Here is a 62,818-nt window from a genome sequence, read left to right as displayed (position 1 = left end):
AAACCCTCTACAAATCCTCTTTCTAGAACCTCTGCTCCAGACTTTTTAAGGCAGTAACCCCCAAACGGGATGACACATATGGAAGAAAGGAAGCTTTCTGCATGTCCATTTCCTGATCTGAACCCCATGATTACTGCCCCTTTGGATATAGTAGCCAGAACTTCCCTTATCATAGCTTCATACTGTGCATTTTGCTTGCTTCTCACCTTCACTAGGACCTGCTCTCCCTGAGGATAGAATACAACCCTACCTTTCTTACTGTCATTGCAGTGCCTGCATCTGTACATGTTTGCTGAATGCTGACCGAATTTTCTTGGCTTTAGAGCTAAGTATGTGAGAATTAAATGGGATTTTCTTTAATTGATCCAGAAACTGCTTAGCCAGCATGTGTATTATGTTTAACATTTGCTTCCACTGGAAAAAGAAAAAGAAGGCCATTACTGGGCATCAGTCATGTGTGCCTTGACACCTTTTAAATGTTTCATTTAATCATCTCAATAACCCTGCAAAGTAGGTGTATTATACCATTTTTACCAGTGAAGTACATGAGATTTGAAAGTTATGTAACCTGCCCCAGGCTGGTGAAATGCCTACACCACAACTGCAATTTATCTGATGTTAAAGTTTTTTGAAATACGACAGGCTCGCGTTTGAGAACTGCCTTATGTATAGTTAAGAGACCACATTTTGACTTATTTGGACTTTGCTGTGTCTTTAGAATTTTAGAGCCACTGGGAACTGAAATGTCTTTTGATCCATAAAGATAAAATCATCCTTGAAACCATTTTGAGGAAAGGTTGTATTATATGTTTATTGAAACTGACCAGAACTGAAATGTAGAATTTGAAATCTTCCAAGTAGGGCAGTAAGGAGCTACCAGCAATTTAAAAATGGAGTGTGATATAATAGCATGTTCTACAACTAAAGTTCTGGCAGCTGTGTGGACAATGAACAAAATAAGGGCTGGAGGCAAGAGAGCCACTCAGGAGGGGTAACCACAGGAGTTTAGGGGAGATCATGGCCTGAACCAAGATGATAACACAAGGGAGGGTGGCAAAGATGGGATGATTCAAGATGGATTGTGGACTTGACAGAACCTTGTAAAATGCAAGTGTGTATGGTGGAGAGTAGGGGTACAGGGATTGTTGTGTGGCATTCAACTGGGGAACAGTTAGGGAAAGAAAGAGAAAGAGGCCCCAAAAGAATCCAATGTTTCTAACTTGGGCACCTGATGAACTATTGATGCAATTAACCAAAATATGAAAAACAAGAGGTGCAAGAACAGGTTTGGGAGGAAGATAATGAGTTCAGTTTTTGAATTGTTGGACTTAGACATCAGAGGTATGGCAGTGAATGAGGTTGCTCACAAAAGCATGTAGTCAGGTTGGAGACTAAGGAACAAATAACACAATGAAAAGAGAAGAGAAAAAAGAGGAACATGCTAATGAAACTGAGAAGTGGCAAGAGACATGGGAAAAAAGGCTGGAGAAAGCAAGATAATAGGTGACTTTAGAAGACTGTTTCCTAGAAAGCAAGAATAGTGGGCAATGCCTGGAGGGTTGAAGACTCAAGATGTTATTTGGTAGGTAGAAGATAATCTTGGAATGGGATGAGGACAGTGGTGGGTGTATTATAGAAACACAGCCTGCCACAGTGGGATGAAGGAAGGAGAGATGGAGAAGGATTTAGAGAGGAAAACCAAGATTTGAGGGCTACTCACTTCATTTTCTCATTCCAGTAAGACTCAGAAAGAAAGACACTAAAGAACTATATGTACACAAATTCAAAGATTATAGATTTCCTCTGATATTCCTGATTTGACAGTCCAGATTTACTTTAAGGTTAACTTTATCAACTAAGTAGGCTTTCCTTAACACGTTTGTCTAATAGGAAAAATTCGAGAAGTGTAGCTTTTCGATTTGTTGTTAAGATTGGCCCTGTTTCTTTTTTTTTTTTCTTTTAAATTAAATTCTATCTATGTTGACATGAAAATCTTAATTCAACAGATTTAGCAGAAATAAGAGTTACCATTGGGAGTCCAGAACCTCCTCATGTTTTTGTTTAAAAATGTAGAGTCTTGTACTTCTGTTTCATCAGTCTGACCATTGTCGGGGCAATCTGAACTTTCAGTGGATATGTCTGCTCAAGTTATACCTAATTTGAGGGAAATTTTTTATCTTGTATGCTGAGGTGATAGTAGACAACTGCCTTATCTTTTCTGGCATGAACAACTGAAACCACTTGGATAGTTCATTATCAGTCTTCAGGAATCTAGGTTTCCCCCAATAATTTATATTCCTATTCCATCCAGTTCAAAGATAATTCTGTCATCATTATCTTCTGAAGCTTGGATTCTTTGTAGGATACTCACTTGGCATATACCTTGCAGAGAAAAATAAGGAAGTTGAAATCCTTCCTGAAATCACTGTTGAACAATTTATGCTTGAATGTAATTATAGATATGTTCACTTGCAAGAAGTTTCAGGAATAATTTTCTATAAGAACTTGGGATTGGACATAGATGCCTCAAGACTGCTGCGAGGGGAAGGCCACACAAGTGGGGCTCTGGAACTCTTACTTTGAAACCACAGCCACCCACTTTAATCCTTTCTATATAGTGGTTTGGAAAGAGGTGGTCTGTGTAAGACTTTGATTTGAAAGTAGGCTACTTAAAACCAAAATTAAACAGCAGTGTTTTTATGAAAGAGAAGGCTTTACCAGGCCCAGTGACTTGCCTGTGTTCACCTGGTTAATGACAGATATGCACCTGTAATTGCCCATGTGATCCTCTCCTCTTTGCCTGCATTGTGTCTCAAGGACTGACACAACACTTTGCTTGGCTGTAGCCACAGGGATGCTGTCCTTCCTGTTAACTCTTTCAAAGAGGAGGAGGTTATCTGCCCTTCTATTAATATTTAAGATGTTTAAATAGTGATTTCTTTATTTCTGAGGTAAGTACAGTCCTTCATGAGATAGTATTTCCAATCTAATATAACAGTGAGACATTTTCCTCTAGGGCTTAAGTTCATTCTCTGTGATCCTATATTTGGTAGAAAAGGATAATGTTCACTTGCCATCTCCCACAAAATATTCTTTATATAGTTTGAGAGTGTTTATTAAGACTCCATTCTGTCTTTTATTCTTCAAGCTATAAAACATCAGTGTTTTGAATGTGTAACCCATGATTTGTCTCTGTCTGTCTTCCTTATATAGCAAATAGATTCTGCACTTTAATTGGCTCTAAGTCAGATTTTTTTTGTAAGTGTGGTGAAGATGACCACTCATTTTCACCAAGTCATCTCTAACTTAAGTGTATGGTGGTTTTGGCTGAGGAGTAGAACCAACCAGTAGTTTTTGCTATTCTTAGCAGAATTTTATTATATTCTTCAGATTGGCATTCATCAGGTGGTTATTAACGAGTGTCATGACTACATCTGCATTTCCATGTTTAAACTGCTTTACAAAGAGCTTTCTGCTGAAAGCTAAAAATCCCATACCCACTGAAAAATCAACAATTAGTTTTTGAGAGGAAGAATCATCCCTGATTTATCTTTATTTCCCAAAGTGCTAAGTATTGTGTTTTTTTTATACAGCGTAAACAATAAATGGATGAATGAGTGAAATGTCATAATACTTCTGCATGTCCATATAGAGTAGTGAATTCTTGATCATTTGTTTATTCAGTGCCTTCCTTCAAATTCTTGTGTACTTAGTCCATTTAATGTTGCTATAACAGAATGCCTGAGACTGAGTAATTTATAAAGAAAAGAGGAGGTTTAGTTGGCTCATGGTTCTGGTGGCTAGAAAGTCCAAGAGCATGGCACCAACATCTGCTTGGCTTCAGCTGAGCACCATGTGCTGTGTCACAACATGGTGGAAAAGCAGATAGGCAAATGGTGTGTGCAGAGACCCAACACAAGGCAACCTCACTTTATAACAACCTGCTCTTGTGGTAACTAATTCAGTCCTGCTAGAGTGAGAACTTACTCCCATGAAACTGCATTCATTCCTTCATGAGGGCAGATCCTTCATGACCCAAACACCTGTTAAAGGTAACACTTTCCAGCACTACCACATTGGTAATTACATTTTAACATGAGTTTTGGTGGCGACAAATCACATCCACACCATAGTACGTACTATCCTAATATTTCTCAGAATATTGCTACTTGTTTTAAGCTTGTTTTATGGGTAAAAAACCTTAGGCAGAAAGCTTTATGAATTGCCCAGTTGGTTCCTGGATTAGGTTTAGCTGCCAAGTTAAAATGGAAAATTGGTAGGTCTTTTCCTGGAAAGTAAAACAGGTTTAGGAAGAATTGTAACAGGTAAGTCTAAGTTTTTTTGTGATTAGGAAACAACGCTGAAATACCGGTCTCATAAATTCATATTAAAATCTATTTGTTGCTTCCTCAGAACAAAATATGTAAATTACAGAGAAATTCAGGTTTGCACAGACTTAGTACACTGTAAAAACTTGAAACATTTGGTTTAGAAAATAAGTTCTCTGCAATTTAGGATTTGTAGTGTAGTATAGTGATAGCAATGGGAATAATTATACCTTTTGTCCAAGAGGTTATTGTTTGGGGGCTTATGAGCTGATGTTATTTTGAAGAAGTCATGGACTGTATGTAGCTCAGAATGTGTCAATAGGGACACTCTTGGTATCTTAGGGCGTAATTCCTTACAGGTGACATCGTTCTGCATTTTGCAGCATGTATAGCAGCTATGCCTTTAACACTAAATCTTCATGTGGCATTTGGGCAAGCAAAATACCTTGCCGAACTTCACATGCCCACTAGGGAGTGGTACCAGTCCTAGATGGATGCCACTGGAGGCTAAATTATGTGTCTGTGAACCACTTGAAGTTATTCAGAAAATATGCCAAGTATTAGGAGTAGGTTTTTAAAAGTATGGTGGTCCTTTTCAAATGAATGATTTAAATCACTGTACTTTATTCCTGGGCAGTGAATAAATGGTGTGGCCTGTAAGTTAGACTCAATGGTACAGTGGGCATAAACCTAAGCTTATCCATGGCCAACCAATTTAAAGTATTAATATGAAGAAAAACATGTAATGACAATAAGATTTTCCTTATTTTAGCAGAAAAATAATAAACTCGGTGCTATTTATATAAATGAAAGTTTTACCAACCCAAGGAAGAAAGAATGAAGCTTCTAGTTTATCATGAAATGATTGGAGTATACCTAGTGAGCAGCCTCCCTCCTTTCATGGATAGACTTTCCTCCATGTGGGTGCCAGAGACACTGGATACCAGGTTTCATGTTTTGTTTTCAGGATCAGTTCAGTGATATGAGAATCAGCATAAACCAGACGCCTGGGAAGAGTCTTGACTTTGGGTTTACAATAAAATGGGATATTCCTGGGATCTTCGTAGCATCAGTTGAAGCAGGTAAATGATATATTTAGCTCTACTGAATTTTCTTCTCCTTTTTCATCTTTCATTGTGGGGTTGGGGACCACAGAAATTAGTGTATTTGATATAGGAGGAGAAAACCTGTGAAAAATGCAACCATAAGGCCAGAAAATACATCCTCTTCCTGAGATTATTGGGGTTCCAAATTCCATATTGTTTATTCTCCTTGAGTAATTAATTTTAGTTTTGAAGGTCTTAACTTTGTGATTTTGCAGATTTTGTCCATTTTGGACTTTATATTTGGAAATGCTAACAAACAGCACTTAAGTAAAGATTCAGAAAGAACTTTCCACGATCAGCCATGCTTTGTAGTAGATGTATATGTGCTATTTAATAAGTTGATTTTTTTTGAGTGTTCTAATATACTTATTGCCCATGAAGTCTTCAGGATGCTTCAGGACTTCTGTAAAAGGATTACCCCTCCCACGTTCAGGTCTATATCATGTCAAGCCCAGGAACTTTCTGCAAAACATTACAAGGCCTAAAATTAAAAAGAGGAGTTCCTTTATTTTTACTTTTATTTTTTATTTTTTACATATTTTAGCTATATAAAATTGCATGTTAACACCAGTTAGTTCTTTTACATCTTAAGATTGCCTTAATTAGATAATGGTATTTTAGTTATGGAGTAATTTTAAGCAGTTTTAAATAGCTGTGTTTTCTTCTGCTCCATTCCAGAATGTATCTGATTTGGAAGCTCAATTAAAATGCAGTATATTTCATATTTCAAATTTTAGAGTAACTTAAATTTTTTGTCCTTGGGAGGTTAATAGAGAAGTCTTATTGAATACATTAGTTTATCATTTTTCCTTTAATGAAGATTCAGTCTATAGAACTTCAAAAAACGCCTCTAATGCTTTGTATGTTGTACTCAGATATTTGATATTAAAAAAATAGTGACCCTTCTCCGCCTGAAAAAGAGAGAAATGGTTAATTAAAATTCAGAGTCATTTTTCTTAAGCTCAAAGCAGCAACTAATAGAACATGTGGGATTTTTTTCCCCAATTGGTTAATTTATTTTGTATTTTTAGGTAGCCCAGCAGAATTTTCTCAGCTACAAGTAGATGATGAAATTATTGCTATTAACAACACCAAGTTTTCATATAAGGATTCAAAAGAGTGGGGGGAAGCCATGGCTAAGGCTCAAGAAACTGGACACCTAGTGATGGATGTGAGGCGCTATGGAAAGGCTGGTGAGTTTGTGTTACCATCATGTCTGGCGTTTGGAATTGGGACCTGGCCCTTGGCAAGTGGTTCTAACAATTTGCTTCAATAACTTTTTGTTTTTTCACTTTACTTATGTTTTGGCATTAACGGTATTTTGTAGTTACATCGTGACAAATCTTGAACCCTACTCCTTTGAATATTCTGTCTGGACTTTTCACTAGCAAATTTACTGAATTCTACAGTATTTATTGACTGATTCATGTACTGGTTTGATTGAATGCAAATATCAATTGAAGACAAATGTATCTGCATCCAGGAGTTATTTATAATAATACTGCGTATTAAGAACAATGCTATGATTTAACTTTATCTGCAGCATCATAACCATGTTGGTATAAGAGAGAGAGCTTGGTAGGTCATATTCCTGTTTATTCTCAAAGAACTTTCAATGTGTATTCCATTAATGTGTTTCTTAATTATAGAGGCTAGATGGGAAAGGGCATTAAGCCTCCGCAGACCTACCAGCTTATGATATCAAAATAAAATATCTATCCTGGTTTTGGGAAAGATTCAGCAAATTTGCTAGTTTTTTCATTACTAACGTGATTTAACCCTTGTGTTTTGGGAAGGTGGTCTGTTGGTAAAAAGCCCTAAACTCTTGATTTATTTCACATACTGCCTGATTTGTTTGTCTTGTATATGTAGATTTTTTTTATATATGTGCATTCAATGACTTTATTCTTTCCACTTCAACATCTGTGTGTACTCATTTGATCTTCATGTGTCAATCAGACTGGGGCAAAGACCAACCTTCCCTGCCATTTATACGGCATAAAACCCTCAATCTCACCAGTATGGCTACCAAAATTATAGGTTCACCTGAGACAAAGTGGATTGATGCAACTTCTGGAATTTACAACTCAGAAAAATCTTCAAATCTATCTGTAACAACTGATTTCTCCGAAAGCCTTCAGAGTTCTGTGAGTATTTGGAGAAGTAGGAAGTACTGGTGTGGAGCAAAGCAGTTGTTAGAATTGTGTATGGAAGAAAATAATTTTTTTTGTTTGTACAATTTTGATACTACCTGTAAAATGTAAATGATTGAATAACGTAAATTATAGTAAAGAGATACAGTAAAATATATTTTTGAAAACCATAGGCATTCCTCATAGAGTAGTTGTGAGTTATATAATGGTAAAATCAAAAGATCCCATAATGTTGTTTTGCAGGTGTTTTCCACCAATCTTTCATTATTAGACCCACCTCTCAGATCTTTGTGAGCGTGAAGTAGCAATTACATAAAATTATAAACTATAACTTCTTTATGTGTTCCCTAGTCTTTACTGGCAAATAAATGTAATAGTTGGGTGTAATGGAAAACTTCATGAAGCGTTTTAGTTTTTGTGTAGGTGAATTTGGTGGGTAGACTTACATATGTGGTTAAGAGATAATCAGTTTCATTAATTTGATCAAAAATATAATGTAGAAAATTTTTTAAGTGTCAAAGCAATACTTTTTCCTATAGACTTTGAAGTAATGTGGTTTCTATTTATGATACAAATTGTTCATTTAAATTAATAATTAAATTTAAATTTCAACTAAATATTATGCACTTATACTCCTTAGATTGTGCTATTATCATCTCAAGGTAACTCCTTTTATTTAATAAGGAGATCTTACTATATTGTATAAGAAATGTTTAAATATTTGAGAATCCTATATGACAGTTTTGTGTACTCATAAATAGAAGCCAAATGGACTAATGATTATCTGGCTGATTTTATTTCTTGGAAAATTAACGATTGATTAAACTTAAAATCATCTATGCCTACAGCTGGTCATTAATTCTGCCACAAATATTGAAATATAATGAAAAATCTTAAGTTTCTACTACATGTAAAAGGCTGTAAGGAATGCATCAATATCCCGAGAAACTCATCTTGTTAAAATATATATTTCAGTAATGTGAAATGCATTATTTAAGTCCAAAGTCCAACTGGAGAGAATATTAACTAGCATTTTTACCCTTTCCAGAATATTGAATCCAAAGAAATCAATGGAATTCATGATGAAAGCAATGCTTTTGAATCAAAAGGTAAATATCACCATTATAACTTACGTTATACAGGAAAAGACACAGCACTCAAGTTCTGCTGTTATAAAAATTAATATCTGTGAGTGAAAGAAAAACTGATCTACTGCAAGTTGAAACTAAAAGGTTAGCACGCAGATCCAATTGCAGCCAGGTGGAAGGGCATTCAGTTCCCGTGCTGAATCGTTCAGGCACTGCAAACAAAACTTTGGCAGCATGTTCCGGAGCTTTGAGTGCCTGCATGCCTAAGTCAAATAAGAAAGACTGGTTCTTCCCGAGTCAGCTTTCTTGCTATGGTATGCTGGCAAAGGGAATCTTAGTTAAGCTTGGAACTATGAATGAAGTTTCCTTTCTTTCTTGTTGTGAAAGGCCAAGCTTAGAGGCAGTTAGCTGTAAGAGGGAAATGCCAGTGGCAATAAAGTCATTAGCAGATGTATCTATTTGTAATGAAAATGAAGGCAAAATATCTAGAGAAATTTTGGAGTTATCTCCATGTTTCTTCTTCTGCCCATCCAGAAATAATTTAGCTGCCATACATTGTGTGCTATTCCTTGGGCACAGAAAAATAAGAATAGATCCAGTCATGTAGGCAGGGGAAGAAACCCAAAGAAGATGAGACTTCTTCTACTGTGAACCTAGACTGCCGAGAATGGGACTGGGTTTTCACAGTGCTTTGGTGGCTTTAACTCTACATTTGACAGTTTATAATACATTATCTTAAAGCCAACCTAAATATATAAATTTCCCTTTCCTTATCAATTATTTAACTTTGTATTTCATTTCTGATAGATAGAAGTGACTATATTTTGTTTTCAGTTGCATCCTTTATCAAAGGAGTTTTTAAAGCAAACTTTGCTTTTTTTCTCCGTGATGTTACATGTAAAGCACTGGGTCCTATTCTGCAGTGAGTCAGGTGAGATAGCTGATCAGACATCTGGCTCTTCTATGGCTAGGGAACTGTACATGGGCCCTGTCATTGGAAGGTTTTGTTTAGATAAGTAAGCACTAACTAGTATCGAGTAATAATCATATGTAGATTTTATGCCATAGTCTTGTGACAGATCTGTGGGTGAAGTCAGAATGTTTTCTTTTTGTTTTCTTGGCAGAACTCCATTTGCTTTACTTAATATTAGTAGCTACCAGATCTTGAAAACTAGGTCAATAAATTCTAGTTAGAAGATGGTTGTAACTTTAGTGTTTGGTTTTCTTTGATCTTTCTTTGGGTGTCATTTTTTTTTTTTGTTTTCTTCCCCATTACTTTTAACTTCTTATTCATAAGTGTTGTGAAAACTGTTTGTTATAGACAGTTTTCCATGTAGTAGACAAGATTATGGATTGTTTAACCTAAGCAAAAAATATTAATTTCCTTTTCCCTAAAATGGTGTGATCTAGCATGGAAGATGATACTTTGGCTTTTCATAGCTGTGAAACTCTGATGCTATATGCTAAAGTTTATTAATAAAAATATTTGTTCCTTCTACTAATTTGAATGTAGTATAGGCTGCTAAAATTGTGTGTCCCTGTGCCTTGAGATAATCTATATTTTCTACGGCTATCAGTTTTGTGATCTTTTAAAATAATATTGCACAGATTGGAAAGCTATATCAAGTATCATTTGATTTACCAGTGGTGAGAAATAAAAATGAATGACATAGTGTTTATTTTTTTTTCAACTAGCATCTGAATCCATTTCTTTGAAAAACTTAAAAAGGCGATCACAATTTTTTGAACAAGGTAAACCACAAAGCTAACAATTCATGCACTTTCGTGGAATTGTTCTCCCTCTCCACTCTTCCTCACGGTCTGTGGTGCTGGGCACCGAGCCTCTTCAATTTGTCTGTCATTATGACCAAGCGACATAACCCATTTCCATTCTTTCCCTAGGGTCATTAGGCTTTTCTTACAGTTCATGGGTCTACCTCTGTGGTAATGGGTCTCTGTGTGTCCTTTGTATACCTCTATAAAGGTTTTACTTTTTTTTTTTTAAACTTTGTTAAAAAAAAAAAAAGGGATAGATGCTCTTAAACACACGCTTGTTTCCACTGGGTAACAGTAAGAAATGAGGAATTTCATTTAAGCCTTACTGCTTCCTACAAATTGCATAATATTAGATTACACCAACATGCAATTGGCCAAGTTTTTAAAAACTCTGACTTGTTTTTGGTTGTGGAAAACACTCTTAATAAAGAAGAGTTATTTTTGCTGTGGTATGGTGGCTTTGGAGTGTTGATTTGACTGCTCTGTTGACTTTGAAATAAATTCAAAGTAAATACATTTTGGTTGCATCTGAAAACGTGCATTTTGAGATTCTCCATGTTGGTGTACTTGGGCAGGGCCTCACAATGTGCTGTGCATGTGACATTTGCTCCTGTGCCACGTTTGCCTAATGCGCTGTCACATGAATGCTGTTCAAGCTCTGTTTTGCTACTAAGAACTTAAAAGTAATCGTCAACATTTGAGATACAATGGTCAAAGGATATCGTGCTGTTGCCATCTAAAATGTTACTGTTTCTTTTAAGGTTATTAACATGTTTACAAATGTGCCTTATAACACAGTGCTTACCGGGTTTGTGTATTTTGTGTTAATCACCTAATGTCCTTCCTTTGGATGAAGGTCTGTTTTTGACCATAAACAGAAATACCTTACCAACTATGCAAGTCTATTTATGTCAGTATCCTTAGTGTTTTTGATTTATATTTTAAAATAAAATTCCTATTTTTTCTATGGCTATTTAATTGAAACAGTATGATACTCCTTCCTAAAACTGGCTAAAATAAAGCAATTCCTCTTCCTTCTCTGTTCTAATTTTCTCCCATTTTTCTTCAACAGGCTATTCTAGGGAAGAAGATTTTTCTAGGTTTCAAAGCATTTTTCTGTAAAAAATTATATGTGAATAATTTATTTGACAGCTGAGGTTTTAAGAACGTTTAAAAGTACTGTATGAGAGTGTATTTTCTGAAGTTTTACTTTTAAAATAATCATTGTTCCATGTAAAGGTATACTTATGTAGGTCCCCTAAGAATAAAAAGAATAAGACTGTACCCATAAGTTTGCATAGGAAGTTTGAATACATGTGTTTCAAATAATAGGAGTAGAAAAAGGAAATGTTTCTTGAACATATTTGTTGCAGTGACTTGCTTATGAAAGTGGCTCATTAGTAAGAAGACTTGGAAAATGTGACTTGCACCTGTCATGTTGTAATTGAGTAGTGGCAAGTAAAAAATTGGGATTTGGTAGATGTTGTAACATTTGAAATTCCTTTTTTTTTTTTTTTTTTTTTTGCCTGTTAGGCAAAACTATGAGATGCTGTCCAATTTATTAGTAAAAGAACTCTGAAGTTTCTTCAGAACTGTCCATTGATCCTACTCTAATACCTACAGCTAGGGTTTATTTTGGCATCTATATCTTCCTTTTACTAACTTTGAATTTGAAACATGAGTAACAGATGGAACTGTTATACATGGAGAAAAAAGGATTTACTGACTATTGTTTAAAAAAACATTGCCACTTAGTATACTGGCATAGAGATAGCTAATGATAGAAGTTTCTGAAAGGAATTATTTCATAGAAATGAAGACTTATATTGTATATTTTTCTTCCTTGCCCATGTGCTGCAACACAGGAAGCTCTGATTCGGTGGTTCCTGATGTAAGTAGCATTCATTTGTCATTTTGAATAAGGCGAACTTGGTGGGACTGAATTAGTACACAGTAGCATGCTTACCATGATTTTAGGTTGCGTAAGAGTTTATCAGAGAGTTATACTTCCAAGTTGAAAAACTTATTTTAAAATTCAGAGCCAAGCCAGCTCTCCCTTGGTACAGTTTAAGCAAACTGTGATATGAATAATTTATGTGTGCAAAAGTGGTTCAGTAGATGACTTAATGAAGTTATGTTCTCTGTTTGCATCTCTTCTCTGATAACTGGTTAGCTTCCAGTTCCAACCATCAGTGCCCCGAGTCGCTGGGTGTGGGATCAAGAGGAGGAGCGGAAGCGGCAGGAGAGGTGGCAGAAGGAGCAGGACCGTCTACTGCAGGTAGCTCTGGCTCACGTGGATGGGTAGGAACTAGGTTGGATTTCACTGCTTTTCTCCAGTCTGTGTCAACCAGTATTGAGAAACTAATTTTAAACTCAACAGTTTCACAAAAACAAATGTTTTTGTCTGTAGTACATTTTTCATAAAACAATTACTTTTCCATTTTGAAGATTTCCAGAGTCATCCTTTAAAAATCATTATTTATTATCCCCCATGTGTGTTTTTGTAGAGTATGAAGGGCACTCACTTAGCGGGTGTGAAGTGCACGGACTTTGTGATGACTTGGTTCCCATAAACTGTTGCTAGGTCCATTGCACAGTAATTCAGCACCCCCTTACAGTTTGCTAGAGTCTTTAATGAATTACAGCCATGGTAAAGGGTGGATGGGGGTTTAATTCTCAGTGTCTACCTTTTTACCCCAGTGTCCACATTTTTAATTCAATATATGCTCTTTTCTACTATAGGGACTAAAATCTGATTGGCTTGTGAAAATAAAATCATGGTCTTTAAAGGTTTGAGGTTGAAGGTTTAGAGATCATAGAAGTGTTAATAAAGAAGATTCCTAATGTGAAGAGTTAATCTATTGGATTAATGTGTGTCATATTGTCTTATAGGAAAAATATCAACGTGAGCAGGAGAAACTGAGGGAAGAGTGGCAAAGGGCCAAACAGGAGGCAGAGAGAGAGAATTCCAAGTACTTGGATGAGGTAGTGTTAGAACATGCCTGTATAGGTTTTCTTCTCTTTACCTTGTTGGTGAGATTAGCTGAGAAGCAGGAGACACTTCATTTTTCTCCACCTTTGACCATATGTTCACCTGTGTAGCTCTTTGAAAAATACAGTGAGCTCTGATTTGTTAGAATTTTGCTTGGATGTTTCAGCCTTTCTCCTAGTTTTTGTAGCACATCATTAACAAATTATGTTAATAGAACTTCAGTGCATCTTCCTCTTCTAAGTTACATCTCAGTCACTCATGTGTAGCTTTTTTAGTGGTAGAACTCTTAACATGTTTTTTTGAGTGGAGTCCTGGGCCAACTATAGTTAGTGGCATCTAAAACTGAATATATATGTGTCTATATGAAATTACAGAAATAAACAGATTTAGATGGATTTCTTTTTTCACTGGTCACCTAGGAACTGATGGTCCTAAGCTCAAACAGCATGTCTGTGACCACACGGGAGCCCTCTCTTGCCACCTGGGAAGCTACCTGGAGTGAAGGGTCCAAGTCTTCAGACAGGGAAGGAACCCGAGCAGGAGAAGAGGACAGGAGACAGCCACAAGAGCAAGTTGTTCATGAGGACCAAGGAAAGAAGCTGCAGGATCAGCTTGTTATTGAGAGAGAGAGGAAACGGGAGCAAGAGCTTCAGGAAGAGCAAGAGCAGAAGTGGCTTCAGGCTGAGGCTGAGCAGCAGAAGCGCCCTGCGGAGGAGCAGAAGCACCAGGCAGAGATAGAGCGGGAAACGTCAGTCAGAATATACCAGTACAGGAGGTTTGTCCCCACAGCCAGAGGGCACAGAGGCTGCTAGAGTAGCTTGGCTCAGCTGTATCCATTCCCCACTTCAAAGGCACCCCCTTGCTCTTCCTGTTTCCTGCCACCCATTCTCCACACAAGTGAATACAAGCCACCAAAGAGAACCTTTAAATCATAAACCCTGCCATGTCATCTTGCTTCCCCACCCAGAACCCTCCAAGTCAATTGCTGTCACATCGGAACCCCATCCAGCTTCCTTGCCAAGGCCTAGAAGGCTGCCATGAGCTGCATTACCTTGTAGTACCTCCACTCTTCCCCTTACCCACTCTGTTCCAGCCACACTGGCCTCCTGTTTCTTCCTTGAAAATACCCAAGGACTTGTATATTTTCTAGTCTGTCTGCTTGGAGAAGTCATTGAATGTTTGTGTGTCTTGTGTTCTCATTTTCTTCTTGTCTCTGCACACACATCACCTCCTTGGACTTTCTGGAATACCCGAGTTAAAATACAGGCCCCTTCTCAGTCCTTCTCTCTGTGTACTCTTAACTTATTTTATATTATGCATTTATTTGTTTATCTGTTGGCCTGCCTGCTACAGTAAGATATAAGTGCTATAAAGTCAGCAAGTTTGTTTTGTGTACTTCTGTAGCCGGTTCTTGGAGTGGTACTGGAATATGGTGGGCACTTAATATGTATTTGTAGAATGAATGAGTGAATGAATGGCTTGCAAATGTCTGTTGGCAATAGGGGATCTATTTTCTGTGGTTATTCATTGAAATACCTTTGTATGTTTAGTTTTTAACCCAAAGACCATTTGCATAAAGAGGCTAGAATGACATTATTTTGATACCCTTTTCTTAAACTCAGGGAAGGGCTTAAAGTCTAATATTTTGACAACAAAATCATTTTCTATCTTTTAGGCCTGTTGATTCCTATGATATACCAAAGAGAGAAGAAGCATCTTCAGGTTTTCTTCCTAATGACAGGTATGCAGAGCATGTTATTGTAATTTAATTGATGATAATTGGCTTCATATAATATTCCAGGGCTTGCATCCATGATTTGTAGAACTATTTTAGCCCTTTGTCATTTGTAGGATATAAAGAGGAATTGCTGGTTGATCTTTGTATCAGTTAGCTTTGCTGTGTAACAACTACTTGTGAACTTAATGAATTAACTTATGATTTTGTGGGTCAGCATTTTAGGCTGATCTCAATTGGGCAGCCTTTTAGTTGACTGGGCTCGCTCATATATCTGCTACTTATTAACTAGGCATCTTGAGGTTTAAGTTGTCTAAAGTCACAGTCACAGGTCATGGAGAAGAGAAGAACACTACCTCTTTATGGCAGGAATCACATTGCAAGCGGAATGGACACGGCTGGGAAAGAACTAGGTCAATTTCCTGTAATCCAGCGTAATCTTCATTTTACAAAGGTTGTGAATAATGGCTTAACATTACTCCATACAGTCACAGATCATGGAGAAGAGAAGAACACTGCTTCTTTATGGCAGGAATCACATTGCAAGGGGAATGGGCATGGCTGGGAAAGAACTGTGTCCATTTTCTGTAATCCAATGTAATCTTCATTTTAAAAAGGTTATGAATAATGGCTTAACATTACTCCCAAAAGGGACATCTGAAATGGGAATAGTGACCTTTCTCTTAGGCAGTTTGGTTAGAACTACTGGTCAGTTTTGGGGAATGAAGATAAAATTCAAGATATCTGGAAAGTTACATGTATCTTAAAATTTCCTAAAATATTATTTTAATGTTTTAAAGTAATTTTTAAAATGTTTTGCAGTTTTGAAATCACTGAGGACTTCTGAACAGTCTGTCAAACAAATATCGAGGGGAAGGCCATTACCTTGTGTTTTCAGAGCTGAAATGTCTCCTTTTGTCTTATTTATTAGATATAAGGAAAGACTTGTATCTAAGCAGCCAGGATAACTGAACAGGGCTCAGAATAGAAGGGGAAAAGGAAAGGGACAAGCAGGTAGTAATGGGCTGACAATAAGCTAAAGGAAAATCTGGTGATAGATGACCTTATTTATAATCTCTCTGGGTAACTGTAAATCATTAAAATGTTTATCTCCTTTTAAAAGTTATGGATTGGCCGGGCGCGGTGGCTCAAGCCTGTAATCCCAGCACTTTGGGAGGCCGGGACGGGCGGATCACGAGGTCAGGAGATCAAGACCATCCTGGCTAACACGGTGAAACCCCGTCTCTACTAAAAAATACAAAAAATTAGCTGGGTGAGGTGGCGGGCGCCTGTAGTCCCAGCTACTTGGGAGGCTGAGGCAGGAGAATAGCGTAAACCCGGGAGGCGGAGATTGCAGTGAGCTGAGATCCAGCCACTGCACTCCAGCCTGGGCCACAGAGCGAGACTCCGTCTCAAAAAATAAAAAATAAAAAATAAAAAAAGTTATGGATTTACTTATGTATTTACAAAAGCTTTATTTATATAGCTCATGACCTTGGGGAAAAGAATTAAAATGCAGAGAAAGGAAACTTAAGGAAGCCGGGAAAATATGAATACCTGCAGGCAGTCCAGATAAAGCATGCCCTAGAGGCATCGAGGAGTGTGGCTAGATATCCGGTAATAAATGTTTTCTTCTATGTAGATATAAGTGAAATTATTCACAAGTGCAGCTGTCTACCACTTATGATACATTATGTATTATAGATTATTGGATTTATACATATGTAATATGTACATATACGTACATAAGTGTAATATTACATCTTATTTTATAATGTATATTATACATTGTTATTACTACTATTCTCTTTTTCATTTCTTTTGTTTTTGAGACGGAGTCTTACGCTGTCACACAGGCTGGAGTGCAGTGATGCAATCTCAGCTCAATGCAACCTCTGTCTCCTGGGTTCACGTGATTCTCCCACTTCAGCCTCCCAAGTAACCAAGACTACAGGCGCCCGCCACCATGTCCAGCTAGTTTTTGTATTTTTGTAGAGATGAGGTTTCACCATGTTGGCCAGGCTGGCTTCAAACTCCTAACCTCAAGTGATTCACCTGTCTCAGCCTCCCAAAGTGCTGGGATTACAGGAGCGAGCCACCATGCCCAGCTACCACTATTATTTTCAAAGTTCAGTGTGTCTAGCAGAATGGGAATGAGATTAGCATGTGTTGATTTATACACCTAAGTTTTATTGGTACAAAGTTAAGGCATTTCCAGAAGTTGACTGTGCTGTATGCTTTGGTACCTCTTTGGAACACTAAGATGGCATTTGGTAAATTAATGTTCCACAGTAGTCAGTGGCACCCTAATGCCCAAGAAGTTGACATTATAACCCTGGGCAGTGTGCAGGAGGTGGGACGGACTGACTGTAGGTGATCTGATGGCAGATGCTTTGTAAGCCTGGTAAGATTGAGATCTGGACCAGGGCGAACATTGACAACAATTGATCAATAAATTATAGTCTTCATCATCATACAAACTGGAGAAGTACTGTCAGGTGTTTGTATCTATTTCTAGCATTTCACTTTTCTCTTTTTTAGGGATGTCAAGGTTTTCTGTGAGTTTGTGAAAGATGAAAAATTTCTTGGTTTAAAAGGAATTGCTCTCAGCAGACATACAAAGTAAATCAACTGCTGTAAAAAGCAATATCTTTGGTGTTTTTACTTCATAAATATAAAGAGGTTATTAGTGAGACATATTTAATATATTGTGTTCTGTGTTTTAGGAATAAATCCAGATCTACTACTGAACTGGATGATTACTCCACAAATAAAAATGGTAAATGTGATTTTTCCCCCCAAACTCCTTCTTCACAGTTGCTTATTTGTGCTATCATGTTAGGAGAAGTATTTTTAAGGTCAAGATATTTCAGATTCATTAAGACTATTTAATTAAAATACTTAGTATTTTAACCTCTGTATATAAAAACAGCAAAACATCTATCTTGTGTTTATTTTTGGCTTTATTTTATAGTGAAAAAATACTGGGAGATTAAAATGGTTTCTAAATTGCTAATGAAATATGTGGGAATTTTGCAAAGCGATGCTGATGCAGCTGTGTATAGTAGATTTTATTTTGCAGCTAAAGAAATGGTACAGAAAAGATTTCTACGAAATACTGGAGGACTTAAAAATTGCATACTAATTTGATTTATGCATGTAAATGCCAAAATATCAAAAAATCAAAAATTATGACTTCATTAATTATGCAAAAACAATTTGGACTTGACATTGTTAGTATTATAAAATATGTTTCTGAAGAATGCATATAGCAGAAATTATGTCACTATGAAAAAAAACCCTAAGTGGTAATTACCATTTTAAGCAGGGTTTGCATATCAGGATTTGTGTAAGCAGGTGGCTGGTCATCTACATGAATGAATGAAGGTCCAGGTGGGGCTGAGGTCAACATGCCCATCAAGGTGGATAGCCACTGCCCAGCTCCAGCCTATCATTGCCATGCTAGAGAAAGCAAGCCTCTGATTGCCTACTCTTCCTGTTGTAACAGAAAAGTAAAAAAAAAAAAAAAAAAAAAAATTGTTTTCATGTGTTATCTTTTATGTGCTGACAAGAGATCTTTTTAAAAAACTAAAATACCCTGTGAGCAAAACAACCTATCTACAGGCCAAATAGCCTGGTGGCAGCTAGTTTGTGACCTCTGGTTAAAGCTTATAGAACTTACAGTTTTTATTGGAATTCACAGTTCTATGATTATCCCTTTCTTTGAGCAGTTAAGACCTTCGTTATCTGGTTCTAGTTTAACTTTCCAGCCAATTTTGCTATTTTTCCCTTAAGGAGTCTTTAACTATAACCACATTATCATCTTTCTCAGTTCCCAATTTATCACAAACTTTCTGATCTGGTTCCTCGGGTCTTACCTTTCCCTATTTGTATTTTCCATTTCTTCTCCCCTGAACTTGCCTTTAGCCACCATTAAAATTATAGTTTAAGTACTTCGGTATTCCATGAAATATTTTTAACCTGCAGTGATTATATTATCTCTCCTGAACGTAAACACAAGACCTTTCAGTAACCAAAACTGTGAATCTCCAGAATAATCTTGTTAATATTTGTGGCTTGTGTTATTAATCGGATTATTTTGTATGTGTGTTTTCCCCCCTTCATTAACTCATTGCAAGCTCTTGGATAGCAGGAGTGGAAGTTATTAAATATTTGATTTAAAAACTTGCTTATACCAAAACAACATTTTAAAAAGAGGCCAGGCGCAGTGGCTCACGTCTGTAATCCCAGCCAGCCTGACCAACATGGTGAAACCCTGACTCTACTAAAAATACAAAAATTAGCCATGCGTGGTGACACATGCCTGTAGTCCTAACTACTCAGGAGGCTGAGGCAGGAGAATCGCTTGAACCCGGGAGGCAGAGGTTGCAGTGAGCTGAGATCATGCCACTGCATTCCAGCCTGGGCAGCAGAGCAGACGCTGTCAAAAAGAAAAAAAAAAAAAAAAAAAAAAAGCAACGTTTATTTAAAGTCTGACCCAATTGATAAGCTTTGCTTTGTATGTACACAAATGTAAATATAGTTGTATAAGAAACCTTTGGTCTTGCTCATTTTTACTGGAAGATGAACCAAGGCATAGACAGACAATACATTTTGAAAGAATGGCAGTAGCAATAAATGTGGAGAAAGAAAGAAAATAAATCATTAGATGAGATTTCCGAATCCAGATTAAGGCGGGAATGATATGTCAAAGTTATGGGTGTTTTACCCCAATCAGAAACTAATCGCCAAATCCAAGAGACAAAGTCCTTAGGATAAAACCTGACTGACTTGTCACGAATAAATTCAACATTCAAATTATAGTTCTGTCAGTTTCTTAGAGTAGAAGCAAGTCTAATAACATTTATAGACGATTATTTGAATTGCTTGAGTATTTTTCCTGTTCACAAAAGCCATTTCGATGATTGAATGTGCTCATATTCTTACAATTTTGGTTGTAACTTATAGCGTGCACACTCGGGTCATGTTAGGCAGAGACATGTGCATTTATGTCCTCTCTCCCCAGGGGAGTATACATTTATTGAGAGAAGAAAACTCCATTTCCTTTTAGAGTTGTTACAGCAAGCGTTTGAGCATGTTCTTGATTGATTTAATTTAGGAAAGGATGAGTGGAAGAAAAACTATTTCTACATGAGCACTTTGTAACTGAGTAATACTGAAACCAGTACTGATTGTTGCCTTTTTGGACGGCCTTTTTCGTTTTCCCAAGTGCCTTTTCTGGTGTGGCTGTGACTGTGGAACTGGACTTTCTGGAATAGGAGGCAGTTACTTTATGTTCTCATGAAGTACCCTCATTGAGAATTGACAATGTTAGCACACGTGCACAAAGCCACATTTTAAGCTGCACTGCCATGGCGATTTATCCAGTCACTTTAAAATTATTTATTTATTTATTTATTGAGGCTGCAATTTCAAATACACTTTATTTCTTTGTTACATCAACTCCATCTCTCTCTCTCCGTCATTTTGTATTTGTATTTTTTGTTTAAAAATTTTTTTATTTCCATAGGTTTTTGGGGGAACAGGTGGTATTTGGTTACACGAGTAAGTTCTTTAGTGGTGATTTATGAGATTTTGGTACACCTATCTCTCGAGAAGTATACACTGAGCTGAATTTGTCGTCTTTTATCCCTCACCCCCTTCCCATCCTTTCCCACTGAGTCCACAAAATCCATTTTTATTTTTTATTTATTTTTTTTGAGACAGAGTCTCACTCTCTTGCCCAGGCTGGAGTGCAGTGGTGTGAACTCGGCTCACTGCAAGCTCTGCCTCCCAGGTTCACACCATTCTGCTGCCTCAGCCTCCCGAGTAACTGGGACTACAGGCGCCCGCCACCATGCCCGGCTAATTTTTTGTATTTTTAATAGAGACGGGGTTTCACCATGTTAGCCAGGATGGTCTTGATCTCCCGACCTTGTGATCCACCTGCCTCAGCCTCCCAAAGTGCTAGGATTTCAAGCGTGAGCCACCGCATCTGGCCCATTGTGTCATTTTTATGCTTTTGCATCCTCATAGCCTAGCTCCCCCTTATAAGTGAGAACATATGACGTTTGGTTTTCCATTCCTGAGTTACTTCACTTAGAATAATTGTCTCCAATCTCATCCAGCTTGCTGCAAATGCCATTAATTCATTCCTTTTTATGGCTGCGTAGTATTCCATGTCATATATATATGTGTGTATATATGCCATATATATGTGTATATATATGTGTGTGTGTGTATATGTATACACACACACATTATTATATATATATATATATAACATTCTCTTTATCCAGTCATTGATTGATGGGCATTTGGGTTGGTTCCACATTTTTGCGTTGCGAATTGTGCTGCTATAAACATGGGTGAGCAAGTATCTTTTTCTTATAATGACATCTTTTCCTCCTGGGTGGATACCCAGTAGTGGGATTGCTGGATCAAATGGTAGATCTATTTATAGTTCTTTAAGGAAGCTACACACTATTTTCCATAGTGGTTGTACTACTTTACATTCCCACCAGCAGTTTAGGAGTGCTCCCTTTTTGCTGCATTCACACCATTGTCTATTATTTTTTGAGTTGTTGATTATGGCCATTCTTGCAGGAGTGAGGTGGTATCACATTATGGTTTTGATTTGCATTCCCCTGATCATTAGTGATGTCAATCATCACTGTCACTTTTAAAATGTGCTAATTCCAAAGCCTTTGATTTGTTTTAATTTAGGAAGCAATAAATATTTAGACCGAATTGGGAACACAACCTCTTCACAGAGGAGTTCCAAGAAAGAACAAGTACCATCAGGAGCAGAGTTGGAGAGGCAGCAAATCCTTCAGGAAATGAGGAAGAGAACACCCCTTCACAATGACAACAGCTGGATCCGACAGCGCAGTGCCAGTGTCAACAAAGAGCCTGTTAGTCTTCCTGGGATCATGAGAAGGTGCGAGACATCTTAGGAGTTGTTTTCTTGTCTTTACTGTGAGGCAGATATTTAATTTGTAGACATGCTGATGCTTTGGGCAGAAGAGATGAAAGGAACGTAGAGCGAATGCTCTGGGGCACTATTATGTGTTAGACAGCCAGTTGCTCAGTTTACATGACCTCATCTAATCTGAGGAAAACATATTGAGGTAGGGATAATAATTCCAGTGTTTTTTTTTTTTTTTTTTAATATGAGGAAACTTTGGCTCAAGCAGGAAAGACACTGACAGAATCACATGGTTAATAGGTTGCAAATCTGGACGGGGCGTTCTGAAGGGAGGTTCAGATGCTTAAATAATGCACATTGCTCTTAGAACTTTTTTGGCTGCTGAACTTCAACAAACAGAAGTTTCATATTTTTATATTTCTAATGAGATAATGATTAGATTGGAATCATGATAATTGGGTTCACAAAATGATAAACCTAATTTTTATAACTTTAAGGAGATAAAGATATAGATATTAATTGGAAATGAGTGCAGGAACATTTTAAAAGATGTATCTTGGGTAAATGAATGCAGCTGCTCTGATTCAGTATTTTCTTTTTTTTTTTTTTTTTGAGATGGAGTCTCGCTGTGTCACCCAGGCTGGAGTGCAGTGGCGCGATCTCGGCTCACTGCAAGCTCTGCCTCCCGGGTTCATGCCATTCTCCCACCTCAGCCTCCAAGTAGCTGGGACTACAGGCGCCTGCCACCACGCCCGGCTAATTTTTTGTATTTCTTTTTAGTAGAGACGGGGTTTCACCGTGTTAGCCAGGATGGTTTCGATCTCCTGACCTCGTGATTCGCCCGCCTCGGCCTCCCAAAGTGCTGGGATTACAGGCTTGAGCCACCGTGCCCGGCCTTGATTCAGTATTTTCTTAGCTGACAAACAGACTGGGGAATTTGTAACATATCACAGAGAAAGAGCTAATTATCTCAGTATATTAATAACTATAAAAATCAGAAAATTATCCCTACCAACTCTATAAAAAATAGATGTGTGCCTGTAATCCCAGCTACCTGGGAGGCTGAGGCAGGAGAATCACTGGAACCCATGAGGCAGAGGTTGCAGTGAGCCAAGATCACACCACTGCACTCCAGCCTGGATGACGGAGCAAGAGACTCTGTCTGAAAAAAATACATAAATAAAAGAAACAGACAAAGGGATATGAACAAGACAGTTCATGGTAAAAAGAAACACAAAGCCAATAAACGTAAAAGATCAACAGTAGTCCTAAAACAATAATGTGTCTCTTTTGTTCACTGGATTTGTAAAGAGTTAAAATTGATTAAATTTACTATTGACAATTGTATATGGAAATAGGAATTCTTCTTTCCATTTGGTTAGACAGGTTTTCAGTATGCATTAAGCAAAAGTTTATGTATCTGACCCTCTGAGCAATGTAGTTTCTAGCACTCTATCTTCTGGATATATTTGGATAAATATGCGAAGATATATTCAAGGATGTACACTTACACGTTATTCATTAATGGCAGAAGAAAACCAGTGTCTGCTAGTAAGGAGATACTCAGCAGTTATTCGATAAATAGTGGCATACTGATAAGATGGAACACTATATGACTATTGAAGAATGAAAGAAAAGTGTTGCTACATAATATGCCACCTCCAAATTTAGTGAGCTAAGACAATAACTCATAATCTCTCACAGTCCTGACGATTGACTGGGCAGTTATTTGCATGATATTGGCTGGGACACTTGAGCAGCTGTAGTCATTTACAGTAGGGACTGGTACGCCTTTATGCGTAAGGACCAGATAGTAAATAATTTAGGGTTTGCAGGTCACATAGATTTCTGTCACATATTCTTTTTTTTTTTTTTTAAAGACTCTTTGAAAATGTGAAAAATAGTCTCAGCTCGTGAGCTGTGTCTATCTTGGCAGTAGGCTGTAATTTGCTGTCCCTGTAGCTGTAGAGGCTTCATTGAGAGCTTAGCCAGAGCTACTAGTTGAGGGGCCTGTGTTCTGCATGTAGGCCTCTCCACACAGTTTTTTGGACTACCCCATGGCATGGGACCTGGATTCAAAGAGGAAAAGCTCGCACCAAGGCAATGCCTAATAAGCAAGTGCTTATCAAGCTGCCATGTGCATCGTGTTTGCTGATGCCCCATTGGCCAAATTAGTCATGTAACTAACCCCAGAGTCAGTGGGAGGAGACTACACAAGGGCGCGGATACCAAAAGGTATGGTTCACTGGAGGCCACTGAAGTACAGTCTATAATATGAGCAGAATAAGGATAGTTCTAAGATAATATATAATAAATGGAAATGAAGTTACTGAAAACTGTTGGGGAATAATCCATTTGTTTAAGACTGTTAAACACAAACACATTATGTATATAGACACATCTATACTTACATATGTAAATTTGTATGTATGTGTAAATATGTGCTTGCATATGTGAGAAAAGGTCTGGAACAACACACATTTAATGGTGGTTACCTCTGCGGGTTAGGGCAGGTGAGTCAGGAGAGAGGAAGGACTTTTCTTCTCCCTCAGGTGTGTTTCTCTGCAACTTCAGTCCTTCTCCTTATGATAATGTATCCTTTTTATAATGTTAACATTTAAAACAAAAATTTCAAGCTTGGGATAAGAAAAAGTTTTGAAAGCAATAAAATTAAATTTGATCAGGTAGACAAATTCTCATAATTTTGAGTTCATTTTTGTAGGTAGTACTAATGTTAGTACACGAATTTTAAGAGAGATTTTGCAAAAGTTGTATTTAAATCCATTTGGGAGCTAAATCTGATTTTAAAAGCATATGTACTTTAAGGGAAGTGACTGATAAATGCTTTTATAATGTGGACATTAAACAGCTGCTAAATTTAGGGATTCAGGTGCTACATAAATGAAATCTTCACAGGAGGCATGGTCTGGGTTGCTGTAGAGGACTTGGGTTTGAAAGCCAGTTCCACCACCGACTGGCTCTTCCTATGACAAGCTCACTTCTATGAGACTGAAAAAAAAACAGTATCGTGAAGATTCAATAATGTTAGTATTTTTGTGAAAGTATCTAACCTAATGCTTGTCATGTTTAAGCTCTTAAAACGTATTTCTTTGAATTTTTAAAAGACTTTATATTTGCTATGTCTAAACTGTTGAAGATTTAAAGGGTGTCAATCTTAGACTTAGTAGAGTATTAGCTCTTATTTTAAAAATATTTTTCTTACTATATTTCTTTCTTTGGTGGTTGGTATTTATTGTTTTACCTGAACCCCGAGTAAATAAAAATAAACGAAGGTGTTCTCACTTGAAAGTGGGAGCTAAACATTGAGTACATATGGACACAATGTAGGAAACAGTAGACACCAGGGCCAACTTGAGAGTGGAGGGTGGGATGTTGAGGATTGAAAAACCACCTCTCTAGTAGTCCGCGTATTACCTGGGTGATAAAATAATCTGTACACCAAACCACCATGACACTCAATTGACCCATGTAACAAACCTGCACATTTATCCCCTAAAGCTAAAATAAAAGTTGGAAAGAAAACAGATTAAAAAAAAGAAGGTTGATTGACTATGAAACATGATGCCACTGATGATGAAAATCAGTTTTACTTGTTAAAGGTAATTTTACAGGTGGTTCTCAACTTTCAGTGGTTTGACTTAAGATTTTTGACTTTACGATGATGTGAAAGTGATAAGCGTTTGTAGAAACTGTACCTTGAGGCCGGGCGCGGTGGCTCAAGCCTGTAATCCCAGCACTTTGGGAGGCCGAGACGGGCGGATCACGAGGTCAGGAGATCGAGACCATCCTGGCTAACACGGTGAAACCCCGTCTCTACTAAAAAATACAAAAAACTAGCCGGGCGAGGTGGCCGGCGCCTGTAGTCCCAGCTACTCGGGAGGCTGAGGCAGGAGAATGGCGTGAACCCGGGAGGCGGAGCTTGCAGTGAGCTGAGATCCGGCCACTGCACTCTAGCCTGGGCGACAGAGCGAGACTCCGTCTCAAAAAAAAAAAAGAAGCTGTACCTTGAGTACCCATATGACCAGTCTGTTGTTTACTTCCAGTACGGTATTCAGTAAATTGTATACTTGACACTTTATTGTAAAATGGGCTTTGTGTTCCTTGATTTTGCCCAACTGTAGGCTAAGGTAAGTGTTCTGAGCATGACTGAGGTGGATTAGGCTTGGTTACGACGTATGGGAGTTTAGGTGAAATAAAAGCATTTTTGACTTACAATATTTTCAACTTATGATGGGTTTATTGGGACATAACCCCATCATCATACATCAAGGAACATCTGTATATGTAGCTAGAATACTGAGATAATACCCACATACAAAATACATAAAATGGATTTTTAATGAATGGAATGATGAATTAACAGATTTCTAGTTGAACATATCACATTATTTTGACGAGTCTTTTTTGTGTTTCAGAGGCGAATCTTTAGATAACCTGGACTCCCCCCGGTCCAATTCTTGGAGACAGCCCCCTTGGCTCAATCAGCCCACAGGATTCTATGCCTCTTCCTCCGTGCAAGACTTTAGTCGCCCACCACCTCAGCTGGTGTCCACATCAAACCGTGCCTACATGCGGAACCCCTCCTCCAGCGTGCCCCCACCTTCAGCCGGCCCCGTGAAGACCTCCACCACAGGTGTGGCCACCACACAGTCCCCCACCCCGAGAAGCCATTCCCCTTCAACTTCACAGTCAGGCTCTCAGCTGCGTAGCAGGTGAGGCCCTTGCGGTTTCTCTTTCTTCTCTTAGTCTTGGGTATTTTTTCATTAAAATATCCCCCAAATCCTGTCCAAGTCTTCCAATGAAAAAGAAAAAGAAGCCCTTTCAAAGGTGTCAGATTTGGTATTCTAGTACGAAATCAGTGAAGACTTGCTTAATACCGTTCCATGCAACTCTAATAGCATTTCTGGATGTTTTGTGAAGCCACTGGAGACTGAAGGTGTCTACTTGTTGCCACCGTCTCATTTGCCTGTGCTTGTGGTCAGTGTCTTGGATGTAAGATGTACCTGAATACTTCTCGGTGTGGAATCATGAAAACATATAGCAGCTCACAAATGCTTCTCAAATTTCTGAGTGAAAGCAGTATTGTCAAATAGCTATTTTCATGACAGTGTCATACAAACTCAAGGAACTGAGTGTAAAAGAAGAGCATTACAGTGCTTTTCCGGGCGTGCTCCATCATCTGGGGGACTTCGAACCAGCTGGATTAAAAAAATGTGAAGTCGGATATATCTTGCTTTTGGGGTTTTTGATTGCCAAAATCATTGCTTGGGCGTTCTGTTTGCCCACATTTTGTTCAGGCTACATCAGCTGAATTTGCTAGGGCATATGGTGTGGGAAGTGTATATGTTATGATAGGGTGTTTTTTTTTTTTTTATATGGAGTGAAGCTCAGGTATCAGCCCTGCTTGGGTTTTTAGGTCTGGGTAGCTTCTCCACAGATCTCTCATGCCTCATGTAAGTACCTCGGGCAGTGCTGCTCTCCTCACCCCAAGAGAGTGTTGTTGGTATGTACTCCTTTCCATCACAAATGGAATACTTCCAAGTTGAAACGCATTGATTAATATTGAGACTTTTTAAAGCTATCAGATAAGAGACTTTCATAAGAAAACATGTTTTATATAAATCCAAAACAATTTTACATGTACCAGGCTATAAAGTATGTATCAATGAGTTTGAATTGAGAGAACAGAGGTGAAGATTTAGGGTAAATTTTGGTACCGTGGGGAGGTGCAGTCTATAGGATGAGAGGAAGCTAGAGGAGGGGGACCCATTTACTGACTGAGAGACCCATTCTGGGAGAGCAGAGGGATGGGCTGAGGACTTCTGTGACCTAAGAAGGTCCTGATCTAGGAGGTGCCCTCTTAAGCGCTGTGCTCATTCTGTGGGGGTGTAGAGGCGTGGAAGAATGGGTGCCGCCTTACCAACCGGGAGAGGAGAAAAGACCTGTATACAAAAGTGGAGTAGAAATCCTCCTTCCCTCTGTCCATGGCAGCTGTCAGGTACTTTTCGTTTCCTTCCCTGCAGAGATAATCCTCTAAGCCAGAGGCACAGTCAGGAAAGCACTGACGTTTCTCTGTAACTAGAAAACTGGGGGACCAAGAAAGAGGGTGAAAACTAAGGCTGAGAAAAATAGGTCACAGAGGACTTGCAAAGCCTCTCGAAGAAAGTTGGGGCCACCTTTTTGGTGTTCTGAGGGGGTAGGAGGACATGATCAACATTGTGTGCTTTGGTTTAACTGGCAAGAAGATGTAGGTGGAGGAGATGAGGGGCAGCTATGGCTGAGTACAGATGTGATTAAAGGAGGATAGTATCAGAAATTGCAGGATGGACTAATTACACTGAAATTGCTCATTTATGTGAATCGGTGTCAGGGGTCTCAGAGCTGCCATGGAGATGGTTCAAGGTTAGAGTATAATCAAGGCATTCTTTCGTTGGCTGGTAAAAAGTTATTCTCCCACAGATGTATGTATAGAACTTTTCTTAAATTATTATCAATGTTAATAGCAGAGTGTGACTTTTAAAGAAGAATCTTGAGCTGCCCAGGTGAAAGCCTCCATTCCATTCTTGTTCTGCATCTAGGTCAGTCAGTGGGAAGCGCATATGCTCCTACTGCAATAACATTCTGGGCAAAGGAGCCGCCATGATCATCGAGTCCCTGGGTCTTTGTTATCATTTGCATTGTTTTAAGGTGAGACTGAGACAAACAGCTTGCAGGCCTGTAAAGCTTTGCTTGGAGAGCGCATGGCTTCTTTGAGCCGCTGGGTGTAGATGTGCCACTAACAAGCTAGGTGCTGTATTCGTCAATCTGTGCTGCATTTGAATCACAAATTGCTTGCTCCCCCCTAGTTCTCAAATCTTGAACCTTGTTTTAAAACTTAAATCTGGAAAAATTTTGCATTTTCTATTTCTAATCTGTTAGAATTCTATAAATTTACAGTACGTAAGTTGCTTTCTCTAAGATGCTGTCAGAGGCATACTTGAAATATAATATATCAATAACCTACTAGTGTTGTTAAGGTCAGGGACACATGCAATTATCACAGGGTCTGAAAGCCCAGCTTTCAGTCGGAAGAACACGTAAGGAAAACCATTACCATTGTAGCTATTTTTATAATTGCACAGCCTGTTTATACCTGATAGGTTTTTGCACATAAGAAGGAACTAAGGCTTTAATTGTTTGATTTTGTAATCTCTGTCTCTAAAGACATATCTGTTTGATTCTTGAGCTTGCATTGGGCCAGAGAAAGATTCCGGTTGTTGATCCTGGAGGCCCACAGACCACAGCTTGTTTAAGCTTGTACATTGCTGGCTTAGGCTGCTCCTAGGCAGAGCAGAATGAGACAAGATAATTAGAGTTTGGGCACATAGAATCGAAATATCCAGCCTTGAAGTGAGGCGCTGTGTGGGAACACTTGCTAAACTAGTGCAGCAGGGACACTGGGAGCGGCCCACCCCAGGGTGGAGTGCCACGGCCCAGCCTTTATTCACTCTGGCCAGTTCTTTCGTGGGGGGCCTTACCTGCCATTCCTCTGGCGGGATAAAACTAAATTTCTTTAAGTCAATCAGCAAATGATTTCTATTTTGGGGGAGTATATTTAGACTGGTCATCTCGGCTCTTAATATTGGCTTTATGAATTCTTTAACATCTTATCTGGCGGGCTTGATTTTAATCTACTAATCATCTTTTAGCCTTTTTTTTTTTCTTTGCTGAAATGTATCTAAGAGCTTAGAATTAGCATTCTGCTCATTTCCGCCCCAGCCCCAGGAGTGCCCCAAGCTTTCTTGAGCTGACTGACTGTGGATGTTCTTTTTCTTTGTTCCCCAGTGTGTTGCCTGTGAGTGTGACCTCGGAGGCTCTTCCTCGGGAGCTGAAGTCAGAATCAGAAACCACCAGCTGTACTGCAACGACTGCTATCTCAGATTCAAATGTAAGAGAGCAAATCAGAGAGAAAATTTCTTGCCTTTTAAGGAGACCACGGGTTCCCATGCATTTCCCTGAACCTGCAGCCAGCTCCCCTCCAAGTTCACTGCCATAGGAGTCCAGGTTTCAAGAATTGTAGTGTGTTCCCCTCAAAGAGTGTGTATAGTGAATGGGCCACTGCTCAGGGTTCCAGCTACACAGGAGTGGGTTGTGAGGCCAAGGAATGGAGAGGAACAGAGTCCGAGAGTCAGGGTGGTGTCTTGTATCATCTGCCCAGGGTCCTCAGAGACCCTTAATGACTCAAGAAGACGAAGAAACCAAAACACTTCAATGAATTTTCTATTTAGGCTATAATATGTTTTTCTTGACTAAAGATTGGTCTCTCATCAACTTACTTGTATTATTTGACAATGGGCTTTGATTATGTGATTTAGAATATGACCAACTTTAAAAAATATTGTTCTATGTAATACAAAATAAGTCAGTTTGTGCTTTATGTTAATATATAATATGTCAATATATAATTTTAAAAGGAAAGTATTAACTATGGTGTTTCAGTGTCATTTTTGGAAAAGAGTTTTTCAAAAAACTTCAAATAATACTTTGCATCTAAGCATGTGTTTGTGTGTTATAAAAGGCAGGCTAGCATAACTAGGTTGTGTGTTGTGTATAGCTACAGCAAGACAACCATTACTGCTGTTTATATTTTAAACCTTGATGCTGGTAACGTGTGTTTCTTCCTTATTGTGAAAGGGTGTTACAAGTGGTATCAGCAAAACCATTTGCTTTTGAACTCTGAGGTATTTATATGGCCCCTATGTGAAGAGTGCTTTGGAAATGGTTTAAGCCCAGTCAACTCTCCTTTGTCTGTCGGTGGGTTCTGAGCCTTCCTGCTGCAGCTGTCCAGTCCTTTCCTGGAGGCTGGCACTGAGGTTGGAGAAAGTCAAGGCTGGGCATGTACTGGTGGGGGTGTGTGTATGTGCGTGTGTTTTTCTCTCTCTCATCGATTTCCAAAGCCAAATAGAAATGATTTCTGGAATCATCATTTTAAAATTGCCCATGCCTTTTCTCTCCTGCAAGACAAATAATAGAGAGTTGAGTGTAATTTATTTCTATTGTGCGCAGTTCATTTTTGTTTTTACTCCATTTTTACAAATAAAGAATTCCAGAGACGAGACACTGAGATTTGCCTAGCTTTATCTTAAGAGTGAGTGACAGGTTATTCTTTCTACCTCACTGGGCCACTTTCTGAGTGATGACTGCTATGTATCCCAGGTGGCGATATTCACGTTTCTGAATCTAAGCACTTTTCTCTCTTCTCTCCTTGCCTGATCAGCTGGACGGCCAACCGCCATGTGATGTAAACCTCCATACGAAAGCACTGTTGCAGATAGAAGAAGAGGTGGTTGCTGCTCGTGTAGATCTATAAATATGTGTTGTATGTCTTTTTTGCTTTTTTTTTTTTTTAAAGAATAACTTTTTTGCCTCTTTAGATTGCATAGAAGCATTGTAATCTTGGTAGAACCAGTATTTTTGTTGTTTATTTATAAGGTAATTGTGTGTGGGGAAAAGTGCAGTATTTACCTGTTGAATTCAGCATCTTGAGAGCACAAGGGAAAAAATAAGAACTTAAGAATATTTTTGAGGCAGATAATGATCTAGTTTGACTTTCTAGTTAGTGGTGTTTTGAAGAGGGTATTTTATTGTTTTTTTAAAAAAGTTCTTAAACATTATTTGAAATAGTTAATATAAATACATAATTGCATTTGCTCTGTTTATTGTAATGTATTCTAAATTAATACAGAACCATATGGAAAATTTCATTAAAATCTATCCCCAAATGTGCTTTCTGTATCCTTCCTTCTACCTATGTATTCTGATTTTTAAAAAATGCAGTTAATGTACCATTTATTTGCTTGATGAAGGGAGCTCTATTTTCTTTACCAGAAATGTTGCTAAGTAATTACCGATAGAAAGCTGCTTATTTTCATTAATGAAAAATAACCATGGTTTGTATACTAGAAGTCTTCTCCAGAAACTGGTGAGCCTTTCTGTTCAATTGCATTTGTAAATAAACTTGCTGATGCATTTAAGGAGTGGGTTGTCTTTTTCTTCAGTGTATGTGTCTGACCTCAGGCCTTTTAGTCATATTTCAGTATGTGGCCTTTTAGTAAAGCTACGTTTTATTCAGTAGCTTTACTAAGGTATAACTGATGTAATACACTGCACATATTTAAAGTGTGTAATTTGACAAATTTTGACATAGTGTATACCTTCGAAACTATGCCACAGTCTGGATGTGTTTACTGAAACATTTTAATAAGGAACTTTATTTTTGATAAAGTTATGTTTTTGGATACATTTGTATGGTGAGGGTGATGAATTGTTGGATCATTTGAATAAAGTATTTTCTTTTACTACCCCCATGATAAAAGGAGAAGACAACAGTGAGCTTAGAATATCTATAAAGCAAAAAGTGTAGTCTCTTGTTTAAAAAATCTGGAGCGGGAATGCAAGGATACAAAACTTTAACATGCTTTGAGCAAAAATTTAAACTTACTGGAATCTCTTATAATAACGTAAGTGGAATGGACATTTCTAGGAACTGAGAACTGTATTGGAATAGGTTCAAAATATATAAGAAATGTTAATGTGGGAGATAAAAATTTTATTTAGTACTTATTCTGATTATTATTAAAGTAATAATGTGTTCCTTGAGGATAACTTGTCAAATGCCCCAAAGCATAAAGAATATAATTCTGAATCCCAGATTCCAAAGACAAGAGCTCTGTCGTTGAATTCATTCTGCATATAATTATTTATAAGTATGAATTGTAAATTTTTCCATGTTCTTAAAATATTTTTATCTTTTTTCATGGTTGCATAGTGCTCCATTGTTTGTCCTTGGTAATATTTAGTTGATAATTCCATTACTGTGTATTCTTCAACTGTTTCTAAGATCAAACATTTTAATATGTGCATGTTATATATAAATATGTAAATTCTGTGGTACTCTATGATCATCTCTTTCTTTATATTATTTTCGTAGACATAAAAATGTTGCTCAGAGATTATGCATCTTAAGACACTCATAGTATATATCACCAAAGTGGTTTCCAGAAAGGCACTGCTGGCTTCGACTCCTATAAGCAGCACATGGGCTTTGTCCATCTCACTGCATGTTCGTGAAGATACATTTCTTTTGCCTTGTTCTCTGCCTGGCGTATATGCAGAGGCAGCCCTCAATATGCAGTGGTTGAATAAATGAATGAAGAAACCACTATCAATATCTGCCCTGTTAATTCTGTTTTTCACTGTCCCCAGAGGATGCCTTAATTCTGCCATCATTTTAGTTTCCTTATCCAACATCCTTTCTGACCATTGCTCCTTTTCATCTAAGCCTTTTTGTCTTTTCATCTGCTCTTGCTTTCTCACATTATCTTACTTAGTGATAACATTTCTGTTAGTACAAATTATAAGTACAGTTTTCAGAGCTATTTTCTTCTAGGATACTGACTCTACATTTGTGTAAGCCCCTGGGTATTTGTTACTTTACCTAGGGACAAGGGAAGAATCCAGCCCTTCAACAAATTTTTTTATTCATACTTGATGCTCCAGGCACTGCTTTCGGCACCATGGGTAGAACAGTGAAGAAATACGAAGTCTTGCCTCTGACTGGTCTTATTTTTCTGATTGAGAGAGGTGATAAGACAATACACGAAAAAATAACATGCAGGTAGTGATGAGAGCAACAAAGAACAAATACTGGGTAAGAAAGATGCAAGTGCTGGAAATGGAAGTTTGACGGTGCTTTTTATACAAGTGGTCAGGGACAGCCTTTTGATATTTGGGCCAAAGCCTGAAGAAATGAAGGAACAGAGACTTGATGGAAAAGCATTCCAGACACAGGGAACAGCAAGTGACAAGTCTTGGCGCCAGAGAGTATTTGGTGTGTCCAGGAAGCAAGCGTGGTTGAGTGAAGTGAATGTGGAGGGTTTAGGAGCCGTGGGGAAGTGGAGGGCACGGGCTGTTACTTTGAATGGAAGAAGACAACACTGGAGAGTTCTGAGCAGAGAAACGAACTGACTGATATGTTAAAAGGACTGCTACAGACTGTTATATGAACAAGACTGCAGAAGGACAGGCAAAAGCAGGGAGACCAGTTTGGATCCTATTGAAATTACCCAGGAAAAAGACATTTACTTCAACAGGGTGGGTGTAGGGGAGGTAGTGAGGAGAGGGAAGATTGTAGTGTGTGTGTGTCCTGAAGGTGAAGCTGGTAGAATTTGATCATAGATTGGATGAAGCAAAAGACAGGGCGGAGTCAAAAATGAATCTGAAATGTTGGCCTGAGGAGCTGGAAAAATGGAATTGCCTTTTTCAGAAATGGAGACGGTTACGGATAAAGCACATTCGGGTAGGGTGATCCGTGATTTGGTTTTTAAGCATAGTGAGGCTGAGCAGTCTATCAGATACCTCAATGGCAGCGCTGAGGAGGCAGCTGGCTATGTAAGGGAGAAGCCCAGGTTGGGGATATAAATATAGAGTCATCAGTATGTAGACGGAATTTCAGCTGAGAACTGGGGGGACATCATCTGGAATCTGACTTAACTAGATTCCATCACCTGGAATCTGACTTGAGTGGAGGTGATGTCCAAGGACTGAATCCTGAGGCCCTCCAGCAGCAGAGATCAGAGATGCAGAAAAGTGAGCAGGAGGGAGAACCAAGACCCTGGTGCCCTGGAAACCAAGTCAAGACCATATTTTGAGGAGGGAGAGACCTGTTGTGTCAAATACTTCCCAGAGATCCAATAAAAATTAGGCCCAAGAGTTGACGCTGGAAATCAGTTTGCAATGTGCTTTCCCCCCGATCATACACATGTTTGTGTTTGATATTGTCCTTCTCAAAGGTTCTGTTGGGGGCTTCTCACGTATATGGTAGCTGGCCCAGTTTTCAGTGCCTCACTGTCTTTAAATGGACCTGATGCTCTTGCCTAGTTTTCCCAGGGAGATGAGCTGAAGGGTAACATAGAAAGCCATCCCTAGGCCACTTACTGTCTGCACCCTTCCCTGTAATGTACTAGCAGCCAGAACTTCACTTCCCAGTGTGTTGTATGTCACGTCAACACACATGTGATCCTTCTCCTCCATCTGCCCTATAATTTCTGAGGATCGCAGAATATTGTGGAAATAAAGGTTTTGGGGTTGAGGCTACCCTATCTGCCTCAGAGGTGCAGCGCTGGTCAGCTGGGGGGCATTTCTGCTCTGCAATGTTCTGATACAAACCCTAGGTCTTTTAACCAAGATGCAGGCCGGTCTGCCTGATTTCAAGCTACAAACAAGCTTTGGTCCTTAAGTTTTGACACATAGTTCAGCTACGTGGTAGTTGATGGAAATCCCCTCTAGGTTCCAGCATTAGTTTGCCGGTTTGAAATCTTAGCATTAAGAATTTTTTATTTTCAATGTGTTTATGCTTTGTGGGAAGCAGGGAGAAGCTGAATAAAAAATTGCTGTCTAGATGCCATGTTAAGGCATAAGCTAGTTTTGTGATTGATTGATTGGTTTAGAGATTGCATTTTGTTCTGTCACCCAGGTGATCATAGTTTACCACAGCCTCAATCTCCTGGGCCCGTGCAATCCTCCTGCCTCGTCCTCCCAAAGTGCTGGGGTTATAGACATAAGCTATTGGATCTGGCCAAGTTCTTTGTTTTGGGATGTCATAAATATTCCTGAAACCTACATCTTCATATCCTTGACTTATAGGCAGTAGGTTCAGGTGTATTCTTTAGCCGTTCATTTCTTCAGGTGATATGTTTTGAGAATTACATGTGTGTAGGTAATTAAACTCATCTTTCCTCAGTGCTGAGCCAATAAAGAACCTTTTATAGGAGGGAAGGATGGGAAATACCAGCGTCTTTTCTGCTGGACAACTTCCCACTTGGATTGAGCTTAATGACGGAGCATTGAAGAGAAGGGCCCTTGTCCTCTGTACTTGTGGGCTAACCACATGGAGGACAGAGGACTGCACGTGGGCTGTGGACAGGCAGCTTTGAAGACAAGGTTAAAGAATAGTTGAGGGTGCAGGCCACATATGAGTGGCCACTTCTATCATTCAGTCTTTCCCAAAGAGGGTAGTGTTCGTCACTCCTCCCTCTATGGGGAGAAACAAGGGAGCAGAGTAGAGAGAAGAATGATTTCTTCTTCCAGTATTCCTGAGAAAACAAATGTTTCTGGGTTGGCATGAATGTAGAGGAGGAGAGAAGGTGATTTTACCCTCTATGTGAAGGCATGGAATATCTTCAGTGCCAAATTTAGGAAGGAAAGTGGAAAAATTGAATTTGTTCTGCTTAAGAATTTAATCTTAGCATTTTACTTGAAATGTTTATGTAAGAGTGAAAACTAGCCAAAAAAGGGTGAAACTCTCTGAATTTCAATGCATAGGCACAGAATGGTAACTACTGCCTGATTGCTAGAGTTGAGAGACATGCCTAATGGGGTGTCTCAGGGTTGAGATTTTACTTGTTTTATTTTGCACTTTAACATCCGTCCTCACAATCTGGAGGAGGGATTAGAAGGCATGCTAATGCAAGTCCCAGTTCATGTCAGCAATTGAAATAATAAAAAAGGAAAACTAATTTGTGCTTAAAGTCCGTGCATAGGAGGCAGGAAAACAACTTCCAGATTCTTCTTCATGAGACGTGTGGATACTAGGAGTTTATATGATGAATATAAAACAATCGTTGTTCTCACAGGGGGAAGAGAGGCATATACCCAAAGTATCCTAGGACATGGTAGAAGAGACATGCCCTGTGAGAGACAGTGTGTGAGGAAGTGGCCTCACAGCAGAGTTGATATTTAAACTACATATTTAAGGGCAAATACAATCTTAACAGATCAAGTGGAAGGAGGAAAATATTATTTCTGACCAAAGATAAACATCCCAGTGATTCTTCCCTTCCTTTGTACTCCTGCTGAACCTTACAGAGTTGGCCTGTTTTGCAGAGGAATGAGCACATCACTCGAGATACTTTGGGCTGGGATCCCCATGGTCTGGGCTGTGCACTGGTACTGGTCCGTAGCCTGTTAAGAACCTGGCAGCATGGCAGGAGGTGGGCGGTGGGCAAGTGAGTGTTGCTGCCTGAGCTCCGTCTCCTGTAAGATCAGTGGCAGCATTAAATTCTCACAGGAGCGTGAACCCTACTGTGCACCTCGCATCCAAAGGTTCTAGCTTGCACTCTCATAAGAATCTAATGCCTGATGATCTGAGGTGGAACAGTTTCATCCAGAAACCATCCCGCCCACCCCGTCTGTGCAAAAATTGTCTTCTGTGAAACCTGTCGTCCCAAAAAGGTTGGGGGTCGCTGTTCTGGGTGACAATGTATCCGTGAACTAGACCAAAAGACAAATGAATAACTTTGGGACCTGAAGCCTGGGTAGTTTAGATATTTGTTGAGGGTGGAGAAAAGTCCTGTTTTGGATAGAACATACCACACGGTGGACATACATTTAAAAATGTCTAAAGGTAGCTGGAAACAGAGGATTGGGTTTAAACAGTAAAAGAAATGTCCATTAATGTATTCATTTGCATGCTTAAATTGACTGAAATATAAAGAAGTTTATTTCTTTACCTAATAGGAAGTCGAGAAGACTGATTCATTCAGCAGTTCAATAACGTCATTAAAGAAGCTTATTCATGCCGGGCACGGTGGCTCACGCCTGTAGTCCCAGCACTTTGGGAGGCCGAGGTGGGTAGATCATGAGGTCAGGAGTTCAAGACCAGCCTGGCTAATGGTGCAACCCCGTCTCTACTAAAAATACAAAAAATTAGCCAGGTGTGGTGGCATGTGCCTGTAGTCACAGCTACTTGGAAGGCTAAGGCAAGAGAATCGCTTGAATTTGGGAGGCAGAGGTCGCAGTCAGCCAAGATCGCGCCACTGCACTCCAGCCTGGGTGACAGAGTGAGACTCTGTCTCAAAAAAAAAAAAAAAAAAAAGGCATATTCATCTCAGGCTCTTTGGCCATTCTCATTGTTGTCCTGATCCTAAGGCTAGTTATGACCATGGCTGCAAGACAAGTGAAGGGCTTTATGCTTCCTTGTTATTATCTACTGGAAGAGAGACTGACTGGTTAGTGCTCTCAAGTGTGTAGGAAAACTTCCCAGAAGCTTTCAGCAAAATATTTTTGTTCTCATTGGCCCGACTTGAGTTATTTGTCCATTTTTGAACCAAGGCCAATCCCATTCTCAGGGCAATCATGACCTTCAGTGAAGACCAGCTTACAATCATGTTATTGCTAACCGATGGGAGTGTGATGAAATGAATGTTGGAGTCAACCACAATGTTTACCATTGTTAGGCATCATGAATTATCTCAAAAATATTTACTGAGTATTTGCTTTATGCAAGACCTTGTCTTATTTTCAATGAGTTTCTTAAACAATATAGGGAGAACAGGAGAGGGGACAAGGATCTTTCCTTCAGTTGTACCCAACAAGGATCATGTGTGCGAGTAGTTATTTGATTGAAAATTTGATGTGTTCTAGAAAATAAAAAAGATCAGCTTATTGTAACAGGTGAAACATTGGGAACCTGGTAATTTGTGAATACTTGTAAAGCATGAGGAATATACTTGTTCAAATTTCTTATATAAAAGCTCATGAAAGCAAATCATGAAACTAATACTCATCCTTTTGTGATTAAATTTTAAACACTATGGATTTTACATGCCAATATCCCATGGTATTATTTAACAGTTTTAGGTGACCTATTAAGTGACTTGAATGTTGTTTGACAACTCTGTGTAAAGCTCTTTGCTACTTTCACTGTAAAGATCCTCAAACCTCTTTATAGAGAAGGATTTTTCACAATAATATTTCTGTGGAAGATTATCATGAATCTTTGCCATTAAAATTCGATTGGAAAGGAAATAGTATGTACTCAAAATTCCCTAGGAGAGGCCCATTAGAATCAGGAAAACAATGCAGCAGTTTTTTTCTACGTTATATCCAGGATTTTAACTTAAGATATTTTTGTGTGCTATTTGCTGTTCCTGTTTTTGCCCCACTCCCCAAAGTGCTTTCTTAGATCTATAATGAATTAGGTGTCACAGACCGGCATGCAAGGCATTGATCTCCCTGTTGCCATTTCAGGCTAAAATGGAGAGTTCCCCGTGCATTTGTCAGAAGCTCATTTACCCTTTCGACCTGTTTCCCAGCAGCAGGAAAACATCCATCAAAGACGGCCAGAAGGACTCCTGGGTCCAGCCCTCCAGTCACGTCTGCTCTTGAATCCAGTCCTACATTCAAATCAGACGAGCCATCTAGGATCTCTTAGCCACAGAATGCTGCTTTTGAAGCCATCTCAAGTTTAAATATCTGATCAGGTTTAGAATGTTCACAATGCCTTTATTCTGCATACGTGAAAGTCTTTCCTCAGGCGGGAAAGACCCTCTAGCCCTCCTGGGTTCTCCTCAGTAGTGTTTATTGAGCGCCTTCTGTGTACCAGGGTCCTTAGGGATACAATATTTTCATACTACCTTGCCAAAATTATGAAAATCAGCATTAACAAAGTTATAAAATTAGCATTAATTTTTCTATACTTGGACTTACTATCTGTTTGACATTCCATTCCATCTGAAGGCAGGACACACAAATCTAGTTTTATCTATTTCTTTTCTACAGATGCTTCTGATTTAAATCCAGTCAAATCAGAATTTTTCCTCCCTCTATCCTTCCCCCAGCGGTGGCATCTAAGCACTGCTATGTTTGCATGGTGACAGTGTCATGGGCCTGTGGAAGCCCTTTGCTCTCCCCGTTTTTTTGTTTTGTTTTTTTTCTTTTTTAGTCTTTTGAGACGGAGTCTCCCTCTGTCGCCCAGGCTGGAGTGCAGTGGCGCAATCTCGGCTCACTGCAAGCTCTGCCTCCCAGGGTCATGCCATTCTCCTGCCTCAGCCTCCTGAGCAGCTGGGACTACAGGCACCTGCCACCACGCCCGGCTAAGTTTTTGTATTTTTAGTAGAGACAGGGTTTTACTGTGGCCAGGATGGTCTCTATCTCCTGACCTCATGATCTACCCAGCTCATCCTCCCAAAGTGCAGGGATTACAGGCATGAGCCACCACGCTCAGCCTCTCCCTGTTTTTTATAGTGATGTTCACTGCAGTGCCTATTGATCTGTGTGGTCTTTCTAATAAGTTAGCCTTTCATGACACTCTCCTCTGGGGTGTCCACTTTCCTGTCTGGTCCAAGGTGTCTGCAGCACAGCCTACCCAGTATGCAGTGTCAACACCCATCCCTTCACCCCCAGTGTGTGACTTCTTCGGGTCAACAAGCCTGCTCTGTCAGCAAAACGTCATCTCTACCCTTAGATCCTTTACCACACCTACAAAGTCCCTTTGCCAGGTGAGGTAACATAGTCGTAGGTACCACAGATTAGGAGGAGAACATCTTTGGAGAGACATGATTCAGCATACCACAGTCACTTTGATATTTACCAACTAAAAACATGAGTATCTTCCCCTCGCTGCTCTGCTTCTTTAAGGGGAGTACATTAATATGATTTTGACTACAAATATTAATGTTTTTCTTAAATTGTCTTTATTATAAATGTGTGCTCATCACAAAGAGATATGATGAAATGGCACTTGTAATCTCTGTAAGACCTAATTTTCAGTGGGATAGTGATTACTTCAATGACCTCTACAATACTTGTTTGGTCAGAACATAACTCATTTCTTATTGTTAGTGCTGTCCAAAATGAAGTGCAAGATGATTTATTTGTAGGAAGAAAGTGTTAGAACACTTATGTGTATTTATATGTTTGAAAGTAAAAATTTTAAGTTTTTCTAATCACTTGTGGAAGGATTAACACACATATGCCTTTTTGGCTGGGTTTGTCACACTTGGTATAGAGAACATGACATATTCTGAAGGCAAATGGGAGTTCCACACTGTGTAGAGGTTAATACAGGTGCCCTCTCTTGATCATTTGCTTTCAATGTGTTGTGATGTATTGTGGCATCACCTTGCAAGCAAGATTTTTAAAAACTAAGCAGGAAAAACATGAAGAAAAACTCCTACAGCTTTTTTCAATGATGTTTAAAGTCAAGAAAGATTTCAACCTATCCTGATAGGACATAATATACTATCTGTAATGATAGATGTTTAGAAGCTTCTGACATTTTATTACGTAGTAGCAGATGACAGAGGTGAATACCTTTGCTCTTCCTTCCTTTAAACTTCCTGAGGTTAAAATGACTGAAATAACATATTGAAAATAACATGGAGATGCCTTTGTCAGCACATTTTGCTGGAAGAGGCACAGAAAACATTGAAGTTCAGAAGAAATGAGTATGAGAACAAATAATTCAGTGTGGGAGGTTTGCTACATAGTGTGTTTGTCCCTATCATAGCTTATGGTATTTGCAAAATTCTGTTGACAAAATACAAGAACTGCTACTATTAATGAGCCATCCAAAGAAAAACATTCCAGAAGACAAATACTAAACAATAAGTTACTTCTTTATTAAAAACAATGTATGATAAAATTGTAAGCTTACTTGACATTGATGGAATAACTATTTTGGAATACAAGGATTCCAGAACCAAGTTTTCGACAGCCTCAGATTTTATCATTACTAACATACTATTTTTACTGCATAATTTGTTGCAAGTTTTAGCCTTAAAGAAATGGAAGCCAGAACTTTATAAATGTGGTTAATTTTATAAAAACAAGGTCTTTACTAGAGTAGAATAACACTTTGTAATGAGATGAAGAATGACCTTGAACATTTTGTTTTGTTACAAAATTGTTGGGTGGCTTTGTTTTCATTACTTTGGCCATAGTTGAAAATGTTCTGCATTTTTTATTTTTCAAAAAAAGCGCTTTCCAAATGTGTTGAACTTTTCCTTGATAAATGGTTGTCATAGTTTCCCTGACAGATATTTAAAATACAAATACAAACTGAATTATATTTTCTTGTCAGATAAATGTCACCATTTAAAAATAAATAGGAAAACATTTTGAAAGAAATGTGATAGACTGTTTTCAAAATTAGTATTTTAAAAGTTCCCATTGTGGCCGGGCACGGTGGCTCACGCCTGTAATCCCAGCACTGTGGGAGGTGGAGGCGGGCAGATCACGAGGCCAGGAGAGCAAGACCATCCTGGCCAACATGGTGAAATCTCGTCTCTACTAAAAATACAAAAATTAGCTGGGCATGGTGGTGTGCACCTGCAGTCCCAGCTACTCAAGAGGTTGAGGCAGGAGAATTGTTTGAACCTGGGAGGCAGAGGTTGCAGTGAGCCGAGATCGCGCCACTGCACTCCAGCCTAGTGACAGAGCCAGATTCCATCTCAAAAAAAAAAAAAAAGTTCCCGTTGTTATACATTATTGCAAAGGAACTATTTCATGCATAAAAATTCTCATCAGAAATTAATATGTTTAAAACTATTTTCAAATGATATATTTTATCAGGGTTTGAACACATTTATGAGAACATACACAAAAGGAAGAGTCAGTGACTATAGTGGAATGGAAATTTACTAGCTCATTTTTAACAAAGCCTCTGCTTAACTGGTAGACACCATTGAGTAATGAGCGCCAGGATTTAGTAAACCAGCCACAGACCAACTCTTTTCACCTAATTTTTGTATCTACATCCATTTGTGATAGCCATGCAGACCAAGGATGCACACACACTAGCTCACAACCAAGTCTCCATTCTTGATCAACTAAGATATTTTGTAAAAATAGAGACTATTTAATCATACTATGCAAAAAAAAAAAAAAATCAATTTTGAAGGAGGCATGCTTGTTTTTTTAATAAAGCTTATAAATAGTGAAAATACTGCTTTTATCTTTATCTCTTTTTTACCTTTTTAGCATAGTTTAATGATATACACAAAATGTAGTGCTTGTATAAGATTTATACATAAATATGCATATTGGGGGCCTATATGCATCTGTATTTGTTTTAAACCGAAATGTCTTACTTAAAAAGATGAGATGAAAAGGTTTAAAGTCCTGGCAATGGAAAGCCAAAAGAGTGAAGTAAACTGATGAAGGTGCCTTTTAATTCTCTGTCGGGTCTTCCCATCTTACATCCTTGTAATGTATCTTTATGACTCCATGTGAAGGGGATTGCATTAAAACACATGTACATCTTTGGAGAACTGGAGTGTTAGCCGTAGGATGCACTCTTTTGCTTGTTTCATTATACCTGTAGTAGAATCTTAAACCCTTACAGATGAATCTCCATCTGAAAAGCTGTTGGTGATCAGATAAAACACTGTCTCCCCTTAATTTTGTTTTTATTTATTTATTTTTCCACAAAAAGCTGTTTGTCTTCCAACTCCTTGAGGGTTCAATTCAAGTTTTCTAATTATTTTGCATTGTCTTTCTGACAATTAGCACTTAGAACGAGGGACAGGATGGTATAAAAGGTGAAGACAGCAGTTAAAGGGTGACACTATCTGAGGCTTAGTGGCTTCCTGCACATGCAACCTTGATGGCCTTACTTTTCCTCCCTGTGCCTCAATTTTTTCACGTGTGAAACAAAAGTGAAACAGGAATCACTAGTAGCACCTCTCATGAGCTTCTTGTGACCAGGAACTGAGTAAATTCACTTGAAGCTCTTGGAAAGGTGGTTGGCGAATAGAAACAATAGATGTTAACTCTTAGCTTTTGGCAAGAAGTAATTCCTATGCTGTTTTCTACAAAATTTTATTTCTGCTTTCCAGATGAAACAGGATTGACACCATTTTAGAAAAATCAACAATAAATGGCGCTTAATTAGACTATGTTCCTAAATCTGCATTTCTTTGTGAGAATTTTGATTTTGCAGGTTCTTCGTATTCATAACACTAGGTGGCAGTGTTAGCACAGACGGGGGGGAAAAATACTGCAGGTTTCCCCATTCCCCCATTTCCCTTTCCAGTTTTATAACTTTTTAGTCAGCTTTTGAACCACTGATCAGACCATATTAGTAGTCTGGGGACACCCCAGTGCCGAGTCCTACAGGACACTGGCTGGGGGATTAATAGGACATTTCAATGATCATTGCCTCGTAGGAGCAAATGTGGTCCGTTGCGATGCGAATAAATTATATCCTAATTTCTCTATCAGGGGCTTGCACAAGGCTGTTTTTCTGCACAAAAGCTGACTTAGGAACGCTTTAGCTCACCATGCAGAGGCCTGGAGAGTCCTTGATTTTCCCGGAGCGAGCTGGCAGCTTTGACAGAGGCTGTCACGTTTTAGGAATCTCAATGGTCCCCCAGACAATAAGCCAACGGCCTTTGGCGGGTGGGATTTTGCTGAAGTCATTTCTTTGTGACACTGTGGGAGAGGAAAGTATTTACCAGATCACTGGGGTCCTGACTTTAAAATCTGCCAGTTTTTAAACTAAAATGTTTATTCTTTTTAGATGATTACCCGGAGCTCCTCTGAGAAAAATAGGAGTAGATTGCTGCAATTACCATGGGTTAAAATGAAAGATGGGATGACCTGGCTGTACAAAGGCATAGGGACTCAGGAAGACAAGAACTCCTGCTCCTTTTCTGAATCGGATTTTCCTGACTGTAGAGCCCAGATCAACCCTTCCATTCCATCGATTTGGGTCTCTCTCTCTCTCTCTCTCTCTATATATATATATATCGATCTATCAATTTATCACGCCTCCATAAATCTGCATGGCACACATGTACATATATACACACACACATATATTTTTGTTTATTCATTCAACCCGTAAATATTTGAGTGCCCACTGTGTGCCAGTTACTGATCTCAACAACACAGATGAAGCAGTGAACAAAACAGATAACGTCGCCCCTCTTATGGAGCTTATATTATATTGTAGTGGGGGGACATATCAGGTGTTCAACACTGTGAAGTAAAGTGATATAAAAGGATAGAGAGTGGTGAGGAATACAGGGGATTCTATTTACTTTGTTTTGTTTTTAATTAGTATGGATACATAATAGTTGTATATATTTATAGTACATGGGATGTTTTGATACGAGCATACAATGTGTAACGTCAAATCAGGGCAATTGGGGTATCACCTCAAGCATTTATTATTTCTTTGTGTTGGGAAAATTCCAATTCCACTCTCTTAGGTATTTTTAAATGGGCAACAAGCTATTGTTAACTATAGCCACCCTATTGTGTATTTCTATCTAACTGTATTTTGTACCCATTAACCATCCCCATTTTATCCTCCCCACAGCCCTTCCCAGTCTCTGGTAACCATTATTCTCCTCTCTATCTCCATGAGTTCAATTGTTTGAATTTTTAGCTCCTACATATGAGTGAGAATATGCAAAATTTGTCTTTCTGTGTCTGGCTTATTTCACTTAACATATTGTCATCTAGTTCCATCCAAATTGTTGCAAATGACAATATTTCATTCTCTTGTGTGGGTGAAAAATATTCCACTGTGTATATGTGCCACATTGTCTTTATCCATTCATCCATTAATAAACAGGCTGATTCCCTGTCTTGGCTATTGCGAATAGTGCTGCAATAAGCATGGGAGTGCATCTGTCTCTTTGATACACTGATTTCCTTTCTTTTGGATATATACAGTGATATATATATTCTTTTGGATATATATATTCTTTTGGACATATATATTCTTTTATATCCAGCAGTGAGATTGCTGGATCATATGGTAGTTCTATTTTTTAGTGTTTTAAAGTGACCTGCCTACTGTTCTCTGCAGTGGCTGTGCTAATTTACATTCCCTCCAACAGTATACCAGGGTCCTAGGGGATTCTATTTTAGATAGGAATTTGCTTGGGAAATTGAGTATGCTGATGTCTTAGCAGAAACCTGAATGAAGTGAAGGAGTGAGATGTGCACCTTTCTAGGGGAATAATATTCCAGCCAGAAGGAAGAGCGCACAGGTGCTCTGAGGACGTTGGTGGGTAAGACTTCGGGACAGGCAGGGGCAGATACAGATCGATGGAATCTGAAACTTAATTAAAGTCTGTCACCCTCTTTAAGAGAGAATACAAACTTAGGTGCAAATGCGAATATTTAGAATAAGAAAATCCCATGAAATCACAAAATTTAAAAAGCTGATGAACTGTGTATGCATAGTCCAGTAAGGCATTTTTATTCATTAACTGCGTGACACATCTGTGTCACTTTTCCTACAGTTTTGGCTACACACTCTGCTTCTTCACAGGTTTCTGACAGATAATAGATAATTTAGTCTTTCTCTTAGCATAGTTGAGCCAAATATTGACAGTTTACACATTTGTTTCAGCTTTATGCTTTTTTTTGGTTATGCCATGTAAATTTCTAAGATTCTCAAAATTGGGAAAACCATCTTAGAAATTTTCTTTGCACATGAGCTGTAATATTTGGAAGAATTTTCATGGATTAGCTTCTGATTTTGTTCATTTCAAATATTGTTTATTTCTACTGCTGAACACTCCTAAAGCTGGCTGCCATAAGTCATAACTCATTTGACTTATGCCTTACATCTTCATATCACAGTATTGCGGGTAGGATCAGCACAGAGGAGGACAAACATTTCCTTGAAACCATTTCCTTTCCTATGTAAACCAATACATAGAAGCGACTGCAAGCCACATGACTATATCTCACTCACACAAATGACACATCTTTAAATCAACTTCCCTTCTCCAGGTCCTACAAACGCCCATGGCCACCCCACTGAAGGAAGGCCACCCTGACAAGAAGGAAGATCTAATAGAGGCAAAGTAGAAATGAAAAGAGACAGGGATGTCAACTGATTGTGGTTAAGATATTTTTCTTTTGCAAACTTTACAAACTCTTATGACTTTGTGAATGCATTACTGTCCAAGTAAGGGGCCTACACCTTAAGCTTCATGAGCTCCATGGCAATCCACCTCTGGGGGAACAGGAAGATACTCCTGCCCTACTGTTAAGTCACTGGGGGAAAGGAGGTCTGGAGCAGAGGATTTGTTTGGGAGATTAACAATATAACTCAGTGTTCAAAACATACTGAACAGGCCATAGCTAACAGATTTCCCGTCTTTTACATTTGTGCCTCACCAACATGTATATCGTGAAACCATGGGATAAAAAGACCACAGCTTTGGGAGTGATGATTTCACTGAAAGTGCAGGGGTTAGGCAATTTCAGTGGTAAGTTACTAGTCATTTTAATATTGAAATATTTTTAAAAATATAATTCTCATTTGTAAAGTATGCAGATTGCATGTGACTTTTTTTCTTTTTTTTTTTTTGAGATAGGGTCATGCTCTGTCACCTAGGCTGGAGTGCAGTGGAACATTCTCAGCTCACTGCATCCTCAGCCTCCCAGAGGGTTCAAGCCATCCTCCCGCCTCAGTCTCCCAAGTAGCTGAGACCACAGGTATGCATAACCAAACTTGGCAATTGATTTTTCTTGTAGTATAGCTGAGGCTCTTACTATATTTCTCAGGCTGTTCTTGAACTACGGGCTCAAGCAATCCTCCCACCTTGGCCTCCCAAAGTGCTGGGATTACAGGTGTGAGCCACTGTGCGCGGCAGCATATGATTTTTTTTTTAAGCTAAAACAAACTTCCAGGAGAATTTGTCCCTTGCAAAGGCCTGGTTTAGGGACATCGCCTCTTCTTCAGTTAGGGTTTCTTCAGTAGAAAACATAGAGAAGTTGCATCCTATATAGACTATGCCCCCTTGTCTAGAAAGGTGACACTTCTGACAACACTGGAGCTGACAAGTTTTCTTCCTAGTTATGGTTATTCGCATGATTTATTTGTGGGATGAGAAACAATCTAGGAGAGAGGCTAAGAGTGCAGGTTCTGGCACCGAATTTCCTGTACCGGACTCCACTGCTCACTCTCTGGGTGAGGAATCGCTCTGTGTCTGTTTTATCTGTAAAATGGGGATCATAATAGTACTACACAGATCATGCAGTTGTTATGAGCATTCCCTAAATTAATGTTGGATGTAGGACAGTGACTTGGCACAAAGTCAGTATTCGGTCCTCGCCAGCTACCTTATTTTTTTTTAATTGACAAGTAGTAATTACAGGTATTTATGGGATACCATGTGATGTTTTGATGTATGTTTACCTTGTAGAATGATGAGATCAAGCTAATTAAAAATCCATGGCCTCACATATTTATTTTTTTGTGTGTGCAGGGAAAACATTTAAAATCTAGTCTTTTAGCAATTTTGAAATACACAGTGCATTATTATTTACTATAGTCACCATGCTGTGCAATAGATCACTGAAGCTTATCCCTCCTGTCCAACTGAAACTTTGTACTCTTTGAGCAACATTATCTCCTTTCCCCATTATCCCTCCCCCAGGCTCCCATACCCCCCAGCCAGCTCCTTTAATGATCTCTCCGTGTTTCTTCTCAGGCTTTCCCTTCTTTCTGTGATCCTCAGTCTGTGCTGGTAAGAGAATTAGCTGGAATTCATGGTGCCACTTATGGAACATGTAAAAAGGCCCAACTAGTCAAGATGGGATGTGTCACCAGGCCTCATAAGGGCCATGGTCATATTTTTAAAAAGTGTCTTAGAGCAGAAATTTTTTCCCCAAATAAAATCATAAAAAGTGTGGATGCTTAGGTTGAACCAGAGAATCAGGGGGCCCGCAGAAGCCCAGTCTAGTATCACCAACCCTCTCTTACAGGGTCCTGAGAATCCTCCAACACCTTATTGTTTCACAGAACACAGTTTGAAAAGCCCTAAAACTTGGCAAATTCTCTTTCCTAAATTTCAAAAGAAAAGGCAGGTACTCGTCTAAATACAACCAGGACATCCTGTCATGTTAATGAGGCTGGATTTACTAAGGGCAATTTACTCACCGATAAATCTGCAGAGCTGTATTTGAGGTTGGCTTTAATCTTGTCTACCAACCAAACCTCTGACCAAAATTTCAAATTGTCTGACTTGAGTTTCATCTCTAGTTTCTACCTTGCTTATTTGTATGGTTTTAGGGAAGACAATAAAAGAAGGAAATTGAGGGTTGGTTGCTTTCATTTTAGATTCCACTAACATTTATTGAACATCTAGACCCTGTGACATGAACTCTCATTATTAACCTGTAAAGTGAGTATTTATATTTTAAGATGACTAAAGTGAGGCTCACAGAGGTTAAAAGCTTTGTTCATAACAGAACTGAAATGAGTTACAGACTTTTTTTAACCCAAAGTTGTGGATTTTTATACCCACTGTATATTGCAATGTGAAAATGGTAACATCTTGCATTTATATAAAGCTCTGTTATGTATAAAACAACCTTTCCTTTTGAAAATCTTGCCATTTGGAACTCAGATATAGTTCTTTTTTTCCTTTTTTTTAAAAAACTAATTATTGGTTCTCAAACTAAAGATGACAAAATCTAGTCTGTGAAAATCAGTCAAAACCCAAAGACCACTTAAGAGATGTACCTGGGATTCAAACCAGTTCATCTGGCAGCAAACCATTCCCAGCCCACTACACCCCAGAGTGAGAGCCTTTACCTCTTGTATCCAACCTCAGCCACTTTCCTGGTAAAGTGTGTGCTTGGTGACCCCTAAATCAGGATTTTAAAAAGATGCATCAACTTGGCTTCTTTTGCTCCATGGGAGCCCAGCCCTCTCTGATCATAAGCACCGCAAGCTTCCCTTTATTTTTCAACAATCATTTCATTTATGCCTGGCTCCAGGTGGCAGGAGGGCTGGCTGTTTAAACTCTTTCATTACAAAGGAAAAAGAGCCTTATTGCATAAGAGAGGTGATCGGAGGGAGATAGTACCTTGTATCCATTAAACGTCTAGCCTAAACTAACCTCGGATCTCTGAAGCCTTGCTGTGGTTAGAAAATAACATGAAGAGGAGTGCCAAGACCTGGATTCCAGTACCGCCTTTTAAAACACTGTCATCTTGGGGAAGTCACTTTACCTCTTCAGCCCTTGGGTTTCTGGTCAATAAAATGAGATGTTCGGACGCATGCCTGAAGTGGGCTTTTCTCACCACGAGGGGGCAGGCAAATACAACTCCTGAGTGCTTCTGTAGCTCACACAAGGGTAAATAACGAAAAGTTTTAATACAAACTTAAAAATTAAAAAAAAAAAAAGTAAAACAAAACCCAGGGTTTCTGATAGGGCCTTTGAGTACTCTCAACTCTAGCCCTTCATGTTATTTGGGTTCAATTACATGCATTGCATGCCACTATAATGTCTAGCATTTGTTGAGAGCTTACTGTGTGGAAGCTTACTCCACGGAACATGTTACCTTTGATCCCCAGGACAACTGTGCAAGGCGGGCATGATCCACGTTTTACCCGGAAGGATCCTGAGGCTCACGGAGGTTATGTAGCCTGCCGAAGGCTACCCAGCTAGCAACTGGCAAAGCTGGGAGGTAGTGCAGATCTGATCACTTCTAAGCCAGACTCTGCTTTTATTTTTTTCTGGTTCCCATAGTTCCTCTCTCTCACAGCCCCCTGGGTGTGTGCATATGGTCCACTCCATCACTACAGTCATGAAGGATAATGCCATGGAAACATTTTTCTCTGTGTTTGAGTGATTCTGATTTCATGAAATGATAGAAGTAATAATTATGTTAAATATTGTCAGAACATTATTTCTGGAATAGTATTTGATTAACTTGTATTGTCTCCATTCATCCCACAGAGCTCTGGGGCCCACATTCCACACTCCTTTGTTTTTCCTGGAGGCTGTTCTCCACCAGCGCCTCTCCTGTTCTCTCTCCCTGAAGCTTACAGCTACAAATGTCCATAGGAATCAACACAAACTCTCCCATCCAGCCTCTATTGTTTGCCATTTGCCCCTCCCCATCTCACCTTGGCTAAGGTTTTGCTTTGGCCTGCTATTTCCAGTCATGTCAATCAATGTATGTTTCTTAACAGTAGCCACCATTTGAACTATTCTCTCATACTTGCCACATTCAGTTACTTAGTATTTTTAACATCAAATTGAAAATGTATCCTTCAAAATACTTTCATTGAATATCATTACCAAACTCTGAACATGACTTTGCTTAACTTTTATTTTCTATTTTGTTAATTTAATCACCTTGTATTTTGCCTCTCAGATCTCTTGTTTCATGTGCTTACAGTGTATTCCTAACCAGATGCAAATTTCTTGAAATCACTGGTATTTGATTTCTCCAAGTATTTAGTTGAGTATTAATAATAAAATACTGAGCTGGATTCCATTTCTAATCCTAATTAATGAGGCAGGAAGCCGATCAGGTACATCATTTCATAGCTCAGTCAGTCATCAAATATTAAGTGCCCCCTGGGGAATATTATGGGAACCTATAATGTTCCAAATTCTATACTTTGTGCTTTAATACATGGTCTCATATTATTCTCCCAAAAACCCAGTGGAGAAAACACCATTATTATCATTCACAATTAGCAAGTGAGATAGCCAATAAAGGAAGGAAATTAACAAGTGAGATGGCCAACAAGTGAGATGGACAAGTGAGATAGCCAAGAGTCTTATTCAAAGTCACAGTGCTGACCAGGGTGGGATTTAAATACAGGGAGTCTGACCCCAGCTAAAGCTCATGACTTTAATCACTCCTGTATCCCACCTTATATCCAGACTTTGGCACTGTTTTGCCTTGAGGTTGCAGAACTGGGGATTAGGAGAAGGTACAGGAGTAATAATGGGGAAAGTCATGAGAGTGGAACTGGGTGGCTGGGTGGAAGTCTTCTTATTCCACCGTTTGTGACTCTCCCTTAACCACAAACATCTTGAAGCAGTAAAATCTAAATTTCATGAAATGCTTCAGAGTCAAGTCCTTACAGAAACTCTGGGAAAAATTCAAAGTAGCTCGAGAAGGTGCAAAGTCTTAGTGAAAATTCTGATTATATCTAGATTTATTAAATAACTGGGTGCCTCAGCTGTGAGCAAAAGTTACTAGTTTGGTCACCAGTCTTTAAAACTAAACCAAACCAAAGCAAACAACAAACAACAGAAAACATGTATCACTTTGAATTAAAATGACTCAATGACAGAACATGTTGATGTCAAACAAAGGTAAGTTCCCAGCTGAGGATCACTAGGGTTCTGTGGTCTTCCCAGATCCACTGCCACATGGTCACTGTGAGAACTGCTTGTGGCCTTGGGAGTGCACCAAGGCTGGTACTCTTCTTTATCCTGTCCCTTGTTTCTTTGCATCTGTCATAGTTGCTGCAGAATAGCAAGTCTGTCACTCACAATGGCCACAAATCAGAACAAATGATCATTACAAACAATCCATGTAGACAGCAAGTGCCAATTAATTATTAGATCTGGCTAGTCCAAACATGTGCTGTGCTGTTTCTCTGATTGCTAGCAAAGAAAGAAGAGGTGGGCTGTGGTCTAGACTTTAGGTTGCATGGAAGACTAGGGTTGGCCGCTGACATTGGCAAATCTGGTAGGTTTTCAGAAAAATACCAGAGGGTGATTAGAGCATATGGGACATTCCAAAAACAGAAGGTCAAGTAAGTGGTACCCAAACCTCTCTAATTATTGGAATTACCTCATGGGTTAAATAAAAACAGATGCTAGGCTCTATCTATGACCTATTGAAACTTTAGTCATGGGAGATGAGAAGATGCATTAAAAAGCAAAAATTCCCCATGTGATTTTGATAATCATTTTGAGGAACAATGTATTTGAGGACACATTTCACAATTGGTCTTTACTTGTTGTTTTTAAAACTTTTGCTGTTCATTTCTTGGTGGAGATCCAGGACTGTTTTCTTGGTTACAGAGGTCAATTAGTTAAGCAAACGAAATAGTGGACCAAGCATTCAGGATTTATACTGTATGTGTGTGTGTGTGTGTGTGTAATGTATTTAAAATACGACTTAAGGTCTATAATTAAGCCCAGTGAAAATGTAGTATTTTAGTGTTTGGTTTTATGCTACATTTCATGTGTGAAATGATAATGATTATAATATAATAAAAATGATCATACTCAGAACCCATCTCAACAGTGTCAATTACACATCATTGCCAAGTGCATGGCTGTGGTAGGTTGCTTCAGCTTCTTTCTTTCCTTCTAGGTTAAGATAATTGCAATTTATTGTTTTCTAAACATAGTATCTTGTAGACTTTTCAAATACCGAAAAAGACCAGTACAATTCGCATAATGACAATTGCCCTTTCCCCAGGTTTTCTCTCGTAGGGCAGAAATTTTTGAGTCCATAGATGGGCTAGTAGGAAGTCTGTACTGAAATCAGCATTGTGCCTGTAAGTTTGCTTGGGGATCACCTCAATAAACTCTGGGACATACACTTCTTCCTTCAGAAAAATCGGTCATATTTTTCTGGCGTGGAGCCAGTTGTAAGACAAAGAACTATGTCACTGGTTATAGCGCTATTTCTGAACTAAGTAATACAGAATGTTCTTAATTGACAGAAAGTGATAAAAAAATAAATATAATGACTAGATATCCATGTGTGCATCAGAGGCTCTGATGCAGAGGAACCAGTGTTGGAGATTCTGTGATTGCTTTAAAAATACACTCAAAATAAATTGGAAAAAACATAAAAGCTGCAATTCCCAATTAGGTGTCTTTAAAGTAAGTATTGGAATGGAAAGGAAATTTTAATTAAAAAAATAAAAATTCCTAATAAAAAGTATATGTTTACTATGAAACACCTATGTAAGAAATTATTTAATAAGCATTTCTTGGGAAACAAAACTTTAGAAAAAATAGACACAAAAAGGTATAAATGGAATAATAAAATTTTGGAAGAATAAAAGTGTTGAAAAGTGTGCTTCAAATATTCGTTACCCAAAAAGAAACTGGATTCCTTGTATCCAATTTTATTTTGTAACATAAACTTGATCATATCATTTAGAATAGTGGGTCTCAACTTTCTGAAGGCACAAAACTTCATTTATTTTCTAGTAACCTCTACATAATCGTATCTGTACTTTTATCATGTAATGATTGTGGCAATGCATAATTAGAAAATCATAATGAATTTAATAGCACTTCAAATAATTGCTATTTCATAAATCAGAGCAGTGCATATGAATCATATAAATTTTAAAACAGTAGCAGCTATATGTGCAAGACATTTATGCAATCTATAGACATTGTTTGAGTATATATGCTCTGAAAATATGGATTCTTCTATCCCTTCTTGTGCTAATTCTCCAAATCTCCAGGGGACTCATGGCTCAGGTATTTGGGATCATTATAGAGTAAAAACAAGAATAATGAATGATTTGTTAACCTCTCCCAGAGATGTGTCATCAAAGGCTTCTAGGCTGAAATGTATTCTCTCCTACTGAGGTCTACACTGAGCACCACTTACACCCGATGGAGCCCATCTTGCTGACCTGGATCCCTGGCCACATGTGTCTGAACAGTATGATGTGGAAGAGAGCCAGAGAAGGGGAGCCAGTTGCTAGTGCTGAATGAGAATTTGGGGCTAATCATTTTGCCTCCCTTTTTATTTGCTAAATTAAGACTCCAATGCTCTTGTTATTATCCTATTATAGGACACTGAGAGGAATAAAGTTAATAGGAAGGAGCAATCAGAAAGCTTTGACTGAAAAGAATTATTTAAACCACTGGAGAAAACTTGTCCAATTATGAAGAAAGAAGTGAAACCAATGTAAACTTTTGGGTTTTTCTGTTTGTATAAATCAATGACAAGGGGTCTGGAGCATGCAATTTTCTTCCACGTATGTTATTCTTTCACAAGCAGATAGAAATAAAGGTGTCCAGCCTGCAGGAGAAAGTTTGGAATAGCAGGTCTGAAATAACTCTGCTTGTTGTTTACCCTCTCCTGTGGCTAGCCTGACCTATAAATCATGCTTTAGATTCCGGCTGAACCTCCCCTAGTGCCATGCAATACCCGGTACTCAGTGGTGTGTAAAAATTCTTTGGAAGTTGCTTAGATGAATATATAATAACTTTTCATACATTCAAAATACCATTTATTTAACTCACAAGAGAGGAACTCTAATCATGGCAATATTAAGCACTATAATGAACCACAGGGTAGCAGATGGGCCCTGGGGTAAACAGTTTCTGTGCTATTGATTTACTTATTTGATTTCCTTGTGAAACGTTCACGACCTGAACCATTGCTGTAGAATACAAATGCAGGTTTTCTATCCAAGTCAGGCATTAAGATTATTTCTTTAAAAGAATCTGAGTGTTTTCTGGCAAGCCAAAGGAAGACTAGTTAGTGTCTTGGGCCCTGGAAGTCAGTGTTTTGCAGTTTGATCAGGTTTGTGAGAATGATTTCTCTATAGAGAGTGCCACAACTTCTATCAAGACACCATCCATATTATTTCATTTCTAGAAACTTCCATTTAGAGCTCACTATCTGCATGACATTCTGTTGCATATATGTTTGTGATCTGAAGATATTAAGATATGATTCTTATCCTCAAAGAAATACACAATATTTACAATAGACATATGGCTACAGAAGACAATCAAACATATAAGATGCAAGCTTAGATGCCTCGGGGCCCAGGCAGAGAGTGTCAATGTGTGGAGCTGCCTGCTATACGACAATAGGGAGTGATGGGGACTGTGCCCGACTGGGACATTCATTACCCTCTTAAGTTCAAATTCATATTTAAAAACACTGCTCTGCTGGTCAAGGAAAAACATACATGGGGGTACACTAACTCTTGAACTCTTTTTGGGTGCACATACTCTTGTTCCAGTGTCTAGCAGCTATGTGAAGTTGACTTAATTGACACAATTTTGCAAATAATGTAGAAGCTCTACAAGGTCAAGGTCTTGGCCAAGGTGACTCAGTTAAGTAGGAGGGCAAAGATAAGAAGTTGAAATTCTATGGACCCAAGCCTGGTTATTTTTTTTAAAAAACTAGCAGGTGCAGGAAGAAGCCAGAAATGGTAACTAATTATTTTGCATGTACTCACTTTTCTGATATCTGACTCATTATTCAAGGGCTCCTCCAGTGAATTTGTCTTGCCAGTTTCCCCATATTTTCATACAGCATTAAAGAACACAATAAATGTGAGTGATCCTTCATAATCAACATGCTTCTGATATGTCAGGGGTCTCTAGGTTACATTCAATATATTCATGGATGTGCTTTCCAAAGACAGGATGATGTTGCTGAGTAAAACAGATTCATGAACAAAAGGGAGCGGCTACCCTCTGAGCAGGCTGGTCTATCCTGAGTGGACTCAACACAGAGCTACAGATTTCTAGGGATTTCTGAGCAGGCTGCCCAAAATGAGTATAGGACTTGAGGTCTTATCTTCAGGCCAAACAAAAATATGGACCTTGGAATTAAGAAAAGCTAGATACAAAACCTCTGGTCCTGGGTGACTTCGAGGAATCTGATTAAACCTTTGATATCAACTTCGTTGTTTGAAAATGGAGAAAAATATATCATGGTGGTTAAATGAGTGAATATAGTTAAGCCAGGTGTTGAGGGCAGTTATTAATATTAGTGAATCAAAGGTATTCAATAATGCTGGTTCTCATCTCTCCATCTTTCTTTCCCCCAGCTTTGTATCCAGTGGAGGAGGCTGGGGCCCATGCTGGTAAAATGAGAAGTTAGGGGAGGATGTCTTCAGAGGGCTGGAAGATCATGGTCCTCATTGTCAAAACCCATACAGTGTTGATAGGGACAACATATGCCTTGGAATGTTTCAAATACTTTGCCACAGTTAAGGGACACCGAACAGCAACTCAGTTTTGGAAAACAAAGTGGAATTTCTGGAAACTGCTAGCATAAAAGCTTTGACAGGGTCGCATGCAGATTAGCATAATTTTTATTACATTTTCTATTTTAGTCCTGTGAGATACTAATTTGGATTTCATTGTGCCCATTGAGCGGCTTTTGTTCTTTGGCTGTGAGTTTAATTATTTAGTTATTTATGAGTGCATCTGGGCATAAGTGCCACAGTTTTATTTCGATGACAAATTTATGGTCAGTGAATTTTAGTAATTAATGAATAAATTATTTCTCCTCCATAAATGCCTCTGCAATTTGTGATTTTCATAACAATTCATAATACTTAAGAAAAGTTCTTTATTAGTTGAAAAAGCCAATGCTAATGGAATCAGGAAAGGGAGATTTCAAATTGCTTTAATTAACTGTATGAATTAGTATGCAACATGTGTAAGATATTGAATTGGCTTTAGTTGTCTCTCTTAGCATTTAGTTGCCTAAAATCTGTCTAAGATACGAATATACTGTGTTAAAATAAATTCTAATTCTATTGTGAAGTACATGGCAAGAATAAAAGGCTCTCCTTTATAATCTTTAATTCATGGTGTACCCTCAAGTCCTTGAAATTTGCCAGAGATAAAAAATTTGCATATATAAACAAATGCATATATCAGCATTCTAAAAAAGAAAATCATAAGCCACTTTGTAATGTGATTTGAAGGAATTAGAGAAGTTTACAACAGTTTGTATGTTTCAATTTTTTTTTTTTGAGACAGAGTGTCACTCTGTCACCCAAGCTGGAGTGCAGTGGCGCGATCTCGGCTCACTGCAAGCTCTGCCTCCTGGGTTCCCGCCATTCTCCTGCCTCAGCCTCCCGAGTAGCTGGGACTACAGGCGCCGCCACCACGCCCGGCTAATTTTTTGTATTGTTAGTGGAGATGGGGTTTCACCGTGTTAGCCAGGATGGTCTCCATCTCCTGACCTCGTGATCTGCCTGCCTCGGCCTCCCAAAGGTGGGATTACAGACGTGAGCCACCACACCCGGCCTCAATTTTTTTTTGAAGCAAAATCAACACAAAAAAATTCGTTAAACCCTATTATCCACAAATCACTGCACTAAGTGGAGTGGGGCAAGAAATTATGAATAAGAATAATCCCCACCCTTCTGGAGCTCACTGTTGAGTGAGGAGGATGGAAGACACAGTTATTCGAATGATTAAGGGAGTTTGCAAGAATGTATGAGTATGAGCGTGTATAGAACTAGTCCTCACCAATGCTCTGAAACAGAGCCATGCTCCTTTGTTTTGTAGGGCCTGATTTAAGTTTTACTCTAGAAATATCAAATCACAGACTGTTTCCTTGAGGACAGGGATTCTTGTAGGTTTTTTCTCGATTTTTCTCTTTTCCCTCACAACAATATCCATTCCATCAATAATTCCTGTCACCTCTACTTTCAAAATATGTACAGTCATGCATCGCTTAATGAAGGGGATAAATTCTGAGAAAGTCATGGTTAGGCAATTCTGTTGCTGTGTGCCCATCCCAGAGAGGACTTAACACAAACCTAGATGGTATAGTCGTCTATGCACCTAGGCTGTATGGTGCAGCCTCTTGCTCCAAGGTCACAAACCTATGCAGCATGTTACTGTACTGAATACCATGGGCAACCATAACACAATGGTAAGTATCTGTGTATCAAAACATAAGAAAGGTACAGTAAAAATACCCTATAAAAGATACAGAATGATATGGGACCCTTTCCATGAATGGAACTTGCAGGACTGGAAGTTGCTCTGGGTGAGTCAGTGAATGAGTGGTGAGTGAATGTGAAGGCCTGGGACATTGCATTACTGTAGACTTTCTAAACACTGTACAATTAGGATACACTCAATTTATTTAAAGTGTTTTTCTTTCTTTAATGATAAATTAACCTTAGCTTACTGTAGCTTTTTTTTAACCTCATAAACTTAAATTTTTAAATTTGTTGAGTCTTTTGTAATAAAATTTAGTTTAAAACACAAATACATTGTACAGTTTTACAAAATATTTTCTTTATCTCCTCCTCCTCCTCCTCCTCCTTCTTCTCCTTCTTCTTCTTCCTCTTCTTCTTCTTCTTCTTGACAAAGTTTCACTCCCATTGCCCAGGCTGGAATGCGGTAGCACAATCTCTGCTCATTGCCTCAACTTCGTGAGCTCAGGTGATCCTCCCACTTCAGCCTCCTGAGTAGCTGGGACTACAGGTGCATACCACCACATGGCTAATTTTTGTATGTTTTATGTGGAGACAGGGTTTCACTATCTTGCCCAGGCTGATCTCGAACTCCTGAGCTCAAGCCATCCGCCCTCCTTGGCCTCCCAATGTGATAGGATTACAGGCGTGAGCCACTGTGCCCAGCCTATGTCCTTATTCTATAAGCTTTTTTCTCTTTTTAAATTTATTTTTTTTTACTTTTTAAACTTTTTTGTTAAAAACGACAACACAAACACACATGCTAGCCTAGGCCTACACAGGGTCAAAATCAGGATCGTCACTATCACTGTCTTCCACTTCTACATCTTATTCCACTGGAAGGTCTTCAGGGGCAATAACACACGTGAAACCGTCATCTCCTACAAAAACAATGCCCTCTGGAATGCCTCCTGAAAGACCTGCCTAAGACTGTTTTACAGTTAACCTTTTTTAAAAATAATAAGTAGAGAGAATACACTCTATGATGATAAAAAGTATAGCCTAGTAAATACATAAATCAGTAACAGTCATTTATTGTCATTTTCAAGTATTATGTACTTTACATCATTGCATGTGCTAGATCTTTCTACAACTGGCAGCGCAGAAAGTTTGTTTCCATCAGCATCATCACAAACGTGCTTAATGTGTTGCACTATGATATTACCATGGCTATGATGTCATGGTGGCTACAATGTCACTAGGTGATAGGAATTTTTCAGCTTCATAATATTATGGGACCACCATTGTCTATGCAGTCTGTTGTTGAATGAAATGTTGTTATGCGGCTTATGACTGTATGCAGTCTGTACACTTCTACCACTGGTCTACAGCCTAAGCCTCTGCCAAGACTTTCTGTTTCTTTTTGATGCTCCCCAGTCAATTCTCCACCCAGTAGCCTCAATGTTTCCCTCTCTGATCCAGTCATGTAGGATTTTTTGTTTCTCCAACATGCCCACTCTTATTCTCGACCCAGGGCCTTTGTTCTTACTCTTCTCTCTGCCAGGATCATTTTCCTCCAGATCCTCTCATGCCTCATTTTCTACCTCATTTGGGTCTCTCTCTACTCAAATGTTACCTTCTTAGGTTTACCTGACTCTTTAAAACAACTTCCCTATCACCTCCACCAGACCAGTTTTTCCATGGTCAGGGTTTAAGCAGAAAAACTTGATCTGTCTGTCTGTCTGTATGTCTTTCTGTCTGTCTGTTGATTTGTACTGTTTTTCCCTCTCTCTCTCTCTCTAGCTGTTGCTGGAGCTTAATGTCCACAGGGCAGCAGTCAGGAGAGAAGAATGAATGTAATAATGGGTATATGGTAGAGTGATCAGGGGCTAACTGGAACCCACAAGCATGAGCTGAAACTCATGAGGATGGACTGAAACCTGTGTTGTTGTTGTTGTTTTTGCCTTTGACTTTGCAAAGAGGATATCATGCAGAAGCAAAAGCCCTTCCTCAAGGAGCTAAACACACACACATGGCCAAGGAGTCAACCTGGCCCAGATATTGAAGAAGCTGAAGGAGAATTGGGGAAGGTAGTCCCGGCTGCTGCTTTATGCCAGTGAGGTCAGAGCAGGACCAACGTGTGTGAGCTACGAGAGGCTGCTGCCTCCCTCTTTCCTTTACATCCCCAAGAATCTTCCTTGTGGCCTAGCCAGAAATACACAAGAAATGGAATTCTGGGAAATGGAATTCAGCCCAGCCAAACTGACATAGTACAAAGCCATCACAGTACCTGCAGTAGGTAATATTGTGCTATTTATTTGTTTCATGAAAGCAGGTGTTTTTCTAGTGTGCAACAGAATAGTACTTGGCACATAGTTGCTATTCAAGAAATATTTATTGAATGAATATTATATCTAAAGACATCTGGTCTGAGGGCAGGAGACATGATCAAATCAAGAGGTTGGGAGAGCAGGCTAAGTCAACTGGCAATGCTGGTTTATGAAATGAGCTGGACCCTATTTAGAGAGTGAGCAGGAAGCAACTCCCTCTTTCTCCTGCTGCCCCTTCAAACATACTGTCAGGGGCCAGATCTTCCCGTCACTAGACAAAACTTTGGCAAGTCCCTCTATATTCTTCAGCCATAAGAGCAGTCTCATTCAAGAGAGACTACATTAAGTCCTTAAACTTTTAACCAGGATAAAGCTTCCCCTCACCTCAGGTTGGTCCTGCTTTGAGCATGAAGTCTGTGGTGAGGGAGGAGGGCATTGCCAGCTTCTCTTCTTGGCCCTTCCTCTCCCACTTCCCTTTTACTGGAGGCTGGGTTGTCCCTCCACTGTTGGGTCATGCAGTACAGGGGATTAGCGAAGAAGGCTGTTGACTTCTGGGCGGGTGTGAGTGTAAACTGAAGTCCTTGCCCTCTGGATGCAAGACTGTGATGTATTTTCATTAGGTTCTTTCTTTCATTAGCGCTTTTGAGGGTTTTCTGACTGTCTTTCCTGCATAGAACTGCCAAGAAAAATTCTGATAACAATGACTTCTTTTGCTGGTAGCTTTGGGAAACGTGCACCCTGCCTGCTGTTACATGTTCTTTGCTCACCTTTGCAGGTCCATCAGTTCCTTAGCCTTCAGACTGTGGAAGTGAGTTGGATCCAAACCTATACAGCCCTCACACCAGAGGATGTGCCAGGCTCTCCAGGTGGAGCCCTTCTATGACTGGAAGTTGGGGGGAAGCAACCACCTCTTTTACTCTGGAGGGAGAGTTGTGCACACAGCCCTCACACGACTCTCTCCAAAAGAGCCCTCTTTTCTGGCCTCTTCTCCCCTCCATTAATAAATTGTTTGTTTGTTTGCATATGGTCTGGTGGTGACTGGTGGAGTAATACTGGTCTGATTGGTTTGAAAATCCCTTCACCTGTCCTGTGGCCTTCCTGTGCGATCTTAACACTCTGCCTCAGGATGTGAAGGTACTTGCCACTTACTTTATTATTCATGGAAGTTCTGCAAAGATGCAGAGTCAGAAACATCCCATTTTACTAGCCTATTATAAAGGGGAGGAGATTAACTTTGGTTTCAGATAATGCAGCAGAACCTTCCTAGGTCATTACCTGATTTCCAAATACCTTCTCCATCAGCCTGTTGCTGTTGCCTAAAATGCTAACCTTATGGAATCTTTCCTTGGTATTTTTAATAACTTGTCACTAATTCCACAATGCCAAATGACCTCTTCATTCAATTGATTAATGCTTTCGTGTTAAGCTTTTAATAGACCTTTTATTTTGCCCTCACAATTCTGAAAATGTTATTATTTTCATTTTACAGATAAGGAAATTGAGGCTTAGGGAGGTTGATACCACAGTGAGGTTACATATCAGATAACAGGGCCCTATAGAATTTGAACCCAGGTCTCTCTGACTCCAGAGTTTGTTCTATTAAACTCTATATGTGGATAATTACAGTATGAATGCTGGAATAATTGAGATAATTGTTATTCCTTTGAAACACCGGAATCAGCCACCAGTGTGTAGGGTCTACTCTCCTGTAATGTGAGGCTGCGTGAGAACAGGGTAGAACCTGCCAGTCATAGTGCAGCGGTATATCCAGAGCTTAACTAGTCAAAACCAGAGGAGGCAAAGCCCAGAAGAGGAAATACTGTAACACATATGATTTAAAAAAATGAGTAAAAACCACTCAAGCGTTTGCTTCCCCAATGGGAATTAGTGACTTAAGCCAATAAATATGGATTGGAGGGCAAATCTAAGAATAGGTATGTAAAACCAGAGAAAATGACTGAGGCAAGTCTCCATCATTTTAGAGGTTTATTTTGCCAAGGGTGAGGATGTGCCTAAGAAAAAGACATGAGCCACAGTAGGATCTGTGGCCCACAAGTTTTTCCAAAGAGGATTTGGAAGGCTTCAACATTTAAAGGGAAAAAAACAGACAGGAGGGAAAAAGGGAGAGAAAAAAGAGGGTGGGTGAT

General features: G+C 39.0%; 2 protein-coding genes and 1 long non-coding RNA gene across 3 annotated transcripts; all 3 read left to right on the top strand.

The window, feature by feature from the left end:
• Positions 1-5,295: 5,295 nt before the first annotated feature.
• On the top strand, positions 5,296-32,140 carry LOC105520255 (LIM domain only protein 7-like; the record flags this gene model as incomplete). Its single annotated transcript, XM_011953857.1, has 16 exons — positions 5,296-5,410; positions 6,466-6,627; positions 7,394-7,581; positions 8,636-8,696; positions 10,371-10,427; positions 12,317-12,342; positions 12,625-12,729; positions 13,344-13,436; positions 13,863-14,218; positions 15,119-15,184; positions 17,905-17,957; positions 21,905-22,118; positions 26,543-26,839; positions 28,706-28,814; positions 29,952-30,054; positions 31,384-32,140. Coding segments are annotated over 16 exons (2,028 nt in total), but the record flags the coding sequence as incomplete, so codon positions are not given.
• Positions 32,141-44,458: 12,318 nt separating this feature from the next.
• LMO7DN (LMO7 downstream neighbor) lies at positions 44,459-47,392 on the top strand (the record flags this gene model as incomplete). The annotated part of the gene is made up of 2 exons (XM_011953856.1): positions 44,459-44,658; positions 47,297-47,392. Coding segments are annotated over exons 1-2 (288 nt in total), but the record flags the coding sequence as incomplete, so codon positions are not given.
• Positions 47,393-50,313: 2,921 nt separating this feature from the next.
• Positions 50,314-54,586, top strand: LOC105520247. Its single transcript, XR_001003096.1, has 4 exons — positions 50,314-50,393; positions 52,193-52,272; positions 53,163-53,241; positions 54,505-54,586. It is a non-coding gene; the product is annotated as an uncharacterized LOC105520247 (long non-coding RNA).
• Positions 54,587-62,818: the final 8,232 nt, after the last annotated feature.

This window comes from Colobus angolensis, unplaced genomic scaffold, assembly GCF_000951035.1.
Source record: "Colobus angolensis palliatus isolate OR3802 unplaced genomic scaffold, Cang.pa_1.0 Scaffold374, whole genome shotgun sequence".
NCBI lineage: Eukaryota > Metazoa > Chordata > Mammalia > Primates > Cercopithecidae > Colobus > Colobus angolensis.
The sequence above is the reverse complement of the archived record's forward strand: the minus strand, read 5'-3'. Positions and strand labels throughout refer to the sequence as shown.